General features: G+C 43.2%; 2 protein-coding genes, 1 long non-coding RNA gene and 1 pseudogene across 3 annotated transcripts; all 4 read left to right on the forward strand.

Moving 5' to 3' along the window:
- Positions 1–11,887: 11,887 nt before the first annotated feature.
- On the forward strand, positions 11,888–16,799 carry LOC116412126. The gene is made up of 11 exons (XM_031905722.1): positions 11,888–11,896; positions 12,179–12,266; positions 13,707–13,747; positions 14,030–14,135; positions 14,493–14,542; positions 14,936–15,059; positions 15,532–15,581; positions 15,801–15,924; positions 16,175–16,221; positions 16,402–16,740; positions 16,788–16,799. The coding sequence occupies exons 1-11, from the start codon at positions 11,888–11,890 to the stop codon at positions 16,797–16,799; spliced, it is 990 nt and encodes a 329-aa protein (XP_031761582.1).
- Positions 16,798–17,748, forward strand: LOC108644820. Its single transcript, XR_001923351.2, has 2 exons — positions 16,798–16,836; positions 17,399–17,748. It is a non-coding gene; the product is annotated as an uncharacterized LOC108644820 (long non-coding RNA).
- Positions 17,749–54,620: 36,872 nt separating this feature from the next.
- LOC101733297 lies at positions 54,621–60,174 on the forward strand. Its single transcript, XM_018089663.2, has 12 exons — positions 54,621–54,629; positions 54,912–54,999; positions 56,439–56,479; positions 56,762–56,867; positions 57,225–57,268; positions 57,671–57,794; positions 58,266–58,315; positions 58,536–58,659; positions 58,908–58,954; positions 59,135–59,435; positions 59,521–59,569; positions 60,132–60,174. Exons 1-12 carry the CDS (start codon positions 54,621–54,623, stop codon positions 60,136–60,138), a joined length of 990 nt encoding a protein of 329 aa, XP_017945152.2. The 3' UTR covers positions 60,139–60,174.
- A 2,401-nt stretch (positions 60,175–62,575) lies between these two features.
- Positions 62,576–72,089, forward strand: part of LOC116412127 — a 9,731-nt pseudogene continuing 217 nt past the window's right edge.

The following is a 72,089-nucleotide window of genomic DNA, read 5'->3' on the forward strand; positions in this document are numbered from 1 at the left end:
ACACAATGGTGGCATGGAAAATGCCATTCTATAGGTACTTGCGGCTAAAGCTGCAATCTCTACACTGGGCAGCGCCTACTTCCATCCCTGCCTCCTCTTGCACATCTTGTGATTCTGGGGGCCCATGGGTCCCACTGTGGGCTGTGTCAGCACTAGCACCTAATGAATGGATGGCATTCTGTCAAGCAGAACTGACAACATCTGAACTCCCAATTGCCCTCAAAGAGTGGCATGTAACTGGCCAGGGTCGGACTGGGAAAAACCCGGTGGGCCCTGCCGGCCCAGACCGATCCCCCGTGGGACTACCCCACCCCAAAGATCTCCCCCATCGTGCCTAAGGTAAAACTAAAGCAGGCATGTTTGGGGGAGGGAGTTAGGCAGGCCCCCAGAGGGGGTGTGGGGGCCAGGGTGGGGCCCCTTGGGGGGGGTGTGGGGCCCCTGGGAGGCCTGGGTCTTGCACCCCCCAGTCCGACCTTGGTAGCTGCACTTTTGCCCCAATAGCATTCTCTGGCAATTGGCACAGTTAAGGCAACTCTGGTTTTGAGGTTATGTGGCTTTAAATTGACTGTAAGGCTCTCGCCTATCACATTTGAATTGTGAGAGTGCTGTCAGGAATGAACAGTCTCAGGGAGGATATTTGATGTGAATGCTGTCATGGGAAAACGTTTGTTTTCAAAATGCATCTGTTAATGGCACATTGCAAGTTCATTTTTCAGAAGAGAAAACATATTTTTTAATGTTTATTTTGGAGGTGAGGCCCTGCTTTTCTTCTTGCTGCTAACTTGAAATGCTTTGGCTGGGGGAGAGGGATTGGAAGTGTATGGACTCAATGGGGGGAACTCACAAAGGTGGAGAGAGACCTTTTCTGAGGTAAAAGTTGTGGAAAAACTGCTGGAAAACACTTTCTCCATATTCACAAACAGAAATCCACCTAAATTCCGACTCAACTGCCACGGTTCAGTTTTTGGCAAAAGAAAGACAGTTTACAGACCACTTTTGTGAGTTTTGTCATTTAAACAACGTTTATACGACATTTTAACAACATTCTTTCCTGAATTTTGTCTCCGCCATTTTTAAAAATGGAGTAAAGCTCAGTTGTAACCCTGTCAGATAAATTCTAAGCTTTCTGTTTTGTGTCCATTTCCCACCTCTGGGGGAACAATAGGTGCAAAAAGCCTCATTAACATTAAAGTAAAACACTGATTAAACAAAAAGATTCATTTATATCTTATATATAAAAAAGTTTTTACCTCACATTTGCCTTGTTATGATAGCTTTAGCTTAATGAATGAGGCAATAATAATATTTTGAGTGAATATATTGTATACATTTTTATTTAAATGAAAAGTAAATTTTTAGTTTAGGCAGCCAGTGCCCCCTCCTTTAGCTGTGTCCCTTCTGTTCCCAGCAACCATCTTGGGGATCAGCAAACAGCCCAGAACACTGGCACCCAAACTGGGATATTGGGGTACAGGGTTGGAGTGGGCCAAATAGGGCATTGGATAAAAACCCGGTGGGCCCTAGTCCTGTTGGACCTTGTTTCACCGGGCAGGTTGGTGTGTGGGCCGGATTGCTGCTGGCCAGTAATCAGTAGGAGCTAGAGAAGTAGTGCGGGGCAGATTAGTGCGGGGGGTGGGCCCTTGATTCACTTTTTCCCATGAAGAAGGTATTTAGGCCCTTAAATCTTGGTAGAGAAGTGGAATTTCACAGAAATCTAGAAAACATTAGCATAGCGCAATTTGTTTCCCCTCCGGTATTCACATAATTGCCAGCGGGGGAGCATTTTCATGAGATTAGTCATCTGCGGTAGCTCAGACTTACCAGCAACAACTAACTCCTAGTGTGCCATTACACTAAATCTGAACAGGTAACAGGGGCAGTTGAGAGAATGCATTGGTCATGTGATAGGTTGCCTTCAGGGGGGTAGAGGGGGTACAACTGTACTGGGCCCTGTGAAATCTTCTTTCTTAGAGGGGCCCCGTCGCGGCGCAAAAGTTACGTAACTTCTGCAAAAACTGCTTAGAAAGCTACGTAACTTGCCTAGAAACTTACGTAACTTGTGTATGAAGTAAAAGCCAATGCAGAGAAGCTTTGCAGGGACAAACCCACTGACCCCCAATGAATGAAAAAACTTAAGATTAAATTCCACTGACCCCCAATGAACTGACTGACTTATTAGCACTTTATTATTCACTTTGACTGTTTATATGAACTGCTTATTATAGAGTAATATCAGCTGTTTATATTACACACATAAGGGACGTGGCCAATATTTTGGTACCGCACAATTGTGTTCATGGGGGGCCCCATATAAATAATTTGTTTCTGATGGCGGCCCTGGTTGCCATGGTGCCATCAGATCTCACAGGAAGGTGACCCAGTGGTAAGAACAAGCAGTGAAGGAGGAGCCGCTGCCAGTCTGTAGGTAGCAGAGCTGTTACACACACTGACTGGCATGGGAAAGTCTGATGTGGGACTCAGCTCACAATTATATCATCATTTTAAATACATGCAATAAACTCCAGCTCTTCCATAAGCTCCATGCATTTGCCTGCACATCACCACCTTGCTCCTACAGTGATGCTAAATTCTGGGGAAAATGCAACCTTACGGGGAGAACAAACATCATGATTGCATTTGAAATTGCACTTGTGGATGTACATTATATGACACTGCTGATAACTCTGGTACTAGTCGGGGAAGGCAGCTATTGAGCAGAAATAGAGGTTACATATATAATGGCGGATTATTGGCCTCAGTGAGTGCCGGGACTTGTTGCTCAGTAACACCGGGGGGCTGCTGTACCCCATCACTACCTAGGGGGGAATTTGCAGGAGATTTTTGCCCATGCCCAGTTATACCCAGCCAGTGTGAGTCTGATATATGGAGAACAGAGTTGGCAGCTTGGCATCACTGGTGGTAGAACTGGGGTAGTTCTTTCTGCAGTTGCAGGAAAGCAATCTTGTGTTACCCACTAATCCTGTATCTGCCCCTCCAGTTCCTCCTATCAGACACAGGCGAGTATAATTATGAGATTCGGTGCCCAGTTCAGCTTGAGGCCCATACGGTTCTGTAGCACAGGCTCTGTACCCACCAACCCCTTGGTTTGCTCCCAGTATAATCGTTATTATCATTATTATACTGACAGTCCCTGGGCTCCATCTCTCTGTCTCACTTCTCTCTCATGTTTTTCCCTTTTATAACACAAAGCCCCTATTTTTGCTCAGTTCCACTAATTGTTCTTTTCAGTATTGTTCATTTCTTAGATTTACTGCATGTGAATGACTTGATATACAGTGCCCTGGAAAAGTCTGGGGCAGCTCCTGGGGACCCAAGAAACTACCAACTGCCAACTCCACAAAATCATCTAAACATTTTAATGCCAAACAGCTTTACTGGGCCTTGTTGACACCAGGCCCCCTGAACAGCCTCCTGGTCAGTATCTCACTGGCCTGGCCAGTATTACACAAAGTATGGGAGTTATATTAAAGAAAACTGGAATTTCTCTGGGAAAAATATCTGAAAAATTGTGTACTGACAAAAACCCATTCACAAATCTCAAAAATATCTAGAAGTAAAACTAAAATCATCTATTTCTCAAAATTGCATTGTAAATATGTGCCAGGAAGCAGTCAGTAACCTTGGGCTCACAGGCTTTTCAGAAAGATACAGCAATGTCTGGTACAAGCATTCTATGGCAATTGGCACAGTTAAGGCAACTCTGGTTTTGAGGTTACATAGTTACATATAGTTACATAGTTACATAGGGTTGAAAAAAGACCTGTGTCCATCAAGTTCAACCCATCCAAGTAAACCCAGCACACCTAACCCACACCTACCAATCTATACTCACATACATAAACTATAAATACAACCACTAGTACTAACTGTAGATATTAGTATCACAATAGCCTTGGATATTCTGATTGATCAAGAACTCATCCAGGCCCCTCTTAAAGGCATTAACAGAATCTGCCATTACCACATCACTAGGAAGGGCATTCCATAACCTCACTGCCCTCACCGTGAAAAACCACCTACGCTGCTTCAAATGGAAGCTCCGTTCCTCTAATCTAAAGGGGTGACCTCTGGTGCGTTGATTGTTTTTATGGGAAAAAAGAACATCCCCCAACTGCCTATAATCCCCTCTAATGTACTTGTACAGAGTAATCATGTCCCCTCGCAAGCGCCTCTTTTCCAGAGAAAACAACCCAACCTCGACAGTCTAACCTCATAGTTTAAATCTTCCATCCCCTTAACCAGTTTAGTTGCACGTCTCTGCACTCTCTCCAGCTCATTAATATCCTTCTTAAGGACTGGAGCCCAAAACTGCACTGCATACTCAAGGTGAGGCCTTACCAGGGACCTATAAAGGGGCAAAATTATGTTCTCATCCCTTGAGTCAATGCCCTTTTTTATACAAGACAGCACTTTATTGCTTTAGTAGCCACAGAATGACACTGCCTGGAATTAGACAACTTGTTATCAACAAAAACCCCTAGATCCTTCTCCATTAAGGAAACCCCCAACACACTACCATTCAGTAGATAGTTTGCGTTATATTATTTCTACCAAAGTGCATAACTTTGCACTTATCAACATTGAACCTCATTTTCCAGTTTGCTGCCCAGTTATCTAATTTTGTCAAATCGCTCTGCAAAGCGGCAGCATCCTGCATGGAACTTATAGTTTTGCACAATTTAGTGTCATCAGCAAAAATAGAAACAATACTGTCTATGCCCACCTCCAGGTCATTAATAAACAAGTTAAACAGCAAAGGCCCAAGGACTGACCCCTGCGGTACTCCACTAACCACACTGGTCCAATTAGAAAATGTTCCATTTACAACCACTCTTTGTACTCTATCCTTCAGCCAGTTCTCTATCCAATTACAAATATTATGTTCTAGGCCAATATTCCTTAATTTGATCATTAACCTTCTGTGAGGTACTGTATCAAACGCTTTAGCAAAGTCCAAGTAGATGACATCAACTGCCATTCCAGCATCAAGGTTCCTACTCACTCCTCATAAAAGGCAACTAAATTAGTCTGGCAAGATCTGTTACGCATAAAACCATGCTGGCACAAACTAATAGTATTGTGAACTGCAATGTATTCAAGTACCCTATCCCTTATTACCCCTTCCAAAAGTTTTCCTACTACTGATGTCAGACTAACAGGCCTATAGTTTTCAGGCTGAGAACGGGATCCCTTTTTAAATAACGGCACCACATTAGCAATCCGCCAGTCTCTTGGCACCATGCCAGACCTCAATGAATCCTGAAAAATTAAGTGAAGAGGTTTGGCAATCACAGCGCTCAGCTCATTTAATACCCTGGGATGAATCCCATCCGGCCCTGGACCTTTGTTTACCTTTACATGTTCAAGTCTCTTTTGAATTTCCTCCCGAGTGACCCATGCGTCAGTAGCTAAATTACTAGAACTGGGCATATTACAAGGGAAGCCTTCATTATCTGGCTCCTCAGATGTATAGACAGATGAAAAATAAGAGTTCAAAATTTCAGCTTTTTCCCCGTTTTCATCAACCAACGTACCCCCCCGTGATAATAAAGCTTTAAATTGACTGTAAGGCTCTCGCCTATCACATTTGAATTGTGAGAGTGCTGTCTGAATGAGCAGTCTCAGGGAGGATATTTGATGTGAATGCTGTCATGGGAAAACGTTTGGTTTTTTTTCAAAATGCATCTGTTAATGGCACATTGAAAGTTCGTTTTTCCAAAGAGAAAACAAATATATTTTTTTATTTTGGAGCTTGACGTGAGGCCCTGCTTTTCTTCTTGCTGCTAACTTGAAATGCTTTGGCTGGGGGAGAGGGATTGGAAGTGTATGGACTCAATGGGGGGAAACTCACAAAGGTGGAGAGAGACCTTTTCTGAGGTAAAAGTAGTAGAAAAACTGGTGGAAAACACTTTCTCCATATTCACAAACAGAAATACACCTAAATTTCGACTCAACCGCCACGTTTCGGTTTGTGGTGAAAGAAAGACCGTTTACAGACACTTTTGTGAATTTGACTTTTAAACAACATTTCTCCGCCATTTTTAAAATGGAGTAAAGCTCAGTGTAGCCCTGTCAGATAAATTCTAAGCTCTTCTGTTTTGCTTTGTTTCACCCAGTCTCCATTTCACACCCCTGGTAGGAGCCCCATTGGGGGGTCATTAACGTATTAATGGAGATTAATAGGCAATTTTCCGTCTAACCCTAGAACAATAGGTGCAAAAAGCCTCATTAACATTAAAGTAAAACACTGATTAAACAAAAAGATTAATTTATATCTTATATATAAAAAAGTTTTTACCTCACATTTGCCTTGTTATGATAGCTTTAGCTTAATGAATGAGGCAATAATAACATTTTGAGTGAATATATTGTATACATTTTTATTTAAATGAAAAGTACATATTTAGTTTTAGCAGCAGCGCCTCCTCCTTTAGCTCTGTCCCTTCTGCTCCCAGCAGCCATCTTGGGGATCAGCAAACAGCCCAGTACACTGGCACCCAAACTGGGATATTGGGGTATGGGGTTGGAGTTGCCAATAGGGCATTGGATAAAAACCCGGTGGGCCCTAGTCCTGTTGGACCTTATTTCACCGGGCATGTGGGTGTGTGGGCCGGATTGCTGCTGGCGGGGGAGCATTTTCATGAGATTAGTCGTCTGCGGTAGCTCAGACTTACCAGCAGCAACTAATCTCCTAGTGTGCCATTACACTAAATCTGAGCAGGTAAAAGGGCAGTTAAGAGAATGCATGGGTCATGTGATAGGTTGCCTTCAGGGGCTAGAGGGGGTACAACTGTACCGGGCCCTGTGAAATCTTCTTTCTTAGAGGGGCCCTGTCGCGGCGCAAAAGTTACGTAACTTCTGCAGAAACTGCTTAGAAAGCTACGTAACTTGCCTAGAGACTCAGCTCACAATTATATCATCATATTAAGTACATGCAATAAACTCCAGCTCTTCCATAAGCTCCATGCATTTGCCTGCACATCACCACCTTGCTCCTACAGTGATGCTAAAATTCTGGGGGAAATGCAACGTTGCGGGGAGAACAAACATCATGATTGTATTTGAAATTGCACTTGTGGATGTACATTATATGACAGTGCTGATTTCTCTCAGGTTCAGCTGCTATCAATGCCATACTGTCTGCTGACTCCGCCTCCCGGAAACAGGAAATTCAGGCCTGGGACGGGGAAGTGAGGCAGGTTTCCATGCGTTCAACCTCCAGCAGCTTGAGTACCCCTTATCCCACCTCAGTAACAGTCAGCACCCCCTTTCACTATCATGTTACAGATCCCCCTCTGATACAGTTGCCTTGTTTGTGTAAACACAACCCACATTCTGGTCTCTGTCTCTCATACCCTTCCCCTACTCATTCTCATGTTCTGTCATTGTCTTTCTCACTCTCTTTCCTGGGACATTTTCTCACAGCGGATGGAAGAGCAGTGTCTGTGATTTGTGGGAGAATTTGGGGCTCAATATGACAGGTGGCAGCGCCATCCTCTATGGAAAACAATGTAGAGATGAAAAACAGCAGCACTCCGGTTATGTTGAAAAAATGTGACTTTTACTCAAGTGCACAAGGCAATGTTTCGGGCTTCAACCCAGCCCTTTATCAAGCCTAATAGTACAAATACAAACAAGTGTTATATACCCACAGGAAGAGGAGGGACTATCACTCCAGCCCTCCATTTAAACCAAAGTGTTCAGTGTACACATTTTTAACTTACACAAATCAATTTTTTTAATTAAAGCAACGTTTATATAGTGTGTAGCCCCGGGGGCAGCCATTCCCAGTGTCAGACTGGGAGCCCAGGGGCCCACCCCTTAGACAATGGGCCCACTTGCCATTATGCGGTGGGAGCAATGACCCCCTCTGCCAATGTCTTCTGCCCCACCCCATGCTAGCATCTTTTTCCTGCCTGAGTCTTCCCTCTCTAGCCACTCTGCTACTTGTGAGTGGGGAGAGAAGACTTTACAGCTATAGAGGAAGCAGTCCCTGTGATCCAGGCCCCCCCTGTTCCCTAGGCCCCTCTGCGACTATGGGGTTTGCACCACTGGACTTATAATAAGATCCAATTGATGTAGGAGAATATACATAATAGCAGTAAAAATGGACAATAAAGGAGGTTTAGAAATAGGTAACACAGGAAAATTCTTTGGGTACATTTTATACAATTTTTTTTGTTAAAAAAGATTATACAAAAATGTGTGCAAGTCGGGGCAGTAAGATGGAAGAGAACTGCGTCCCTGGGTGACGCCTGGAAAAATAAAGCGCTATTGGCAATTTTAGTGAATGAAGAAGGGCGTTAGTCTTAAGTCTTTGAGGGATATGGCAGGGTTCCCTTTAGAATCTCACAATTATAATTTGTACAAAAAACAAATAGTTTTGCTCGGGTTCATACTTTATTTCCCATATGTCCTGCAATCACTAGCATTGGCTGCATAACCGGATTTATTTTGTGCCACTAGCCCACCACTTTGCCTGCTTGGCTAATGATTAAATCCATGTTAGCCATTCCTTTCTCACAAGACATTATACGGTTCAGAGGTTTCTTTATTTAACACAATAATTATGCAAGTAAACAAATGGTTTGTACTGTTTCTGTCAATAAAATCATTCATTAGCATCATCTTTAGCCAATAGAATGATTGTTATTGGAGCCAGACTGTGCTGGCTTTGCGCCAGGAATGGCATTGTGATGTCATCACTATCTAAACTGCCAGGGATCCTGTGTAGAGGATTCAGGCTTTGTTGCCATGGCAATGAACATTGTGATGTCATAGCTAGTCGGGTTGTTTACATGGATTCACTACCCGGTCAGTGTCACTTGCTGATTTGTCACCGTTGAAGTCGCATTGCGTCTTTTTCGGTGCAAAAAAGTTTTTCGACTAATTCAACTTATTTCAAATTCTGTAAGTGCAAAGACTATTTTTGTTTTCATTAATTGCAAATGTCATTAATTGTTTATATTGGATTTATTTAACGAGGGAATATGTTGTCAGGTTGGACACTATAGGCCTGTAAATGTGAAGCCTTTGGCTGCTGTTTAACTGTAACTCCCAGTATCCCTGGTGCCTTTTGTACAGTTCCATCAGCCTTAAATCTGTTGCCTAGTTATAAATGTATATTTACAGTATAGGTCATTGGGATGTTGTTTATCTTGATAAAACTGTGAATAAAGGGAAAATATTGCCAAAATGACAATGATAGTAAAAGCTTCAGATCATGGAAATAATTAACAGTAAATGAATAACGTCTAAATACGATCAGTTGAACATTCGGTGCTGTTTCTGAAATAATCTCGTTGCCCCTCACTATCCCCCTCTCTGCAATCTGCCACTTTCCCTGCAGGAGTAGCTGCCACCTTTATGGGAAAAATACCGGCCTTCCTATACTTTTAGCTTTTTCCTATTAATAACATTGGCATGAAGCAGTCCGGTAACATACTGGCCAATTGGCAACCCCATGCAGGAGTCAGATTGGGACAGGCCTAGAGCTGGCCATACACATTAAGCCAAGTCACAAAATGATTGTCCAACTGCATTCTGGGCCAAACCAAACTGGTCCAGTTATTAACCCCCGGCCGGCCAATAATCAGACCATAATGGCAGCCTATGCAGGTCAAGGAGCCAATTTGGCAGCTTTTTGCTGCTTGGTACTAATACATGATTGTATCTACCATATAAATGATTTTACACTGGGAGTAAATTACAATCCTAATCAATTACACATAACACCAAAAGTACATAAACCATTTGTATTGTTTAATGATGTATAAAAATAGGGTTGGCATCTTTTTTCACATTTACACCAGCCTTCAGGTTGGGGGAGCAGCTGGGGCGTCACATGGGGTGGGGCAATAGGTGAAGTGGGTGGGGAAATGGGCGGAGTGAGCAGGGAAATGGGTGGAGTATAGGCAGGTCTGTACTTATAAGGGGTAATCCATCAGCGGAGAGGGTCAGGGAAGGGGGGATTCATAGGGTATTACATGTAACGTATATATTGCCAGTACATTTGTAATTCCGGCCCTAGCTGGGGATTTACTGGCTGGGGGGGTGACTGTAATTAAAAATACAAAATAGGGAATGAGTAGGGGGGCTTATTCACTAATAATATATTGTGCTCAGCATTAAGCCTGTTCCTTTGATCGTAGTAATAAAAGGTGAACACAAACCCTGATATCATTTAACTTTATTTCATTATTATTTCTTATTTAAGATTAACTCAGAAATGAGTGAAAGAATGCGAAAATTCTTTAAAAATATCTTTGGACAAAATAACCAGGTGAGGCTGAAACTTTCCTTTTCCTGTAATATATATTTTTAAATAATTGAGTTTTTTGACGATTTTTTTCTTTTACACATTTGATTTTGATAAATAAGGCTCTAAGTGAATAAACTGGAATATTGACTCTGTGCCCTGTCTGCAGTTTGGGAATCTCTTTTTCTTCTGTATTTTGCACTTACTTTCCTTTTTGATTATATAAACCAAAAATTCTTAATGTTATCTTGTAATTTATCTCTCCCCAAAGGATAACATCCATATCAACGATGTTACACCTGATCAGCCTAAAGGTGAGAAAAACGCACCAAGTGCAGAATCTTTCTCTCTATATTTCTCTATCATCTATCTATCTATCTATCTATCTATCTATCTCTATCCATCATTGTTCTATTTATCTATCTATCATCGTTCTATTTATCTATCTATCATCGTTCTATTTATCTATCTATCTATCTATCTATCTATCTATCTATCTATCTATCTAAACATATTAAATATATTATAGAATGGGCTTTCCGTTCTACTGTTTCTACTAATTCTTATAAATAAATAAATAAATAAATGCTGTGAGTTTGAAACGCCTCTATTTTGCACTATAGAAAAATCTGGAAGATTCAAAAAACTCCGAAAAAGAATATCAAGACTTTTTGGATGTCGGAGGGTAAGGCTGTGTCTCCTATCACAGTAACAAGGGAATAGAGAGGGCAGAACCTGATTGGCTGATTTGGAGGGGGGTGATTTATCAACACTCGATTTTTTTTCTCAAATTGAAGTTTTTTGCACTTGAAAAGACTCGAATGACTGGTATTTATTAGGTGCAAAAAGCCACAAAAACCTCAATGAAAAATTCACCAACCGCCTTCAACATTTTAATTTCAAATCTTTTTATTTCATACTGTTTTTTACATATTATTTTGCCCCAGTTTCTATTTCATTTTCTCCTAAAATGCTTCTGACTTTGGCTCGTTCCCCCTATAGCCCTGCTGTAGCGATATTGCAGAGGAACCTGAACTTCCCTATGAAGAGGCAAAAGAAGAAATGAAGCCGTACACTCCAAGTAAGGATTTTAGGGAGAATAAAGAACAAATAGGATCAATTTATCATTGTGTCCCCAGAGGCTCCATATCCAGCCCAATTATATCCAATCACTGACATGCTAATGAATTCTAAATACTGTACTTGCTACTGAGTAAGGGATTGGGCTGCTCTTTGCTAATATACAGGTATGGGATCTGTTATCTATGACTCCAAATTACGTAAATACCCTTATCTGGAGAACACAAGGTTCTGACCATTCGGGATAATGGGTCCCATACCTGTACAGATTTCTTATTCAGGGAAATAATCCCGTTACTAGAATCCAACAAGCATTGTGATCCATTGACAAAGGACCTTGGTCTCACGCTATTGGCTAACAGGAACAAACAGTACTGGGATGCACTGGGCACGCCCACAGCAGCTACACCCCAATATTCCCATAGTTTGTAAATAGATTCCATAATATCAAAATGGTGGATATTTTATATACTGTTTGTTTTGTTTTTTCCCCCAGTTTCTTTTAAGAAATGCTGTGAGAAGATCAAGATGCGTGTGGTGAGTTTTGGGTCTTGTTTGGGGGGGCCCCTATGGAATGGCAAGTAATTGAAAGTAATTGTCAGCCCCGCCTCTATGCCTAAGGCCTAAGGAATAGGGGCGGGGCAGGCAATATATGATTGACAGCTGGGATTTATAATCACCTTTATAATGGGTATGGGTATGGTGATAAAAAGGAGTTTGGGTTTCATGTTTCATTTGAATAGGACTTTTATCATACAGCTTGTTATGTCTGGGTGACAGGGCTCCTTTAAGATGATCTGTTTTTTGCCCTTGTTATAGGATTTGGATAGCTACTTTGCATCTTCGGCTGAGTATTCTACGGAATATCCTGAAGCCTTTGAGCTCGAAATGAAGCCGTACACTCCAAGTAAGGATTTTAGGGAGAATAAAGAACAAATAGGATCAATTAATCATTGTGTCCCCAGAGGCTCCATATCCAGCCCAATTATATCCAATCACTGACATGCTAATGAATTCTAAATACTGTACTTGCTACTGAGTAAGGGATTGGTCTGCTCTTTGCTAATATACAGGTATGGGATCTGTTATCTGGACACAGATATCCAGAGAGCTCCGAATTACGGAAAGGCCATCTCCTATAGACTCCATTTTAATCAAATAATTCAGATTTTTGAAAACGATTTCTTTTTTCTCTGTAATAATAAAACAGTACATGTACTTGATCCCAACTAAGATATAATTACCCCTTATTGGGGCAGAACAGCCCTATTGGGTTTATTTAATGGTTAAATGATTCCCTTTTCTCTGTAATAATAAAACAGTACCTGTACTTGATCTCAACTAAGATATAATTACCCCTTATTGGGGCAGAACAGCCCTATTGGGTTTATTTAATGGTTAAATGATTCCCTTTTCTCTGTAATAATAAAACAGTACCTGTACTTGATCCCAACTAAGATATAATTACCCCTTATTGGGGCAGAACAGCCCTATTGGGTTTATTTAATGGTTAAATGATTCCCTTTTCTCTGTAATAATAAAACAGTACCTGTACTTGATCTCAACTAAGATATAATTACCCCTTATTGGGGCAGAACAGCCCTATTGGGTTTATTTAATGGTTAAATGATTCCCTTTTCTCTGTAATAATAAAACAGTACCTGTACTTGATCCCAACTAAGATATAATTACCCCTTATTGGGGCAGAACAGCCCTATTGGGTTTATTTAATGGTTAAATGATTCCCTTTTCTCTGTAATAATAAAACAGTACCTGTACTTGATCCCAACTAAGATATAATTACCCCTTATTGGGGCAGAACAGCCCTATTGGGTTTATTTAATGGTTAAATGATTCCCTTTTCTCTGTAATAATAAAACAGTACCTGTACTTGATCTCAACTAAGATATAATTACCCCTTATTGGGGCAGAACAGCCCTATTGGGTTTATTTAATGGTTAAATGATTCCCTTTTCTCTGTAATAATAAAACAGAACCTTGTACAGTACTTGGTCTCAACTATGATAAAATGACTTAATGACTCCAAATTACGTAAAAACCCTTATCTGGAGAACACAAGGTTCTGAGCATTCTGGATAATGGGTCCCATACCTGTACAGATTTCTTATTCAGGGAAATAATCCCCTTAATAGAATCCAAAAAGCATTGTGGTCCATTGACAAAGGATCTTGGTCTCACACTATTGGCTAACAGGAACAAACAGTACTGGGATGCACTGGGCACGCCCACAGCAGCTACACCCCAATATTCCCATAGTTTGTAAATAGATTCCATAATATCAAAATGGTGGATATTTTATATACTGTTTGTTTTGTTTTTCCCCCAGTTTCTTTTAAGAAATGCTGTGAGAAGATCAAGATGCGTGTGGTGAGTTTTGGGTCTTGTTTGGGGGGGCCCCTATGGAATGGCAAGTAATTGAAAGTAATTGTCAGCCCCGCCTCCATGCCTAAGGCCTAAGGAATAGAGGCGGGGCAGGCAATATATGATTGACAGCTGGGATTTATAATCACCTTTATAATGGGTATGGGTATGGTGATAAAAAGGAGTTTGGGTTTCATGTTTCATTTGAATAGGACTTTTATCATACAGCTTGTTATGTCTGGGTGACAGGGCTCCTTTAAGATGATCTGTTTTTTGCCCTTGTTATAGGATTGGGACAGCTACTTTGCACCTTGGGCTGAGTATTCTACGGAATATCCTGAAGCCTTTGAGCGTGAAGAGGAGCAGCGAGAGCTATTTAAGCCGCTCACTCCAGGTAAGGATCGTTAGGAACTGGAGTCTCTGATCATAACGGCAAATATGACCCATAACCCCATTTAATTATGGAAGAGGGAGATTTATCAACGTTCAAGATTGATTTTTTTTCACGATTTGAGTTTTTAAGAGCTCAAAATTAACAATTTGAGTTATGGGTCAACACTCTAATGTCTGGTATTTATTAAGGGAAAATCTTCACCAACTAAAACCTTGTGAGTTTCTAAACTAACTAAACCAAGACTAAAACTAAAAAGTCTCCCAAAGGGTCTTTCCATTTGCCCAATCATTTAATCTGTACAGTCTCTAATGGTGTTTGGTACAAACTAGTAGCTAAACCATTATTTGTCCCCCCCAGATTACTGTTTGACACAAACCGAAGATGAAGATGATGAACGGGAGCCACTGGTGAGTTTGTTGTAAATAGGTTGCCATTAGCCATTTCTTGTAGTAAACTGTTCCAAACTAGTTGTTTACAGGGCAGGGAAATTGCCTTTTTCAAGGTCAGAGACCAGCAAGATACGGGATAGGGTACATTATCTGTCAGTCATTATACTAAGCCTTAGAGCTACGTATAGGGAGTCTCAGTGGCGCTACTTACTGCCAACTAATACACTCGTTATCACAGCCTTAGGGAACTTGAATTCTTAACTTGCTACTCATGAAATGAGCTTTGTGTTACAAATCCACTGTCAACTGAGATTTTACTACTCTCACGGTTATAAAATAGCGCACTTCTTGCATTGAGTTTTGTATTATTTTTACCCCAGGTTCTTAACGTTCTCTTTTGTACTACTATAGGGCTGTAGCAGCGACATCCCACCTATTGGCTCCCAGGACAGCGATGAAGTCGGACCCTATGACAGTCTGATTAAGTGGTTTAAAATAGAGGTGGAGGATGCGCTAAATAGAATATTTGATGCAGGTAAGGTTTGTAAAGGGTCAAACTTGGCAAAATCAATGCTACTGGCCAAACCGAATCCTTAAATCATGTGATGTTTTGTCACATAAACACAAAAGTTGAAATTTTTTAGTGCAGTTCTCTTTAACCCTCCCTTATTTGCAGTCAGTTCGGGATTTAGCCAAATCTTTTACAAAGGATTTGGGGGGGATCAGTCGAACTCTAAAATAGTGGATTCGGTGCATCCCTAATTAGAAGTGAGCAGGGGGTGTGGTTTTGTGGAAAAAGGGGCTTGGCTTGGTCAGGAATGGCTGCTTGAATATTACCACTAACAACGGGCCAGGCTCTACCTTTAGCGGCAATAGCCTCCTACATTTTTCTTCTATTTTCTTTAAACAATAAGACAGGTTTACATTTGCCCAATCTGTATGTCTGTACAGTAATGGTGTTTGATACAAACTAGTAGCTAAACCATTATTTGTTTCCCCCCCCCCAGATCCTCCTACGATGCAAATGGAAATTGAAGATATTGAATTGGAGCCACTGGTAAGTTCCTTGTTTGGGAGGGATAGTAAAATCAGTAACTTGGCTTTTCCTATGTGACAATGCTACATGACAGGGTACATTATCTGTCAGTCATTATACGAAGTTTCACTGTAAACTATGGTTTTATTATTCCCCTGGTTCTAAAATATTGCATTGATTTTTATTTTATTTTATTGTTACTACTTAACATTCTCTTTTGTACTTCCCCTACTACTATAGGGCTGTAGCAGCGACATCCCACCTATTGGCTCCCAGGACAGCGATGAAGTTGGACCCTATGACAGTCTGATAAAGTGGTTTAAAATAGAGGTGGAGGATGCTTTAAATAGAATATTTGCTCCAGGTAAGGTTTGTAAGGGGTAGGACCTTCTGCTCCAAAATAGCAAATATGACCCTTACCCCATTTATACAAATATAAATCGTACCGCAAATTCGAGTTTTTTAAAAGCCCAACTGAGAAAAGATCAAACTTGACCATTTGACTGTAAGGAACCCCCTACCCAATCATTTTATCAGTACGGTTCCTATTGGCTTCCTATTAGCTACAAACTGATTAAGTTCAGTAGTTTAACCATTACTTTTCTTTCCCCCAGCTGTCAGAACGCATTGCTGGATGGAAGATGAAGATTCTACCTCACAGGTGAGGCCACAGGGCCCAGGGACAGAATTTGAAAAAGACTTTTGTATCTGTGGATTTGTTCATTTCTAATCATTTTATATTATACAGCATTGTGTTAAATGAATGTAATTCCTGCACCCGTTCCCAGTTTGGCTTTAAAGGTTCCTAAGATTCCCCTTTTTCTGCTTCTCATTGCTACAGGATTCTGGTAGCAGCTTTGCTTCTACCGCTGATAGTTCCTTGGTACAGGAGGTACCTGTACCCTTTATATTGGATGACAGTGATAGAGAATCGATCGACCAAGAGGAGGTACCTGTACCCTTTATATTGGATGACAGTGATAGAGAATCGATCGACCAAGAGGAGGTACCTGTACCCTTTATATTGGATGACAGTGATAGAGAATCGATCGACCAAGAGGAGGTACCTGTACCCTTTATACTGGATGACAGTGATAAAGAATCGATCGACCAAGAGGAGGTACTTAGGCCGATCCCTCCAGGTAATGTTTGCCAATCAGTATGTCTGTACAGTAATGGTGTTTGGTACAAACTAGTAGCTAAACCATTATTTGTTTCCCCCCCCAGATCCTTCTATGATGCAACTGGAAATTGAAGATCTTGATCTGGAGAACCAGTAAGTTCCTTGTTTGGGAGGGATAATAAAATCCGTGACTTTTTTCCCATGATATTTCATAGGCCGTAGGGCTCATTCATAGATGCTAAATAGCTTCCCATTGGCCATTAATTGTAGTACACTGCCAAGACTTGTTGTTTACTGGTTGCTATTGACAACTGTACTTGAGTAAATTAACAGCTATGTAACAAAAAGATATGTGATTTTAAGGATTTGGATCAGCCAAAATTTGGCCGAATCCCGAACCGAATCCTGGATTTGGTGCATCCCTAGTTTTTCCACTAAATAAAATGTATGTGCAGTTACCATATCTGAGTATACAGCCTATAGAATAAACCCACTCATAAACAATTTACCCTTTGAGGCCCTTGCGGCAGTCAGAATTCCCCAGTACCGAAACCCTTAGTGTAAAGGATAATTAATACAAAATAAATATTGACGCAGGATATAAAGTCACTTGGGTTGGGAGGGTCTGTAACCGTATATTATTTGTAGCTAAATGGCCCCTATTGCTTTTTAAGGTTTCATTTGTGTGATTTTATTTGTTTTTTTTTTTTTGCAGATATTAGACTGGGAGGCATTCGAGAAGAAACCCGAGCTCTGGAACTGCAGCAGAATGGACTGAGCCAGGAGATCCAGAAACGCTCTGTGTTTTATAAAAAGCAGAACCCTCAACTGTGGGGGGGCCCAGGGGAGAGACTGACCAATGAGGAGCCAGAAAGTATATTTATATCCCCTGGGGCCCTGCCCGTGCCATATACAAGCATGGGGGGGTGGTGGAGGGACTTTCTGGTAGCGACTCAGGTCACATGTGGGGTATTTTGATCCCCATCTCTTATCTGTGGAAATGTCTCTGTGGAAATAAGAGATGCTTATTGTTAAACCAAATAAAAATGGACGCCTTATGATTAATATGAATTATTATTACTTGCCCTTTGCGCCATGTGCTCCCTATCCTTGTGCCACAAACACACGCTTGGTTTCTTACAGACAATGCAAAAACTATATTTCTCCCATTCAGCGGGGGAGGGATTATAAAGGGCACACTCTCACATGTGCTGCCCCACAGCTCGCTCTCCCAGGGGTGTATTTAGGTGCCACCCTAGGCCTAAACGCGCCCTCAGGTTGCGGGAGTGATGCCACTTCCTGCTGATACTCACTGAGACCCCTCTGCCCCCCCAGCATTGCCCCAGATTTAAATAGGATTGATCTGGCGGGGGCTGGGGCAGTGTCTTATTATATGGCAGGGTTCCCTTTAGAATCTCACAATTATAATTTGTACAAAAAACAAATAGTTTTGCTCGGGTTCATACTGTATTTCCCATATGTCCTGCAATCACTAGCATTGGCTCCATAACCGGATTTATTTTGTGCCACTAGCCCACCACCCGCCTGCTTGGCTAATGATTAAATCCATGTTAGCCATTCCTTTCTCACGAGACATTATACGGTACAGAGCTTTGTTTATCCTATTAAACTGACTGAAACAATTCCGATTACTGGAAGGGGTAATAATACTTTAGGGTTCATCTAGGCCCATATAGTGCAGCTGCAGTTGTGCAACTTTACACACAATGGTGGCAGGGAAAATGCCATTCTATAGGTACTTGGGGCTAAAGCTGCAATCTCTACACTGGGCAGCGCTACTTCCATCCTGCCTCCTCTTGCACATCTTGTGATTCTGGGGGGCCCATAGGTCCCACAGTGGGCTGTGTCAGCACTTGCACCTAATGAATGGATGGCATTCTGACAAGCAGAACTGACAACATCTGAACTCAATTGCCTCAAAGAGTGCATGTAACTGCCAGGGTCGGACTGGGTAAAAACCCGGTGGGCCCTGCCGGCCCAGACCCGATCTCCGTGGGACTACCCCACCCAAAGATCTCCCCCATCGTGCCTAAGGTAAAACTAAAGCAGGCATGTTTGGGGGAGGGAGTTAGGCAGGCCCCCAGAGGGGGTGTGGGGGCCAGGGTGGGGCCCCTTGGGGGGGGTGTGGGGCCCCTGGGAGGCCTGGGTCTTGCACCCCCCAGTCCGACCTTGGTAGCTGCACTTTTGCCCCAATAGCATTCTCTGGCAATTGGCACAGTTAAGGCAACTCTGGTTTTGAGGTTATGTGGCTTTAAATTGACTGTAAGGCTCTCGCCTATCACATTTGAATTGTGAGAGTGCTGTCAGGAATGAGCAGTCTCAGGGAGGATATTTGATGTGAATGCTGTCATGGGAAAACGTTGTTTTCAAAATGCATCTGTTAATGGCACATTGCAAGTTCATTTTTCAGAAGAGAAAACATATTTTGTAATGTTTATTTTGGAGGTGAGGCCCTGCTTTTCTTCTTGCTGCTAACTTGAAATGCTTTGGCTGGGGGAGAGGGATTGGAAGTGTATGGACTCAATGGGGGGAACTCACAAAGGTGGAGAGAGACCTTTTCTGAGGTAAAAGTTGAGGTAAAAGTTGTGGAAAAACTGCTGGAAAACACTTTCACCATATTCACAAACAGAAATACACCTAAATTCCGACTCAACCGCCACGTTTTAGTTTTTGGCAAAAGAAAGACAGTTTACAGACACTTTTGTGAGTTTGTCATTTAAACAACGTTTATACGACATTTTAACAACATTCTTTCCTGAATTTTGTCTCCGCCATTTTTAAAATGGAGTAAAGCTCAGTGTAACCCTGTCAGATAAATTCTAAGCTTTTCTGTTTTGTCTCCATTTCCCACCTCTGGGGGAACAATAGGTGCAAAAAGCCTCATTAACATTAAAGTAAAACACTGATTAAACAAAAAGATTCATTTATATCTTATATATAAAAAAGTTTTTACCTCACATTTGCCTAGTTATGATAGCTTTAGCTTAACCCTTTCACTGCCAGCCGTTTTGGACCAAAGTGGAACTTCTACTGCCAGACAGTTTTTGAACATTTTGCACTGTTTCACTTTAGGGGCTTTTCCTTGGGGGGACTTTTAGTTTACCCAGGAAAACGATATATTGTTTTTTTCAGGACAACCTAAGCTTTCAAAATATGGTGGAATTTTTGTGTAATTACAATTCTGTAACAAGATATAGGCTTCTAGATATCTAAAAAATGAAAAAAAATTATATTTTCCATAATATAAACACATACATCAGAAACAAAAAATATTTTATGCACAAAAATACAACTGATTTGGAAAGTCCCATGTCTCCTGAACATGCCAATACCAAATATATATAGTTTTATGGAGATTTCTCACTTGTATAGATCAAAAACTCCTAGCAGTACACTACCAAATTTCCAAAGCACTGCTCCATAAAGCTGCATACTTTAGATTTCAAGGTCACAAATTCCACTAACATAAGGTTTATCCAAGAAAATTATACATTTTTAGAAAGAACAGATTCTGTGGAATCCAGAATAGGCACAACTGTCTGTCTACTCCAAACTATCAAGTCACAATGCTTTCCTAAAGTTATTGGTTTTTATCAAAATTTGTGAAATGTATTAAAAATTGCTTCAAAGCTTCCTGTCTATAGTATCTTATCTCCTACAGGTCATAAAGTAACCAGATAAAACACCCTAAATATGAACGCCAGGGGTCCACTGAACAGTTTGATGCCCAATTTGTATAGGTTTACTTAAGTATGTGGCATGTAGGGGCCCCAATGGGAACATACCCCCATGTGATCTATCATTTCTGTCATTCCAGCTTCTGCAAAATCAACACATTTACATCATATTGTGTGGGATAAAGCTACAAAAAAGTACGCTTACCCCAGAAAGCCATATATTTTTGGAAAGTACACGTTCAGACAAATCCAACATGGGTAAAGAGTCCTTTCTACACCAAAGTACCAATCTGCAAAGTTTTCCTAAAGTTAGTGGTTTCTATGACATTTCAGAAAATCGCCTAAAAATGTTGCAATTTGCTGCATTTATCTCACACAATTTCTTGCATACAAAGGCAAATCACCCCAAATAGGAATATCAGAGGCCTACTGAACAGTTTGATGCCCTATATGCATAGATTTACCAAACTATGCGGAGTACAGCGGCACCCAAATAAAAATAGTGCATATGAATTTGCACATAAGACGCTCCGGCTCATGCAGTTTTTGCACCCGGTATGTGTATTATGTGCAATAAGACCCCCTAACAGTACAGAGACCCTATAAAATCATACATTTTCCGAAAGTACACATTCTGACAAAACAAATATGGGTAAATACGTCTTTCTACTGCAAACTACCAAACTACAAAGCTATGCTAAACAAAACGGTTTTTATGGCATTTCTGAAAATTGTCACAAAGCTTGCAGGTTACCTCATTATGTACCCCCCCATTTTGTAACGTATCAACATAAAACTTTCTAAATATTAACGCCAGGGGTCTACTGAACAGTTTGATGCCCTATATGCATATATTGGCCAAACTACGTGCCGTACAGGGGCACCCAAATAAAAATAGTGCATATGAATTTTCACATAAGATGCTTCGGCTCATGCAATTTTTGCACCCGGTATGTGTATTATGTGGCATAAGAACCCCTAACAGTACGAAGACCTTAGAAAGCCATATATTTTCTGAAAGTACACATTCTGACAAAACAAAAATGGGTAAATACATCTTTCTACTGCAAACTACCAAACTACAAAACTATGCTAAACAGAATGGTTTTTATAATATTTCTGAAAATTGTCACAAAGCTTGCATTTTGCCCCATTATGTACCCCCACAATTTGTAACATATCAACATAAAACACTCTAAATATGAACGCCAGGGGTCTACTGAACAGTTTGATGCCCTATATGCATTGATTTACCAAACTATGCGGAGTACAGCAGCACCCAAATAAAAATAGTGCATATGAATTTTCACATATGACGCTTCGGCTCATGCAGTTTTTGAACCCGGTATGTGTATTATGTGCAATAAGACCCCCTAACAGTACAGAGACCCTAGAAAATCATACATTTTCCGAAAGTACACATTCTGACAAAACAAAAATGAGTAAATACGTCTTTCTACTGCAAACTACCAAACTACAAAGCTATGCTAAACAGAACGGTTTTTATGGCATTTCTGAAAATTGTCACAAAGCTTGCATGTTACCTCATTATGTAACCCCCCATTTTGTAATGTATCAACATAAAACTTTCTAAATATGAACGCCAGGGGTCTACTGAACAGTTTGATGCCCTATATGCATATATTGGCCAAACTACGTGCCATACAGGGGCACCCAAATAAAAATAGTGCATATGAATTTTGACATAAGATGCTTCGGCTCATGCAATTTTTGCACCCGGTATGTGTATTATGTGGCATAAGAACCACTAACAGTATGAAGACCTTAGAAAACCATATATTTTCTGAAAGTACACATTCTGACAAAACAAAAATGGGTAAATACATCTTTCTACTGCAAACTACCAAACTACAAAGCTATGCTAAACAGAATGGTTTTTATAATATTTCTGAAAATCGTCACAAAGCTTGCATTTTGCCCCATTATGTACCCCCACAATTTGTAACATATCAACATAAAACACTCTAAATATGAACGCCAGGGGTCTACTGAACAGTTTGATGCCCTATATGCATTGATTTACCAAACTATGCGGAGTACAGCGCACCCAAATGAAAATAGTGCATATGAATTTTCACAAATGACACTCCGGCTCATGCAGTTTTTGAACCCGGTATGTGTATTATGTGCAATAAGACCCCCTAACAGTACAGAGACCCTAGAAAACCATACATTTTCCGAAAGTACACATTCTGAAAAAACAAAAATGGGTAAATACAACTTTCTACTGCAAACTACCTAACTACAAAGCTATGCTAAACAGAACGGTTTTTATGGCATTTCTGAAAATCGTCACAAAGCTTGCATTTTACCCCATTATGTACCCCCCACATTTTGTAACGTATCAACATAAAACTTTCTAAATATGAACGCCAGGGGTCTACTGAACAGTTTGATGCCCTATATGCATATATTGGTCAAACTACGTGCCGTACAGGGGCACCCAAATAAAAATAGTGCATATGAATTTTCACATAAGACGCTCCAGCTCATGCAATTTTTGCACCCGGTATGTGTATTATGTGGCATAAGACCCCCTAACAGTACGAAGACCCTAGAAAACCATATATTTTCCGAAAGTACACATTCTGACAAAACAAAAATGGGTAAATAAAACTTTCTACTGCAAACTACCAAACTACAAAGCTATGCTAAACTGAACGGTTTATGTGACATTTCTGAAAATCGGCACAAAGCTTGCATGTTGCCCCATTATGTACCCCACATTTTGTAACGTACCAACATAAAACACTTTAAGTATGAACGCCAGGGGTCTACTGAACAGTTTGATGCCCAATATGCATAGATTTACCAAACTATGTGGGGTACACAGGATGGCAAATTGAAATACAGCAGACAAAATATCCATATGGCAAGAATAAAAATGATGCAGTAAAAAAAAAAAAAAAATTACAAAATTACATACGTGTGTAAGTGTGTGTGTACGCATGGCAAAATGTATTTTATGTGCATGTGTGTGCAAGCAAGTGTGAGTGTTGTGAAGGTGTGAACCCCCCAAAAAATGTAAGTGTGTGTGTAAGTGTAAGTATAAGTGTGTATTAGTGCAATATGTGTGTATATGTGTGTATATTTGTGTGTGTGTGTGTTTGTGGCACCTACCCCCTGTCAAGATGCTGGAGATCGCTGGTGGGAGACATCAGACCCAAGGACTGCAGCTTCTGCGACCAAAAATCCTAAGTGGGTGGCACAGGAAGTGAGGGGAGCAAAGGGAGGGAGCGCAGGAAGAAGGAAGAGAGCTGGCGTTTCCTGTGGGGCCCCTGGACGATCGCGCCCCAGGGGCCACCACTTACCCCCCTCTGCTCGTTCTCTAGGGGGTTCTTTATCCTGCGATCGTTCTCTGCGCTCGGATTAAGCGCCGAGCGCAGAAAACGAGAGCAGGATAAAGAAAACGTTGCTCCTACGTGCGTGGCGCCTAACGCCTTTTAATGCCAGCACGTAGGAGCTACGTGCTTGGCGTTAAAAGGGTTAATGAATGAGGCAATAATAACATTTTGAGTGAATATATTGTTTAAATTTTTATTTAAATGAAAAGTAAATTTTTTGTTTTAGCAGCAGCGCCTCCTCCTTTAGCTGTGTCCCTTCTGTTCCCAGCAGCCATCTTGGGGATCAGCAAACAGCCCAGCACACTGGCACCCAAACTGGGATATTGGGGTACAGGGTTGGAGTGGGCCAATAGGGCATTGGATAAAAACCCGGTGGGCCCTAGTCCTGTTGGACCTTGTTTCACCGGGCAGGTTGGTGTGTGGGCCGGATTGCTGCTGGCCAGTAATCAGTAGGGGCTAGAGAGGTAGTGCGGGGGCAGATTAGTGCGGGGGGTGGGCCCTAGTCCTGTTGGACCTTGTTTCACCGGGCAGGTTGGTGTGTGGGCCGGATTGCTACTGGCCAGTAATCAGTAGGGGCTAGAGAAGTAGTGTGGGGGCAGATTAGTGCGGGGGGTGGGCCCTAGTCCTGTTGGACCTTGTTTCACCGGGCAGGTTGGTGTGGGGGCGGATTGCTGCTGGCCAGTAATCAGTAGGGGCTAGAGAGGTAGTGCGGGGGCAGATTAGTGAGGGGGGTGGGCCCTTGATTCACTTTTTCCCATGAAGAAGGTATTTAGGCCCTTAAATCTTGGTAGAGAAGTGGAATTTCACAGAAATCTAGAAAACATTAGCATAGCGCATTTGTTTCCCCTCCGGTATTCACATAATTGCCAGCGGGGGAGCATTTTCATGAGATTAGTCATCTGCGGTAGCTCAGATTTACCAGCAACAACTAATCTCCTAGTGTGCCATTACACTAAATCTGAGCAGGTAACAGGGCAGTGGAGAGAATGCATTGGTCATGTGATAGGTTGCCTTCAGGGGGGTAGAGGGGGTACAACTGTACCGGGCCCTGTGAAATCTTTCTTAGAGGGGCCCCATCGCGGCGCAAAAGTTACGTAACTTCTGCAAAAACTGCTTAGAAAGCTACGTAACTTGCCTAGAAACTTACGTAACTTGTGTATGAAGTAAAAGCCAATGCAGAGAAGCTTTGCAGGGACAAACCCCACTGACCCCCAATGAATGAAAAAACTTAAGATTAAATTCCACTGACCCCCAATGAACTGACTGACTTATTAGCACTTTATTATTCACTTTGACTGTTTATATGAACTGCTTATTATAGAGTAATATCAGCTGTTTATATTACACACATAAGGGACGTGTCCAATATTTTGGTACCGCACAATTGTGTTCATGGGGGGGGGCCCCATATAAATAATTTGTTTCTGATGGCGGCCCTGGTTGCCATGGTGCCATCAGATCTCACAGGAAGGTGACCCAGTGGTAGAACAAGCAGTGAAGGAGGAGCCGCTGCCAGTCTGTAGGTAGCAGAGCTGTTACACACACTGACTGTGGCATGGGAAAGTCTGATGTGGGACTCAGCTCACAATTATATCATCATTTTAAATACATGCAATAAACTCCAGCTCTTCCATAAGCTCCGTGCATTTGCCTGCACATCACCACCTTGCTCCTACAGTGATGCTAAAATTCTGGGGAAAATGCAACCTTACGGGGAGAACAAACATCATGATTGCATTTGAAATTGCACTTGTGGATGTACATTATATGACACTGTTGATAACTCTGGTACTAGTCGGGGAAGGCAGCTATTGAGCAGAAATAGAGGTTACATATATAATGGCGGATTATTGGCCTCAGTGAGTGCCGGGACTTGTTGCTCAGTAACACCGGGGGGCTGCTGTACCCCATCACTACCTAGGGGGGAATTTGCAGGAGATTTTTGCCCATGCCCAGTTATACCCAGCCAGTGTGAGTCTGATATATGGAGAAACAGAGTTGGCAGCTTGGCATCACTGGTGGGTAGAACTGGGGTAGTTCTTTCTGCAGTTGCAGGAAAGCAATCTTGTGTTACCCACTAATCCCTGTATCTGCCCCTCCAGTTCCTCCCTATCAGACACAGGCGAGTATAATTATGAGATTCGGTGCCAGTTCAGCTTGAGGCCCATACGGTTCTGTAGCACAGGCTCTGTACCCACCAACCCCTTGGTTTGCTCCCAGTATAATCGTTATTATCATTATTATACTGACAGTCCCTGGGCTCCATCTCTCTGTCTCACTTCTCTCTCATGTTTTTCCCTTTTATAACACAAAGCCCCTATTTTTGCTCAGTTCCACTAATTGTTCTTTTCAGTATTGTTCATTTCTTAGATTTACTGCATGTGAATGACTTGATATACAGTGCCCTGGAAAAGTCTGGGGCAGCTCCTGGGGACCCAAGAAACTACCAACTGCCAACTCCACAAAATCATCTAAACATTTTAATGCCAAACAGCTTTACTGGGCCTTGTTGACACCAGGCCCCCTGAACAGCCTCCTGGTCAGTATCTCACTGGCCTGGCCAGTATTACACAAAGTATGGGAGTTATATTAAAGAAAACTGGAATTTCTCTGGGAAAAATATCTGAAAAATTGTGTACTGACAAAAACCCATTCACAAATCTCAAAAATATCTAGAAGTAAAACTAAAATCATCTATTTCTCAAAATTGCATTGTAAATATGTGCCAGGAAGCAGTCAGTAACCTTGGGCTCACAGGCTTTTCAGAAAGATACAGCAATGTCTGGTACAAGCATTCTATGGCAATTGGCACAGTTAAGGCAACTCTGGTTTTGAGGTTATGTGGCTTTAAATTGACTGTAAGGCTCTCGCCTATCACATTTAAATTGTGAGAGTGCTGTCAGGAATGAGCAGTCTCAGGGAGGATATTTGATGTGAATGCTGTCATGGGAAAACGTTTGTTTTTTTTCCAAAATGCATCTGTTAATGGCACATTGAAAGTTCATTTTTCCAAAGAGAAAACAAATATATTTTTTATTTTGGAGCTTGACGTGAGGCCCTGCTTTTCTTCTTGCTGCTAACTTGAAATGCTTTGGCTGGGGGAGAGGGATTGGAAGTGTATGGACTCAATGGGGGGAAACTCACAAAGGTGGAGAGAGACCTTTTCTGAGGTAAAAGTAGTGGAAAAACTGGTGGAAAACACTTTCTCCATATTCACAAACAGAAATACACCTAAATTTCGACTCAACCACCACGTTTCGGTTTGTGGTGAAAGAAAGACAGTTTACAGACACTTTTGTGAATTTGACTTTTAAACAACATTTCTCCGCCATTTTTAAAATGGAGTAAAGCTCAGTGTAACCCTGTCAGATAAATTCTAAGCTCTTCTGTTTTGCTTTGTTTCACCCAGTCTCCCTTTCCCACCTCTGGTAGAGGCCCCATTGGGGGGACATAAACGTATTAATGGGGATTAACAGACAATTTTCTGTCTAACCCAAGAACAATAGGTGCAAAAAGCCTCATTAACATTAAAGTAAAACACTGATTAAACAAAAAGATTAATTTATATCTTATATATAAAAAAGTTTTTACCTCACATTTGCATTGTTATGATAGCTTTAGCTTAATGAATGAGGCAATAATAACATTTTGAGTGAATATATTGTATACATTTTTATTTAAATGAAAAGTAAATGTTTAGTTTTAGCAGCAGCGCCTCCTCCTTTAGCTCTGTCCCTTCTGTTCCCAGCAGCCATCTTGGGGATGATAACAGCCCAGCACACTGGCACCCAAACTGGGATATTGGGGTACGGGGTTGCATACCCCCCAACTGTCCCGCTTTTCGCGGGACAGTCCCGCTTTTTATGGCGCATCCCGCTGTCCCGGATAGTTCCATGAATGTCCCGCATTGTGGGACATTCATGGAACTATCCGGCACAGCGGGATGCGCTTGCTGTACCGGATGTTCACGCTTCGTCTGCGGCTTCGTTATGCCTCTCCTTGCGCTGCGCGACAGGCCCTTTTATAAGGTTGCGCCTGTGGGTGTGACGTCATTACGCACGGGTGCAACCTTATAAAAGGGCCTGTCGCGCTGCACAAGGAGAGGCATAACGAAGCCACAGACGAAGGCGGAGCGCCTATGGGAGGTACTGTGATAGGGGGCTACTGTGATAGGGGGACACTGTGTATTGGGGGGCACTGTGTATTGGGGGCTACTGTGTATAGGGGGACACTGTGTATTGGGGGCTACTGTGTTAGGGGCACTGTGTATTGGGGGCTACTGTGTTAGGGGCACTGTGTATAGGGGCACTGTATAGGGGGACACTGTGTATTGGGGGCTACTGTGTTAGGGGCACTGTGTATAGGGGCACTGTGTATTGGGGGCTACTGTGTTAGGGGCACTGTGTATAGGGGCACTGTGTATAGGGGCACTGTGTATAGGGGGACACTGTGTATTGGGGGCTACTGTGTTAGGGGCACTGTGTATAGGGGCACTGTGTATAGGGGGACACTGTGTATTGGGGGCTACTGTGTATAGGGGGCTACTGTGTATAGGGGGCACTGTGTATGGGGGCTACTGTGTATAGGGGGTACTGTGTATAGGGGGCACTGTGTATGGGGGGTACTGTGTATGGGAGACTACTGTGTATTGGGGGCTACTGTGTATTGGATGGTACTGTGTATTGGATGGTACTGTGTATGGGGGGGCTACTGTGTATGGGGGGGGCTACTGTGTATGGGGCGGGCTACTGTGTATGGGGGGGGCTACTGTGTATGGGGCGGGCTACTGTGTATGGGGGGCTACTGTGTATGGGGCGGGCTACTGTGTATGGGGCGGGCTACTGTGTATGGGGCGGGCTACTGTGTATGGGGGGCTACTGTGTATGGGGCGGGCTACTGTGTATGGGGGGCTACTGTGTATGGGGGGGCTACTGTGTATGGGGGGCTACTGTGTATTGGGGCACTGTGTATGGGGGGGCAAAACTGGTACATAGTTATAACTCACTTATAACTGACTGCCTTCTCTCTATATTTGTATTTATATGTAGGAGTTGCTGTATTGTTTTCCTTAGGTCGTTCAGTATGAGGGTATAGCACATTTTCATCTGCTCCCGCCATTTGATCTATATAAAAGTGGTATTTTTAAAAAAATGGGGTGTGGTAATTGGGGCGTGACCACAAAAGGGGGCGTGGTCAAAAATTTGCCCCTCTTTTCATTTTTCAAATGTTGGGAGGTATGGGGTTGGAATGGCTCCAATAGGGCATTGGATAAAAACCCGGTGGGCCCTAGTCCTGTTTGATCTTGTTTCACTGGGCAGGTTGGTGTGTGGGCCGGATTGCTGCTGGCCAGTAATCAGTAGGGGCTAGAGAAGTAGTGCAGGGGCAGATTAGTGCGTGGGGGTGGGCCCTTGATCCACTTTTTCCCATGAAGAAGGTATTTAGGCCCTTAAATCTTGGTAGAGAAGTGGAATTTCACAGAAATCTAGAAAACATTAGCATAGCGCATTTGTTTCCCCTCCGGTATTCACATAATTGCCAGCGGGGGAGCATTTTCATGAGATTAGTGATCTGCGGTAGCTCAGACTTAAGGTGGCCATACACGTGGCGATCCGACGATGTTTCGTGCGACCATCGGTCGCACGAAACATCGTAAGATCCGCCACACACCATTCAGGACTGAATCGGCAGGTAAGGAGGTAGAAACAATAGGATTTCTACCTCCTTCTGCCGATTCAGCTCTGAAGGGAGAATTTTGGTCAGGCGCCTTCTATGGCGCCCGATCAAAATTTTCAAACTTGTCCGATCGGCGAGTCGTCCGATATCGGCAGCTTCCTGCGATATCGGTCAACTCGCCGACATGCCATACACGCACCGATTATCGTACGAAACGAGGTTTCGTACGATAATATCGGTGCGTGTATGGCCACCTTTACCAGCAGCAACTAATCTCCTAGTGTGCCATTACACTAAATCTGAACAGGTAACAGGGCAGTTGAGAGAATGCATTGGTCATGTGATAGGTTGCCTTCAGGGGGGTAGAGGGGGTACAACTGTACTGGGCCCTGTGAAATCTTCTTTCTTAGAGGGGCCCCGTCGCGGCGCAAAAGTTACGTAACTTCTGCAAAAACTGCTTAGAAAGCTACGTAACTTGCCTAGAAACTTATGTAACTTGTGTATGAAGTGAAAGCCAATGCAGAGAAGCTTTGCAGGGACAAACCCCACTGACCCCCAATGAATGAAAAAACTTAAGATTAAATTCCACTGACCCCCAATGAACTGACTGACTTATTAGCACTTTATTATTCACTTTGACTGTTTATATGAACTGCTTATTATAGAGTAATATCAGCTGTTTATATTACACACATAAGGGACGTGGCCAATATTTTGGTACCGCACAATTGTGTTCATGGGGGGGGCCCCATATAAATAATTTGTTTCTGATGGCGGCCCTGGTTGCCATGGTGCCATCAGATCTCACAGGAAGGTGACCCAGTGGTAGAACAAGCAGTGAAGGAGGAGCCGCTGCCAGTCTGTAGGTAGCAGAGCTGTTACACACACTGACTGGCATGGGAAAGTCTGATGTGGGACTCAGCTCACAATTATATCATCATTTTAAATACATGCAATAAACTCCAGCTCTTCCATAAGCTCCATGCATTTGCCTGCACATCACCACCTTGCTCCTACAGTGATGCTAAAATTCTGGGGGAAATGCAACGTTGCGGGGAGAACAAACATCATGATTGTATTTGAAATTGCACTTGTGGATGTACATTATATGACACTGCTGATTTCTCTCAGGTTCAGCTGCTATCAATGCCATACTGTCTGCTGACTCCGCCTCCCGGAAACAGGAAATTCAGGCCTGGGATGGGGAAGTGAGGCAGGTTTCCATGCGTTCAACCTCCAGCAGCTTGAGTACCCCGTATCCCACCTCAGTAACAGTCAGCACCCCCTTCCATTATCATGTTACAGATCCCCCTCTGATACAGCTGCCTTGTTTGTGTAAACACAACCCACATTCTGGTCTCTGTCTCTCATACCCTTCCCCTACTCATTCTCATGTTCTGTCATTGTCTTTCTCACTCTCTTTCCTGGGACATTTTCTCACAGCGGATGGAAGAGCAGTGTCTGTGATTTGTGGGAGAATTTGGGGCTCAATATGACAGGTGGCAGCGCCATCCTCTATGGAAAACAATGTAGAGATGAAAAACAGCAGCACTCCAGTTATGTTGAAAAAATGTGACTTTTACTCAAGTGCACAAGGCAACGTTTCGGGCTTCAACCCAGCCTTTATCAAGCCTAATAGTCAAATACAAACAAGTGTTATATACCCACAGGAAGAGGAGGGACTATCAACTCCAGCCCTCCATTTAAACCAAAGTGTTCAGTGTACACATTTTTAACTTACACAAATCAATTTTTTTAATTAAAGCAACGTTTATATAGTGTGTAGCCCCGGGGGCAGCCATTCCCAGTGTCAGACTGGGAGCCCAGGGGCCCACCCCTTAGACAATGGGCCCACTTGCCATTATGCGGTGGGAGCAATGACCCCCTCTGCCAATGTCTTCTGCCCCACCCCATGCTAGCATCTTTTGCCTGCCTGAGTCTTCCCTCTCTAGCCACTTCTGCTACTTGTGAGTGGGGAGAGAAGACTTTACAGCTATAGAGGAAGCAGTCCTGTGATCCAGGCCCCCCCTGTTCCCTAGGCCCCTCTGCGACTATGGGGTTTGCACACTGGACTTATAATAAGATCCAATTGATGTAGGAGAATATACTTAATAGCAGTAAAAATGGACAATAAAGGAGGTTAGAAATAGGTAACACAGGAAATTCTTTGGGTACATTTTATACAATTTTTTTTGTTAAAAAAGATTATACAAAATGTGTGCAAGTCGGGGCAGTAAGATGGAAGAGAACTGCGTCCCTGGGTGACGCCTGGAAAAATAAAGCACTATTGGCAATTTAAGTGAATGAAGAAGGGCGTTAGTCTTAAGTCTTTGAGGGATATGGCAGGGTTCCCTTTAGAATCTCACAATTATAATTTGTACAAAAAACAAATAGTTTTGCTCGGGTTCATACTGTATTTCCCATATATCCTGCAATCACTAGCATTGGCTGCATAACCAGATTTATTTTGTGCCACTAGCCCACCACTGTGCCTGCTTGGGTAATGATTAAATCCATGTTAGCCATTCCTTTCTCACGAGACATTATACGGTACAGAGGTTTCTTTATCCTATTAAACTGACTGAAACAATTCCGATTACTGGAAGGGGTAATAATACTTTAGGGTTCATCTAGGCCCATATAGTGCAGCTGCAGTTGTGCAACTTTACACACAATGGTGGCATGGAAAATGCCATTCTATAGGTACTTGGGGCTAAAGCTGCAATCTCTACACTGGGCAGCGCTACTTCCATCCTGCCTCCTCTTGCACATCTTGTGATTCTGGGGGGCCCATGGGTCCCACTGTGGGCTGTGTCAGCACTTGCACCTAATGAATGGATGGCATTCTGACAAGCAGAACTGACAACATCTGAACTCAATTGCCTCAAAGAGTGCATGTAACTGCCAGGGTCTGACTGGGTAAAAACCCGGTGGGCCCTGCCGGCCCAGACCCGATCCCCGTGGGACTACCCCACCCAAAGATCTCCCCCATCGTGCCTAAGGTAAAACTAAAGCAGGCATGTTTGGGGGAGGGAGTTAGGCAGGCCCCCAGAGGGGGTGTGGGGGCCAGGGTGGGGCCCCTTGGGGGGGGTGTGTCCCTGGGAGGCCTGGGTCCTGCACCCCCCAGTCCGACCTTGGTAACTGCACTTTTGCCTCAATAGCATTCTCTGGCAATTGGCACAGTTAAGGCAATTCTGGTTTTGAGGTTATGTGGCTTTAAATTGACTGTAAGGCTCTCGCCTATCACATTTAAATTGTGAGAGTGCTGTTAGGAATGAGCAGTCTCAGGGAGGATATTTGATGTGAATGCTGTCATGGGAAAACGTTTGGTTTTTTTTCAAAATGCATCTGTTAATGGCACATTGAAAGTTCGTTTTTCCGAAGAGAAAACAAATAAATTTTTTATTTTGGAGCTTGACGTGAGGCCCTGCTTTTCTTCTTGCTGCTAACTTGAAATGCTTTGGCTGGGGGAGAGGGATTGGAAGTGTATGGACTCAATGGGGGGAAACTCACAAAGGTGGAGAGAGACCTTTTCTGAGGTAAAAGTGGTGGAAAAACTGGTGGAAAACACTTTCTCCATATTCACAAACAGAAATCCACCTAAATTTCGACTCAACTGCCACGTTTCAGTTTGTGGTGAAAGAAAGACAGTTTACAGACACTTTTGTGAATTTGACTTTTAAACAACATTTCTCCGCCATTTTTAAAATGGAGTAAAGCTCAGTGTAACCCTGTCAGATAAATTCTAAGCTCTTCTGTTTTGCTTTGTTTCACCCAGTCTCCCTTTCCCACCTCTGGTAGAGGCCCCCATTGGGGGGACATTAACGTATTAATGGGGATTAACAGACAATTTTCTGTCTAACCCAAGAACAATAGGTGCAAGCCTCATTAACATTAAAGTAAAACACTGATTAAACAAAAGATTAATTTATATCTTATATATAAAAAAGTTTTTACCTCACATTTTCCTTGTTATGATAGCTTTAGCTTAATGAATGAGGCAATAATAACATTTTGAGTGAATATATTGTATACATTTTTATTTAAATGAAAAGTAAATGTTTAGTTTTAGCAGCAGTGCCCCCTCCTTTAGCTCTGTCCCTTCTGTTCCCAGCAGCCATCTTGGGGATCAGCAAACAGCCCAGTACACTGGCACCCAAACTGGGATATTGGGGTATGGGGTTGGAGTGGCCCCAATAGGGCATTGGATAAAAACCCGGTGGGCCCTAGTCCTGTTGGACCTTATTTCACCGGGCATGTGGGTGTGTGGGCCGGATTTCTGCTGGCGGGGGAGCATTTTCATGAGATTAGTCGTCTGCGGTAGCTCAGACTTACCAGCAGCAACTAATCTCCTAGTGTGCCATTACACTAAATCTGAGCAGGTAAAAGGGCAGTTAAGAGAATGCATGGGTCATGTGATAGGTTGCCTTCAGGGGCTAGAGGGGGTACAACTGTACCGGGCCCTGTGAAATCTTCTTTCTTAGAGGGGCCCCGTCGTGGCGCAAAAGTTACGTAACTTCTGCAGAAACTGCTTAGAAAGCTACGTAACTTGCCTAGAGACTCAGCTCACAATTATATCATCATATTAAGTACATGCAATAAACTCCAGCTCTTCCATAAGCTCCATGCATTTGCCTGCACATCACCACCTTGCTCCTACAGTGATGCTAAAATTCTGGGGGAAATGCAACGTTGCGGGGAGAACAAACATCATGATTGTATTTGAAATTGCACTTGTGGATGTACATTATATGACACTGCTGATTTCTCTCAGGTTCAGCTGCTATCAATGCCATACTGTCTGCTGACTCCGCCTCCCGGAAACAGGAAATTCAGGCCTGGGACGGGGAAGTGAGGCAGGTTTCCATGCGTTCAACCTCCAGCAGCTTGAGTACCCCGTATCCCTCCTCAGTAACAGTCAGCACCCCCTTTCACTATCATGTTACAGATCCCCCTCTGATACAGCTGCCTTGTTTGTGTAAACACAACCCACATTCTGGTCTCTGTCTCTCATACCCTTCCCCTACTCATTCTCATGTTCTGTCATTGTCTTTCTCACTCTCTTTCCTGGGACATTTTCTCACAGCGGATGGAAGAGCAGTGTCTGTGATTTGTGGGAGAATTTGGGGCTCAATATGACAGGTGGCAGCGCCATCCTCTATGGAAAACAATGTAGAGATGAAAAAACAGCAGCACTCCGGTTATGTTGAAAAAATGTGACTTTTACTCAAGTGCACAAGGCAATGTTTCGGGCTTCAACCCAGCCCTTTATCAAGCCTAATAGTACAAATACAAACAAGTGTTATATACCCACAGGAAGAAGAGGGACTATCACTCCAGCCCTCCATTTAAACCAAAGTGTTCAGTGTACACATTTTTAACTTACACAAATCAATTTTTTTAATTAAAGCAAAGTTTATATAGTGTGTAGCCCCGGGGGCAGCCATTCCCAGTGTCAGACTGGGAGCCCAGGGGCCCCCCTTGGGGGGGTGTGTCCCTGGAGGCCTGGGTCCTGCACCCCCCAGTCCGACCTTGGAAACTGCACTTTTGCCTCAATAGCATTCTCTGGCAATTGGCACAGTTAAGGCAATTCTGGTTTTGAGGTTATGTGGCTTTAAATTGACTGTAAGGCTCTCGCCTATCACATTTAAATTGTGAGAGTGCTGTTAGGAATGAGCAGTCTCAGGGAGGATATTTGATGTGAATGCTGTCATGGGAAAACGTTTGGTTTTTTTCAAAATGCATCTGTTAATGGCACATTGAAAGTTCGTTTTTCCGAAGAGAAAACAAATAAATTTTTTATTTTGGAGCTTGACGTGAGGCCCTGCTTTTCTTCTTGCTGCTAACTTGAAATGCTTTGGCTGGGGGAGAGGGATTGGAAGTGTATGGACTCAATGGGGGGAAACTCACAAAGGTGGAGAGAGACCTTTTCTGAGATAAAAGTGGTGGAAAAACTGGTGGAAAACACTTTCTCCATATTCACAAACAGAAATCCAACTAAATTTCGACTCAACTGCCACGTTTCAGTTTGTGGTGAAAGAAAGACAGTTTACAGACACTTTTCTGAATTTGACTTTTAAACAACATTTCTCCGCCATTTTTAAAATGGAGTAAAGCTCAGTGTAACCCTGTCAGATTAATTCTAAGCTCTTCTGTTTTGCTTTGTTTCACCCAGTCTCCCTTTCCCACCTCTGGTAGAGGCCCCATTGGGGGGACATAAACGTATTAATGGGGATTAACAGACAATTTTCTGTCTAACCCAAGAACAATAGGTGCAAGCCTCATTAACATTAAAGTAAAACACTGATTAAACAAAAAGATTAATTTATATCTTATATATTAAAAAGTTTTTACCTCACATTTGCATTGTTATGATAGCTTTAGCTTAATGAATGAGGCAATAATAACATTTTGAGTGAATATATTGTATACATTTTTATTTAAATGAAAAGTAAATGTTTAGTTTTAGCAGCAGCGCCTCCTCCTTTAGCTCTGTCCCTTCTGTTCCCAGCAGCCATCTTGGGGATGATAACAGCCCAGCACACTGGCACCCAAACTGGGATATAGGGGTACGGGGTTGGAATGGCTCCAATAGGGCATTGGATAAAAACCCGGTGGGCCCTAGTCCTGTTTGACCTTGTTTCACTGGGCAGGTTGGTGTGTGGGCCGGATTGCTGCTGGCCAGTAATCAGTAGGAGCTAGAGAAGTAGTGCGGGGGGCAGATTAGTGCGGGGGGTGGGCCCTTGATCCACTTTTTCCCATGAAGAAGGTATTTAGGCCCTTAAATCTTGGTAGAGAAGTGGAATTTCACAGAAATCTAGAAAACATTAGCATAGCGCATTTGTTTCCCCTCCGGTATTCACATAATTGCCAGCGGGGGAGCATTTTCATGAGATTAGTGATCTGCGGTAGCTCAGACTTACCAGCAGCAACTAATCTCCTAGTGTGCCATTACACTAAATCTGAACAGGTAACAGGGCAGTTGAGAGAATGCATTGGTCATGTGATAGGTTGCCTTCAGGGGGGTAGAGGGGGTACAACTGTACCGGGCCCTGTGAAATCTTCTTTCTTAGAGGGGCCCCGTCGCGGCGCAAAAGTTACGTAACTTCTGCAAAAACTGCTTAGAAAGCTACGTAACTTGCCTAGAAACTTACGTAACTTGTGTATGAAGTAAAAGCCAATGCAGAGAAGCTTTGCAGGGACAAACCCCACTGACCCCCAATGAATGAAAAAACTTAAGATTAAATTCCACTGACCCCCAATGAACTGACTGACTTATTAGCACTTTATTATTCACTTTGACTGTTTATATGAACTGCTTATTATAGAGTAATATCAGCTGTTTATATTACACACATAAGGGACGTGGCCAATATTTTGGTACCGCACAATTGTGTTCATGGGGGGGGCCCCATATAAATAATTTGTTTCTGATGGCGGCCCTGGTTGCCATGGTGCCATCAGATCTCACAGGAAGGTGACCCAGTGGTAGAACAAGCAGTGAAGGAGGAGCCGCTGCCAGTCTGTAGGTAGCAGAGCTGTTACACACACTGACTGGCATGGGAAAGTCTGATGTGGGACTCAGCTCACAATTATATCATCATTTTAAATACATGCAATAAACTCCAGCTCTTCCATAAGCTCCATGCATTTGCCTGCACATCACCACCTTGCTCCTACAGTGATGCTAAAATTCTGGGGGAAATGCAACGTTGCGGGGAGAACAAACATCATGATTGTATTTGAAATTGCACTTGTGGATGTACATTATATGACACTGCTGATTTCTCTCAGGTTCAGCTGCTATCAATGCCATACTGTCTGCTGACTCCGCCTCCCGGAAACAGGAAATTCAGGCCTGGGATGGGGAAGTGAGGCAGGTTTCCATGCGTTCAACCTCCAGCAGCTTGAGTACCCCGTATCCCACCTCAGTAACAGTCAGCACCCCCTTCCATTATCATGTTACAGATCCCCCTCTGATACAGCTGCCTTGTTTGTGTAAACACAACCCACATTCTGGTCTCTGTCTCTCATACCCTTCCCCTACTCATTCTCATGTTCTGTCATTGTCTTTCTCACTCTCTTTCCTGGGACATTTTCTCACAGCGGATGGAAGAGCAGTGTCTGTGATTTGTGGGAGAATTTGGGGCTCAATATGACAGGTGGCAGCGCCATCCTCTATGGAAAACAATGTAGAGATGAAAAAACAGCAGCACTCCAGTTATGTTGAAAAAATGTGACTTTTACTCAAGTGCACAAGGCAACGTTTCGGGCTTCAACCCAGCCCTTTATCAAGCCTAATAGTACAAATACAAACAAGTGTTATATACCCACAGGAAGAGGAGGGACTATCACTCCAGCCCTCCATTTAAACCAAAGTGTTCAGTGTACACATTTTTAACTTACACAAATCAATTTTTTTAATTAAAGCAACGTTTATATAGTGTGTAGCCCCGGGGGCAGCCATTCCCAGTGTCAGACTGGGAGCCCAGGGGCCCACCCCTTAGACAATGGGCCCACTTGCCATTATGCGGTGGGAGCAATGACCCCCTCTGCCAATGTCTTCTGCCCCCACCCCATGCTAGCATCTTTTGCCTGCCTGAGTCTTCCCTCTCTAGCCACTCTGCTACTTGTGAGTGGGGAGAGAAGACTTTACAGCTATAGAGGAAGCAGTCCCTGTGATCCAGGCCCCCCCTGTTCCCTAGGCCCCTCTGCGACTATGGGGTTTGCACCACTGGACTTATAATAAGATCCAATTGATGTAGGAGAATATACTTAATAGCAGTAAAAATGGACAATAAAGGAGGTTTAGAAATAGGTAACACAGGAAAATTCTTTGGGTACATTTTATACAATTTTTTTTGTTAAAAAAGATTATACAAAAATGTGTGCAAGTCGGGGCAGTAAGATGGAAGAGAACTGCGTCCCTGGGTGACGCCTGGAAAAATAAAGCACTATTGGCAATTTAAGTGAATGAAGAAGGGCGTTAGTCTTAAGTCTTTGAGGGATATGGCAGGGTTCCCTTTAGAATCTCACAATTATAATTTGTACAAAAAACAAATAGTTTTGCTCGGGTTCATACTGTATTTCCCATATATCCTGCAATCACTAGCATTGGCTGCATAACCAGATTTATTTTGTGCCACTAGCCCACCACTGTGCCTGCTTGGGTAATGATTAAATCCATGTTAGCCATTCCTTTCTCACGAGACATTATACGGTACAGAGGTTTCTTTATCCTATTAAACTGACTGAAACAATTCCGATTACTGGAAGGGGTAATAATACTTTAGGGTTCATCTAGGCCCATATAGTGCAGCTGCAGTTGTGCAACTTTACACACAATGGTGGCATGGAAAATGCCATTCTATAGGTACTTGGGGCTAAAGCTGCAATCTCTACACTGGGCAGCGCTACTTCCATCCTGCCTCCTCTTGCACATCTTGTGATTCTGGGGGGCCCATGGGTCCCACTGTGGGCTGTGTCAGCACTTGCACCTAATGAATGGATGGCATTCTGACAAGCAGAACTGACAACATCTGAACTCAATTGCCTCAAAGAGTGCATGTAACTGCCAGGGTCTGACTGGGTAAAAACCCGGTGGGCCCTGCCGGCCCAGACCCGATCCCCGTGGGACTACCCCACCCAAAGATCTCCCCCATCGTGCCTAAGGTAAAACTAAAGCAGGCATGTTTGGGGGAGGGAGTTAGGCAGGCCCCCAGAGGGGGTGTGGGGGCCAGGGTGGGGCCCCTTGGGGGGGGTGTGTCCCTGGGAGGCCTGGGTCCTGCACCCCCCAGTCCGACCTTGGTAACTGCACTTTTGCCTCAATAGCATTCTCTGGCAATTGGCACAGTTAAGGCAATTCTGGTTTTGAGGTTATGTGGCTTTAAATTGACTGTAAGGCTCTCGCCTATCACATTTAAATTGTGAGAGTGCTGTTAGGAATGAGCAGTCTCAGGGAGGATATTTGATGTGAATGCTGTCATGGGAAAACGTTTGGTTTTTTTTCAAAATGCATCTGTTAATGGCACATTGAAAGTTCGTTTTTCCGAAGAGAAAACAAATAAATTTTTTATTTTGGAGCTTGACGTGAGGCCCTGCTTTTCTTCTTGCTGCTAACTTGAAATGCTTTGGCTGGGGGAGAGGGATTGGAAGTGTATGGACTCAATGGGGGGAAACTCACAAAGGTGGAGAGAGACCTTTTCTGAGGTAAAAGTGGTGGAAAAACTGGTGGAAAACACTTTCTCCATATTCACAAACAGAAATCCACCTAAATTTCGACTCAACTGCCACGTTTCAGTTTGTGGTGAAAGAAAGACAGTTTACAGACACTTTTGTGAATTTGACTTTTAAACAACATTTCTCCGCCATTTTTAAAATGGAGTAAAGCTCAGTGTAACCCTGTCAGATAAATTCTAAGCTCTTCTGTTTTGCTTTGTTTCACCCAGTCTCCCTTTCCCACCTCTGGTAGAGGCCCCATTGGGGGGACATTAACGTATTAATGGGGATTAACAGACAATTTTCTGTCTAACCCAAGAACAATAGGTGCAAGCCTCATTAACATTAAAGTAAAACACTGATTAAACAAAAAGATTAATTTATATCTTATATATAAAAAGTTTTTACCTCACATTTTCCTTGTTATGATAGCTTTAGCTTAATGAATGAGGCAATAATAACATTTTGAGTGAATATATTGTATACATTTTTATTTAAATGAAAAGTAAATGTTTAGTTTTAGCAGCAGTGCCCCCTCCTTTAGCTCTGTCCCTTCTGTTCCCAGCAGCCATCTTGGGGATCAGCAAACAGCCCAGTACACTGGCACCCAAACTGGGATATTGGGGTATGGGGTTGGAGTGGCCCCAATAGGGCATTGGATAAAAACCCGGTGGGCCCTAGTCCTGTTGGACCTTATTTCACCGGGCATGTGGGTGTGTGGGCCGGATTTCTGCTGGCGGGGGAGCATTTTCATGAGATTAGTCGTCTGCGGTAGCTCAGACTTACCAGCAGCAACTAATCTCCTAGTGTGCCATTACACTAAATCTGAGCAGGTAAAAGGGCAGTTAAGAGAATGCATGGGTCATGTGATAGGTTGCCTTCAGGGGCTAGAGGGGGTACAACTGTACCGGGCCCTGTGAAATCTTCTTTCTTAGAGGGGCCCCGTCGTGGCGCAAAAGTTACGTAACTTCTGCAGAAACTGCTTAGAAAGCTACGTAACTTGCCTAGAGACTCAGCTCACAATTATATCATCATATTAAGTACATGCAATAAACTCCAGCTCTTCCATAAGCTCCATGCATTTGCCTGCACATCACCACCTTGCTCCTACAGTGATGCTAAAATTCTGGGGGAAATGCAACGTTGCGGGGAGAACAAACATCATGATTGTATTTGAAATTGCACTTGTGGATGTACATTATATGACACTGCTGATTTCTCTCAGGTTCAGCTGCTATCAATGCCATACTGTCTGCTGACTCCGCCTCCCGGAAACAGGAAATTCAGGCCTGGGACGGGGAAGTGAGGCAGGTTTCCATGCGTTCAACCTCCAGCAGCTTGAGTACCCCGTATCCCTCCTCAGTAACAGTCAGCACCCCCTTTCACTATCATGTTACAGATCCCCCTCTGATACAGCTGCCTTGTTTGTGTAAACACAACCCACATTCTGGTCTCTGTCTCTCATACCCTTCCCCTACTCATTCTCATGTTCTGTCATTGTCTTTCTCACTCTCTTTCCTGGGACATTTTCTCACAGCGGATGGAAGAGCAGTGTCTGTGATTTGTGGGAGAATTTGGGGCTCAATATGACAGGTGGCAGCGCCATCCTCTATGGAAAACAATGTAGAGATGAAAAAACAGCAGCACTCCAGTTATGTTGAAAAAATGTGACTTTTACTCAAGTGCACAAGGCAACGTTTCGGGCTTCAACCCAGCCCTTTATCAAGCCTAATAGTACAAATACAAACAAGTGTTATATACCCACAGGAAGAGGAGGGACTATCACTCCAGCCCTCCATTTAAACCAAAGTGTTCAGTGTACACATTTTTAACTTACACAAATCAATTTTTTTAATTAAAGCAAAGTTTATATAGTGTGTAGCCCCGGGGGCAGCCATTCCCAGTGTCAGACTGGGAGCCCAGGGGCCCCCCTTGGGGGGGGTGTGTCCCTGGGAGGCCTGGGTCCTGCACCCCCCAGTCCGACCTTGGAAACTGCACTTTTGCCTCAATAGCATTCTCTGGCAATTGGCACAGTTAAGGCAATTCTGGTTTTGAGGTTATGTGGCTTTAAATTGACTGTAAGGCTCTCGCCTATCACATTTAAATTGTGAGAGTGCTGTTAGGAATGAGCAGTCTCAGGGAGGATATTTGATGTGAATGCTGTCATGGGAAAACGTTTGGTTTTTTTTCAAAATGCATCTGTTAATGGCACATTGAAAGTTCGTTTTTCCGAAGAGAAAACAAATAAATTTTTTATTTTGGAGCTTGACGTGAGGCCCTGCTTTTCTTCTTGCTGCTAACTTGAAATGCTTTGGCTGGGGGAGAGGGATTGGAAGTGTATGGACTCAATGGGGGGAAACTCACAAAGGTGGAGAGAGACCTTTTCTGAGATAAAAGTGGTGGAAAAACTGGTGGAAAACACTTTCTCCATATTCACAAACAGAAATCCAACTAAATTTCGACTCAACTGCCACGTTTCAGTTTGTGGTGAAAGAAAGACAGTTTACAGACACTTTTGTGAATTTGACTTTTAAACAACATTTCTCCGCCATTTTTAAAATGGAGTAAAGCTCAGTGTAACCCTGTCAGATAAATTCTAAGCTCTTCTGTTTTGCTTTGTTTCACCCAGTCTCCCTTTCCCACCTCTGGTAGAGGCCCCATTGGGGGGACATTAACGTATTAATGGGGATTAACAGACAATTTTCTGTCTAACCCAAGAACAATAGGTGCAAGCCTCATTAACATTAAAGTAAAACACTGATTAAACAAAAAGATTAATTTATATCTTATATATAAAAAAGTTTTTACCTCACATTTTCCTTGTTATGATAGCTTTAGCTTAATGAATGAGGCAATAATAACATTTTGAGTGAATATATTGTATACATTTTTATTTAAATGAAAAGTAAATGTTTAGTTTTAGCAGCAGTGCCCCCTCCTTTAGCTCTGTCCCTTCTGTTCCCAGCAGCCATCTTGGGGATCAGCAAACAGCCCAGTACACTGGCACCCAAACTGGGATATTGGGGTATGGGGTTGGAGTGGCCCCAATAGGGCATTGGATAAAAACCCGGTGGGCCCTAGTCCTGTTGGACCTTATTTCACCGGGCATGTGGGTGTGTGGGCCGGATTTCTGCTGGCGGGGGAGCATTTTCATGAGATTAGTCGTCTGCGGTAGCTCAGACTTACCAGCAGCAACTAATCTCCTAGTGTGCCATTACACTAAATCTGAGCAGGTAAAAGGGCAGTTAAGAGAATGCATGGGTCATGTGATAGGTTGCCTTCAGGGGCTAGAGGGGGTACAACTGTACCGGGCCCTGTGAAATCTTCTTTCTTAGAGGGGCCCCGTCGTGGCGCAAAAGTTACGTAACTTCTGCAGAAACTGCTTAGAAAGCTACGTAACTTGCCTAGAGACTCAGCTCACAATTATATCATCATATTAAGTACATGCAATAAACTCCAGCTCTTCCATAAGCTCCATGCATTTGCCTGCACATCACCACCTTGCTCCTACAGTGATGCTAAAATTCTGGGGGAAATGCAACGTTGCGGGGAGAACAAACATCATGATTGTATTTGAAATTGCACTTGTGGATGTACATTATATGACACTGCTGATTTCTCTCAGGTTCAGCTGCTATCAATGCCATACTGTCTGCTGACTCCGCCTCCCGGAAACAGGAAATTCAGGCCTGGGACGGGGAAGTGAGGCAGGTTTCCATGCGTTCAACCTCCAGCAGCTTGAGTACCCCGTATCCCTCCTCAGTAACAGTCAGCACCCCCTTTCACTATCATGTTACAGATCCCCCTCTGATACAGCTGCCTTGTTTGTGTAAACACAACCCACATTCTGGTCTCTGTCTCTCATACCCTTCCCCTACTCATTCTCATGTTCTGTCATTGTCTTTCTCACTCTCTTTCCTGGGACATTTTCTCACAGCGGATGGAAGAGCAGTGTCTGTGATTTGTGGGAGAATTTGGGGCTCAATATGACAGGTGGCAGCGCCATCCTCTATGGAAAACAATGTAGAGATGAAAAAACAGCAGCACTCCGGTTATGTTGAAAAAATGTGACTTTTACTCAAGTGCACAAGGCAATGTTTCGGGCTTCAACCCAGCCCTTTATCAAGCCTAATAGTACAAATACAAACAAGTGTTATATACCCACAGGAAGAAGAGGGACTATCACTCCAGCCCTCCATTTAAACCAAAGTGTTCAGTGTACACATTTTTAACTTACACAAATCAATTTTTTTAATTAAAGCAAAGTTTATATAGTGTGTAGCCCCGGGGGCAGCCATTCCCAGTGTCAGACTGGGAGCCCAGGGGCCCCCCTTGGGGGGGTGTGTCCCTGGGAGGCCTGGGTCCTGCACCCCCCAGTCCGACCTTGGAAACTGCACTTTTGCCTCAATAGCATTCTCTGGCAATTGGCACAGTTAAGGCAATTCTGGTTTTGAGGTTATGTGGCTTTAAATTGACTGTAAGGCTCTCGCCTATCACATTTAAATTGTGAGAGTGCTGTTAGGAATGAGCAGTCTCAGGGAGGATATTTGATGTGAATGCTGTCATGGGAAAACGTTTGGTTTTTTTTCAAAATGCATCTGTTAATGGCACATTGAAAGTTCGTTTTTCCGAAGAGAAAACAAATAAATTTTTTATTTTGGAGCTTGACGTGAGGCCCTGCTTTTCTTCTTGCTGCTAACTTGAAATGCTTTGGCTGGGGGAGAGGGATTGGAAGTGTATGGACTCAATGGGGGGAAACTCACAAAGGTGGAGAGAGACCTTTTCTGAGATAAAAGTGGTGGAAAAACTGGTGGAAAACACTTTCTCCATATTCACAAACAGAAATCCAACTAAATTTCGACTCAACTGCCACGTTTCAGTTTGTGGTGAAAGAAAGACAGTTTACAGACACTTTTCTGAATTTGACTTTTAAACAACATTTCTCCGCCATTTTTAAAATGGAGTAAAGCTCAGTGTAACCCTGTCAGATTAATTCTAAGCTCTTCTGTTTTGCTTTGTTTCACCCAGTCTCCCTTTCCCACCTCTGGTAGAGGCCCCATTGGGGGGACATAAACGTATTAATGGGGATTAACAGACAATTTTCTGTCTAACCCAAGAACAATAGGTGCAAGCCTCATTAACATTAAAGTAAAACACTGATTAAACAAAAAGATTAATTTATATCTTATATATTAAAAAGTTTTTACCTCACATTTGCATTGTTATGATAGCTTTAGCTTAATGAATGAGGCAATAATAACATTTTGAGTGAATATATTGTATACATTTTTATTTAAATGAAAAGTAAATGTTTAGTTTTAGCAGCAGCGCCTCCTCCTTTAGCTCTGTCCCTTCTGTTCCCAGCAGCCATCTTGGGGATGATAACAGCCCAGCACACTGGCACCCAAACTGGGATATAGGGGTACGGGGTTGGAATGGCTCCAATAGGGCATTGGATAAAAACCCGGTGGGCCCTAGTCCTGTTTGACCTTGTTTCACTGGGCAGGTTGGTGTGTGGGCCGGATTGCTGCTGGCCAGTAATCAGTAGGAGCTAGAGAAGTAGTGCGGGGGGCAGATTAGTGCGGGGGGTGGGCCCTTGATCCACTTTTTCCCATGAAGAAGGTATTTAGGCCCTTAAATCTTGGTAGAGAAGTGGAATTTCACAGAAATCTAGAAAACATTAGCATAGCGCATTTGTTTCCCCTCCGGTATTCACATAATTGCCAGCGGGGGAGCATTTTCATGAGATTAGTGATCTGCGGTAGCTCAGACTTACCAGCAGCAACTAATCTCCTAGTGTGCCATTACACTAAATCTGAACAGGTAACAGGGCAGTTGAGAGAATGCATTGGTCATGTGATAGGTTGCCTTCAGGGGGGTAGAGGGGGTACAACTGTACCGGGCCCTGTGAAATCTTCTTTCTTAGAGGGGCCCCGTCGCGGCGCAAAAGTTACGTAACTTCTGCAAAAACTGCTTAGAAAGCTACGTAACTTGCCTAGAAACTTACGTAACTTGTGTATGAAGTAAAAGCCAATGCAGAGAAGCTTTGCAGGGACAAACCCCACTGACCCCCAATGAATGAAAAAACTTAAGATTAAATTCCACTGACCCCCAATGAACTGACTGACTTATTAGCACTTTATTATTCACTTTGACTGTTTATATGAACTGCTTATTATAGAGTAATATCAGCTGTTTATATTACACACATAAGGGACGTGGCCAATATTTTGGTACCGCACAATTGTGTTCATGGGGGGGGCCCCATATAAATAATTTGTTTCTGATGGCGGCCCTGGTTGCCATGGTGCCATCAGATCTCACAGGAAGGTGACCCAGTGGTAGAACAAGCAGTGAAGGAGGAGCCGCTGCCAGTCTGTAGGTAGCAGAGCTGTTACACACACTGACTGGCATGGGAAAGTCTGATGTGGGACTCAGCTCACAATTATATCATCATTTTAAATACATGCAATAAACTCCAGCTCTTCCATAAGCTCCATGCATTTGCCTGCACATCACCACCTTGCTCCTACAGTGATGCTAAAATTCTGGGGAAAATGCAACCTTACGGGGAGAACAAACATCATGATTGTATTTGAAATTGCACTTGTGGATGTACATTATATGACACTGCTGATAACTCTGGTACTAGTCGGGGAAGGCAGCTATTGAGCAGAAATAGAGGTTACATATATAATGGCGGATTATTGGCCTCAGTGAGTGCCGGGACTTGTTGCTCAGTAACACCGGGGGGCTGCTGTACCCCATCACTACCTAGGGTGGAATTTGCAGGAGATTTTTCCCATGCCCAGTTATACCCAGCCAGTGTGAGTCTGATATATGGAGAAACAGAGTTGGCAGCTTGGCATCACTGGTGGGTAGAACTGGGGTAGTTCTTTCTGCAGTTCCAGGAAAGCAATCTTGTGTTACCCACTAATCTCTGTATCTGCCCCTCCAGTTCCTTCCTATAAGACACAGGCAAGTATAATTATGAGATTCAGTGCCAGTTCAGCTTGAGGCCCATACGGTTCTGTAGCACAGGCTCTGTACCCACCAACCCCTTGGTTTTCTCCCAGTATAATCATTATTATCATTATTATCATTATTATACTGGGAGCCCCTGGGCTCCATCTCTCTGTCTCAATTCTCTCTCATGTTTTTCACTTTAATAACACAAAGCCCCTATTTTTGCTCAGTTCCACTAATTGTTCTTTTCAGTATTGTTCATTTCTTAGATTTACTGCATGTGAATGACTTGACATTCAGTTCCCTGGAAAAGTCTGGGGCAGCTCCTGGGGACCCCAGAAATTACCAACTGCCAACTCCACAAAATCATCTAAACATTTTAATGCCAAACAGCTTTACTGGGCCTTGTTGACACCAGGCCCCCTGAACAGCCTCCTGGTCAGTATCTCACTGGCCTGGCCGGTATTACACAAAGTATGGGAGTTATATTAAAGAAAACTGGAATTTCTCTGGGAAAAATATCTGAAAAATTGTGTACTGACAAAAACCCATTCACAAATCTCAAAAATATCTAGAAGTAAAACTAAAATCATCTATTTCTCAAAATTGCATTGTAAATATGTGCCAGGAAGCAGTCAGTAACCTTGGGCTCACAGGATTTTCAGAAAGATACAGCAATGTCTGGTACAAGCATTCTCTGGCAATTGGCACAGTTAAGGCAACTCTGGTTTTGAGGTTATGTGGCTTTAAATTGACTGTAAGGCTCTCGCCTATAAATTGTGAGAGTGCTGTTAGGAATGAGCAGTCTCGGGGAGGATATTTGATGTGAATGCTGTCATGGGAAAACGTTGTTTTCAAAATGCATCTGTTAGTGGCACATTGCAAGTTCATTTTTCAGAAGAGAAAACAAATAAATTTTTTATTTTGGAGCTTGACGTGAGGTCCTGCTTTTCTTCTTGCTGCTAACTTGAAATGCTTTGGCTGGGGGAGAGGGATTGGAAGTGTATGGACTCAATGGGGGGAACTCACAAAGGTGAAGAGAGACCTTTTCTGAGGTAAAAGTGGTGGAAAAACTGGTGGAAAACACTTTCTCCATATTCACAAACAGAAATACACCTAAATTTCGACTCAACCGCCACGTTTCGGTTTGTGGTGAAAGAAAGACAGTTTACAGACACTTTTGTGAATTTGACTTTTAAACAACATTTCTCCGCCATTTTTAAAATGGAGTAAAGCTCAGTGTAGCCCTGTCAGATAAATTCTAAGCTCTTCTGTTTTGCTTTGTTTCACCCAGTCTCCATTTCACACCCCTGGTAGGAGCCCCATTGGGGGGTCATTAACGTATTAATGGAGATTAACAGGCAATTTTCTGTCTAACCCAAGAACAAAAGGTGCAAGCCTCATTAACATTAAAGTAAAACACTGATTAAACAAAAAGATTAATTTATATCTTATATATAAAAAAGTTTTTACCTCACATTTTCCTTGTTATGATAGCTTTAGCTTAATGAATGAGGCAATAATAACATTTTGAGTGAATATATTGTATACATTTTTATTTAAATGAAAAGTACATATTTAGTTTTAGCAGCAGTGCCCCCTCCTTTAGCTCTGTCCCTTCTGTTCCCAGCAGCCATCTTGGGGATCAGCAAACAGCCCAGTACACTGGCACCCAAACTGGGATATTGGGGTATGGGGTTGGAGTGGTCCCAATAGGGCATTGGATAAAAACCCGGTGGGCCCTAGTCCTGTTGGACCTTATTTCACCGGGCATGTGGGTGTGTGGGCCGGATTGCTGCTGGCGGGGGAGCATTTTCATGAGATTAGTCGTCTGCGGTAGCTCAGACTTACCAGCAGCAACTAATCTCCTAGTGTGCCATTACACTAAATCTGAGCAGGTAACAGGGCAGTTAAGAGAATGCATGGGTCATGTGATAGGTTGCCTTCAGGGGCTAGAGGGGGTACAACTGTACCGGGCCCTGTGAAATCTTCTTTCTTAGAGGGGCCCCGTTGTGGCGCAAAAGTTACGTAACTTCTGCAGAAACTGCTTAGAAAGCTACGTAACTTGCCTAGAGACTCAGCTCACAATTATATCATCATATTAAGTACATGCAATAAACTCCAGCTCTTCCATAAGCTCCATGCATTTGCCTGCACATCACCACCTTGCTCCTACAGTGATGCTAAAATTCTGGGGGAAATGCAACGTTGCGGGGAGAACAAACATCATGATTGTATTTGAAATTGCACTTGTGGATGTACATTATATGACACTGCTGATTTCTCTCAGGTTCAGCTGCTATCAATGCCATACTGTCTGCTGACTCCGCCTCCCGGAAACAGGAAATTCAGGCCTGGGACGGGGAAGTGAGGCAGGTTTCCATGCGTTCAACCTCCAGCAGCTTGAGTACCCCTTATCCCACCTCAGTAACAGTCAGCACCCCCTTTCACTATCATGTTACAGATCCCCCTCTGATACAGTTGCCTTGTTTGTGTAAACACAACCCACATTCTGGTCTCTGTCTCTCATACCCTTCCCCTACTCATTCTCATGTTCTGTCATTGTCTTTCTCACTCTCTTTCCTGGGACATTTTCTCACAGCGGATGGAAGAGCAGTGTCTGTGATTTGTGGGAGAATTTGGGGCTCAATATGACAGGTGGCAGCGCCATCCTCTATGGAAAACAATGTAGAGATGAAAAAACAGCAGCACTCCGGTTATGTTGAAAAAATGTGACTTTTACTCAAGTGCACAAGGCAATGTTTCGGGCTTCAACCCAGCCCTTTATCAAGCCTAATAGTACAAATACAAACAAGTGTTATATACCCACAGGAAGAGGAGGGACTATCACTCCAGCCCTCCATTTAAACCAAAGTGTTCAGTGTACACATTTTTAACTTACACAAATCAATTTTTTTAATTAAAGCAACGTTTATATAGTGTGTAGCCCCGGGGGCAGCCATTCCCAGTGTCAGACTGGGAGCCCAGGGGCCCACCCCTTAGACAATGGGCCCACTTGCCATTATGCGGTGGGAGCAATGACCCCCTCTGCCAATGTCTTCTGCCCCCACCCCATGCTAGCATCTTTTTCCTGCCTGAGTCTTCCCTCTCTAGCCACTCTGCTACTTGTGAGTGGGGAGAGAAGACTTTACAGCTATAGAGGAAGCAGTCCCTGTGATCCAGGCCCCCCCTGTTCCCTAGGCCCCTCTGCGACTATGGGGTTTGCACCACTGGACTTATAATAAGATCCAATTGATGTAGGAGAATATACATAATAGCAGTAAAAATGGACAATAAAGGAGGTTTAGAAATAGGTAACACAGGAAAATTCTTTGGGTACATTTTATACAATTTTTTTTGTTAAAAAAGATTATACAAAAATGTGTGCAAGTCGGGGCAGTAAGATGGAAGAGAACTGCGTCCCTGGGTGACGCCTGGAAAAATAAAGCGCTATTGGCAATTTTAGTGAATGAAGAAGGGCGTTAGTCTTAAGTCTTTGAGGGATATGGCAGGGTTCCCTTTAGAATCTCACAATTATAATTTGTACAAAAAACAAATAGTTTTGCTCGGGTTCATACTTTATTTCCCATATATCCTGCAATCAGTAGCATTGGCTGCATAACCGGATTTATTTTGTGCCACTAGCCCACCACTTTGCCTGCTTGGCTAATGATTAAATCCATGTTAGCCATTCCTTTCTCACAAGACATTATACGGTTCAGAGGTTTCTTTATTTAACACAATAATTATGCAAGTAAACAAATGGTTTGTACTGTTTCTGTCAATAAAATCATTCATTAGCATCATCTTTAGCCAATAGAATGATTGTTATTGGAGCCAGACTGTGCTGGCTTTGCGCCAGGAATGGCATTGTGATGTCATCACTATCTAAACTGCCAGGGATCCTGTGTAGAGGATTCAGGCTTTGTTGCCATGGCAATGAACATTGTGATGTCATAGCTAGTCGGGTTGTTTACATGGATTCACTACCCGGTCAGTGTCACTTGCTGATTTGTCACCGTTGAAGTCGCATTGCGTCTTTTTCGGTGCAAAAAAGTTTTTCGACTAATTCAACTTATTTCAAATTCTGTAAGTGCAAAGACTATTTTTGTTTTCATTAATTGCAAATGTCATTAATTGTTTATATTGGATTTATTTAACGAGGGAATATGTTGTCAGGTTGGACACTATAGGCCTGTAAATGTGAAGCCTTTGGCTGCTGTTTAACTGTAACTCCCAGTATCCCTGGTGCCTTTTGTACAGTTCCATCAGCCTTAAATCTGTTGCCTAGTTATAAATGTATATTTACAGTATAGGTCATTGGGATGTTGTTTATCTTGATACAACTGTGATTTGATTTGTCCTTTAGAAAGCCAGTGGCTGAACTTTAGCCTATAGGAGACACCCATTTAAATGAAAATTTCTTTGGGATTATATCCCAGAATTCCTTGTGTTTATTTGCATGTGTATGAGGCGTCTCCTCGACCCCTTTGCATTATTACATAAGGGAATGTGTCCCTGTGTAACCTTTAGGCCTGAAATCTAAATTCCATGTGGCTGTTGTTAAACTGTAACTCTCAGTACCCCCTTATATCCTTATCTCTTCCTGAATTACACATTTGCTTGTACCATTTATGTTTTCTACCCAAGTTGATCTGCCCGACTGCACTTTAACCCCCTGTTCTGAGAGGTTATTTAATACAATAATTATGCAAGTAAACAAATGCTTTGTACTGTTTCTGCCAATAAAATCATTCATTGGCATCATATTTAGCCAATAGAATGATTGTTATTGGAGTCAGACTGTGCTGGCTTTGCACCAGGAATGGCATTGTGATGTCATCACTATCTAAAATGCCAGGGATCCTGTGTAGAGGATTCAGACTTTGTTGCCATGGCAATGAGCATTGTGATGTCATAGCTAGTTGGGTTGTTTACATGAATTCACTACCCGGTCAGTGTCACTTGCTGATTTGTTACTGTTGAAGTCGCATTGCGTCTTTTTCAGTGCAAATAAGTGATTTTTTGACTAATTTAACTAATTTCAAATTCTGTAAGTGCAAAGACTATTTTTGTTTTCATTAATTATAAATGTCATTAACTGTTTATATTGGATTTATTTAACGAGGGAATATGTTGTCAGGTTGGACACTATAGGCCTGTAAATGTGAAGCCTTTGGCTGCTGTTTAACTGTAACTCCCAGTATCCCTGGCGTCTTTTGTACAGTTCCATCAGCCTTAAATCTGTTGCTGAGTTATAAATGTATATTTACAGTATAGGTCATTGGGATGTTGTTTATCTTGATAAAACTGTGAATAAAGGGAAAATATTGCCAAAATGACAATGATAGTAAAAGCTTCAGATCATGGAAATAATTAACAGTAAATGAATAACGTCTAAATACGATCAGTTGAACATTCGGTGCTGTTTCTGAAATAATCTCGTTGCCCCTCACTATCCCCCTCTCTGCAATCTGCCACTTTCCCTGCAGGAGTAGCTGCCACCTTTATGGGAAAAATACCGGCCTTCCTATACTTTTAGCTTTTTCCTATTAATAACATTGGCATGAAGCAGTCCGGTAACATACTGGCCAATTGGCAACCCCATGCAGGAGTCAGATTGGGACAGGCCTAGAGCTGGCCATACACATTAAGCCAAGTCACAAAATGATTGTCCAACTGCATTCTGGGCCAAACCAAACTGGTCCAGTTATTAACCCCCGGCCGGCCAATAATCAGACCATAATGGCAGCCTATGCAGGTCAAGGAGCCAATTTGGCAGCTTTTTGCTGCTTGGTACTAATACATGATTGTATCTACCATATAAATGATTTTACACTGGGAGTAAATTACAATCCTAATCAATTACACATAACACCAAAAGTACATAAACCATTTGTATTGTTTAATGATGTATAAAAATAGGGTTGGCATCTTTTTTCACATTTACACCAGCCTTCAGGTTGGGGGAGCAGCTGGGGCGTCACATGGGGTGGGGCAATAGGTGAAGTGGGTGGGGAAATGGGCGGAGTGAGCAGGGAAATGGGTGGAGTATAGGCAGGTCTGTACTTATAAGGGGTAATCCATCAGCGGAGAGGGTCAGGGAAGGGGGGATTCATAGGGTATTACATGTAACGTATATATTGCCAGTACATTTGTAATTCCGGCCCTAGCTGGGGATTTACTGGCTGGGGGGGTGACTGTAATTAAAAATACAAAATAGGGAATGAGTAGGGGGGCTTATTCACTAATAATATATTGTGTTCAGCATTAAGCCTGTTCCTTTGATCGTAGTAATAAAAGGTGAACACAAACCCTGATATCATTTAACTTTATTTCATTATTATTTCTTATTTAAGATTAACTCAGAAATGAGTGAAAGAATGCGAAAATTCTTTAAAAATATCTTTGGACAAAATAACCAGGTGAGGCTGAAACTTTCCTTTTCCTGTAATATATATTTTTAAATAATTGAGTTTTTTGACGATTTTTTTCTTTTACACATTTGATTTTGATAAATAAGGCTCTAAGTGAATAAACTGGAATATTGACTCTGTGCCCTGTCTGCAGTTTGGGAATCTCTTTTTCTTCTGTATTTTGCACTTACTTTCCTTTTTGATTATATAAACCAAAAATTCTTAATGTTATCTTGTAATTTATCTCTCCCCAAAGGATAACATCCATATCAACGATGTTACACCTGATCAGCCTAAAGGTGAGAAAAACGCACCAAGTGCAGAATCTTTCTCTCTATATTTCTCTATCATCTATCTATCTATCTATCTATCTATCTATCTCTATCCATCATTGTTCTATTTATCTATCTATCATCGTTCTATTTATCTATCTATCATCGTTCTATTTATCTATCTATCTATCTATCTATCTATCTATCTATCTATCTATCTATCTATCTAAACATATTAAATATATTATAGAATGGGCTTTCCGTTCTACTGTTTCTACTAATTCTTATAAATAAATAAATAAATAAATGCTGTGAGTTTGAAACGCCTCTATTTTGCACTATAGAAAAATCTGGAAGTTTCAAAAAACTCCGAAAAAGAATATCAAGACTTTTTGGATGTCGGAGGGTAAGGCTGTGTCTCCTATCACAGTAACAAGGGAATAGAGAGGGCAGAACCTGATTGGCTGATTTGGGGGGGGGTGATTTATCAACACTCGATTTTTTTTCTCAAATTGAAGTTTTTTGCACTTGAAAAGACTCGAATGACTGGTATTTATTAGGTGCAAAAAGCCACAAAAACCTCAATGAAAAATTCACCAACCGCCTTCAACATTTTAATTTCAAATCTTTTTATTTCATACTGTTTTTTACATATTATTTTGCCCCAGTTTCTATTTCATTTTCTCCTAAAATGCTTCTGACTTTGGCTCGTTCCCCCTATAGCCCTGCTGTAGCGATATTGCAGAGGAACCTGAACTTCCCTATGAAGAGGCAAAAGAAGAAATGAAGCCGTACACTCCAAGTAAGGATTTTAGGGAGAATAAAGAACAAATAGGATCAATTTATCATTGTGTCCCCAGAGGCTCCATATCCAGCCCAATTATATCCAATCACTGACATGCTAATGAATTCTAAATACTGTACTTGCTACTGAGTAAGGGATTGGGCTGCTCTTTGCTAATATACAGGTATGGGATCTGTTATCTATGACTCCAAATTACGTAAATACCCTTATCTGGAGAACACAAGGTTCTGACCATTCGGGATAATGGGTCCCATACCTGTACAGATTTCTTATTCAGGGAAATAATCCCGTTACTAGAATCCAACAAGCATTGTGATCCATTGACAAAGGACCTTGGTCTCACGCTATTGGCTAACAGGAACAAACAGTACTGGGATGCACTGGGCACGCCCACAGCAGCTACACCCCAATATTCCCATAGTTTGTAAATAGATTCCATAATATCAAAATGGTGGATATTTTATATACTGTTTGTTTTGTTTTTTCCCCCAGTTTCTTTTAAGAAATGCTGTGAGAAGATCAAGATGCGTGTGGTGAGTTTTGGGTCTTGTTTGGGGGGGCCCCTATGGAATGGCAAGTAATTGAAAGTAATTGTCAGCCCCGCCTCTATGCCTAAGGCCTAAGGAATAGGGGCGGGGCAGGCAATATATGATTGACAGCTGGGATTTATAATCACCTTTATAATGGGTATGGGTATGGTGATAAAAAGGAGTTTGGGTTTCATGTTTCATTTGAATAGGACTTTTATCATACAGCTTGTTATGTCTGGGTGACAGGGCTCCTTTAAGATGATCTGTTTTTTGCCCTTGTTATAGGATTTGGATAGCTACTTTGCATCTTCGGCTGAGTATTCTACGGAATATCCTGAAGCCTTTGAGCTCGAAATGAAGCCGTACACTCCAAGTAAGGATTTTAGGGAGAATAAAGAACAAATAGGATCAATTAATCATTGTGTCCCCAGAGGCTCCATATCCAGCCCAATTATATCCAATCACTAACATGCTAATGAATTCTAAATACTGTACTTGCTACTGAGTAAGGGATTGGTCTGCTCTTTGCTAATATACAGGTATGGGATCTGTTATCTGGACACAGATATCCAGAGAGCTCCGAATTACGGAAAGGCCATCTCCTATAGACTCCATTTTAATCAAATAATTCAGATTTTTGAAAACGATTTCTTTTTTCTCTGTAATAATAAAACAGTACATGTACTTGATCCCAACTAAGATATAATTACCCCTTATTGGGGCAGAACAGCCCTATTGGGTTTATTTAATGGTTAAATGATTCCCTTTTCTCTGTAATAATAAAACAGTACCTGTACTTGATCTCAACTAAGATATAATTACCCCTTATTGGGGCAGAACAGCCCTATTGGGTTTATTTAATGGTTAAATGATTCCCTTTTCTCTGTAATAATAAAACAGTACCTGTACTTGATCCCAACTAAGATATAATTACCCCTTATTGGGGCAGAACAGCCCTATTGGGTTTATTTAATGGTTAAATGATTCCCTTTTCTCTGTAATAATAAAACAGTACCTGTACTTGATCTCAACTAAGATATAATTACCCCTTATTGGGGCAGAACAGCCCTATTGGGTTTATTTAATGGTTAAATGATTCCCTTTTCTCTGTAATAATAAAACAGTACCTGTACTTGATCCCAACTAAGATATAATTACCCCTTATTGGGGCAGAACAGCCCTATTGGGTTTATTTAATGGTTAAATGATTCCCTTTTCTCTGTAATAATAAAACAGTACCTGTACTTGATCCCAACTAAGATATAATTACCCCTTATTGGGCAGAACAGCCCTATTGGGTTTATTTAATGGTTAAATGATTCCCTTTTCTCTGTAATAATAAAACAGTACCTGTACTTGATCTCAACTAAGATATAATTACCCCTTATTGGGGCAGAACAGCCCTATTGGGTTTATTTAATGGTTAAATGATTCCCTTTTCTCTGTAATAATAAAACAGAACCTTGTACAGTACTTGGTCTCAACTATGATAAAATGACTTAATGACTCCAAATTACGTAAAAACCCTTATCTGGAGAACACAAGGTTCTGAGCATTCTGGATAATGGGTCCCATACCTGTACAGATTTCTTATTCAGGGAAATAATCCCCTTAATAGAATCCAAAAAGCATTGTGGTCCATTGACAAAGGATCTTGGTCTCACACTATTGGCTAACAGGAACAAACAGTACTGGGATGCACTGGGCACGCCCACAGCAGCTACACCCCAATATTCCCATAGTTTGTAAATAGATTCCATAATATCAAAATGGTGGATATTTTATATACTGTTTGTTTTGTTTTTCCCCCAGTTTCTTTTAAGAAATGCTGTGAGAAGATCAAGATGCGTGTGGTGAGTTTTGGGTCTTGTTTGGGGGGGCCCCTATGGAATGGCAAGTAATTGAAAGTAATTGTCAGCCCCGCCTCCATGCCTAAGGCCTAAGGAATAGAGGCGGGGCAGGCAATATATGATTGACAGCTGGGATTTATAATCACCTTTATAATGGGTATGGGTATGGTGATAAAAAGGAGTTTGGGTTTCATGTTTCATTTGAATAGGACTTTTATCATACAGCTTGTTATGTCTGGGTGACAGGGCTCCTTTAAGATGATCTGTTTTTTGCCCTTGTTATAGGATTGGGACAGCTACTTTGCACCTTGGGCTGAGTATTCTACGGAATATCCTGAAGCCTTTGAGCGTGAAGAGGAGCAGCGAGAGCTATTTAAGCCGCTCACTCCAGGTAAGGATCATTAGGAACTGGAGTCTCTGATCATAACGGCAAATATGACCCATAACCCCATTTAATTATGGAAGAGGGAGATTTATCAACGTTCAAGATTGATTTTTTTTCACGATTTGAGTTTTTAAGAGCTCAAAATTAACAATTTGAGTTATGGGTCAACACTCTAATGTCTGGTATTTATTAAGGGAAAATCTTCACCATCTAAAACCTTGTGAGATTCTAAACTAACTAAACCAAGACTAAAACTAAAAAGTCTCCCAAAGGGTCTTTCCATTTGCCCAATCATTTAATCTGTACAGTCACTAATGGTGCTTGGTACAAACTAGTAGCTAAACCATTATTTGTCCCCCCCAGATTACTGTTTGACACAAACCGAAGATGATGAACGGGAGCCACTGGTGAGTTTGTTGTAAATAGGTTGCCATTAGCCATTTCTTGTAGTAAACTGTTCCAAACTAGTTGTTTACAGGGCAGGGTAATTGCCTTTTTTAAGGTCAGAGACCGGCAAGATACGGGATAGGGTACATTATCTGTTAGTCATTATACTAAGCCTTAGAGCTACGTATAGGGAGTCTCAGTGGTGCTACTTACTGCCAACTAATACACTCATTATCACAGCCTTAGGGAACTTGAATTCTTAACTTGCTACTCATGAAATGAGCTTTGTGTTACAAATCCACTGTCAACTGAGATTTTACTACTCTCACGGTTATAAAATAGCGCACTTCTTGCATTGAGTTTTGTATTATTTTTACCCCAGGTTCTTAACGTTCTCTTTTGTACTTCCCCTACTACTATAGGGCTGTAGCAGCGACATCCCACCTATTGGCTCCCAGGACAGCGATGAAGTCGGACCCTATGACAGTCTGATTAAGTGGTTTAAAATAGAGGTGGAGGATGCGCTAAATAGAATATTTGATGCAGGTAAGGTTTGTAAAGGGTCAAACTCGGCAAAATCAATGCTACTGGCCAAACCGAATCCTTAAATCATGTGATGTTTTGTCACATAAACACAAAAGTTGAAATTTTTTAGTGCAGTTCTCTTTAACCCTCCCTTATTTGCAGTCAGTTCGGGATTTAGCCAAATCTTTTACAAAGGATTTGGGGGGGATCAGTCGAACTCTAAAATAGTGGATTCGGTGCATCCCTAATTAGAAGTGAGCAGGGGGTGTGGTTTTGTGGAAAAAGGGGCTTGGCTTGGTCAGGAATGGCTGCTTGAATATTACCACTAATAACGGGCCAGGCTCTACCTTTAGCGGCAATAGCCTCCTACATTTTTCTTCTATTTTCTTTAAACAATAAGACAGGTTTCCATTTGCCCAATCAGTATGTCTGTACAGTAATGGTGTTTGGTACAAACTAGTAGCTAAACCATTATTTGTTTCCCCCCCCCAGATCCTCCTACGATGCAAATGGAAATTGAAGATATTGAATTGGAGCCACTGGTAAGTTCCTTGTTTGGGAGGGATAGTAAAATCAGTAACTTGGCTTTTCCTATGTGACAATGCTACATGACAGGGTACATTATCTGTCAGTCATTATACGAAGTTTCACTGTAAACTATGGTTTTATTATTCCCCTGGTTCTAAAATATTGCATTGATTTTTATTTTATTTTTACTCCAGGTTCTTAACATTCTCTTTTGTACTTCCCCTACTACTATAGAGCTGTAGCAGCGACATCCCACCTATTGGCTCCCAGGACAGCGATGAAGTTGGACCCTATGACAGTCTGATAAAGTGGTTTAAAATAGAGGTGGAGGATGCTCTAAATAGAATATTTGCTCCAGGTAAGGTTTGTAAGGGGTAGGACCTTCTGCTCCAAAATAGCAAATATGACCCTTACCCCATTTATACAAATATAAATCGTACCGCAAATTCGAGTTTTTTAAAAGCCCAACTGAGAAAAGATCAAACTTGACCATTGACTGTAAGGAACCCCCTACCCAATCATTTATCAGTACGGTTCCTATTGGCTTCCTATTAGCTACAAATTGATTAAGTTCAGTAGTTTAACCATTACTTTTCTTTCCCCCAGCTGTCAGAACACATTGCTGGATGGAAGATGAAGATTCTACCTCACAGGTGAGGCCACAGGGCCCAGGGCCAGAATTTGAAAAAGACTTTTGTATCTGTGGATTTGTTCATTTCTAATCATTTTATATTATACAGCATTGTGTTAAATGAATGTAATTCCTGCACCCGTTCCCAGTTTGGCTTTAAAGGTTCCTAAGATTCCCCTTTTTCTGCTTCTCATTGCTACAGGATTCTGGTAGCAGCTTTGCTTCTACCGCTGATAGTTCCTTGGTACAGGAGGTACCTGTACCCTTTATATTGGATGACAGTGATAGAGAATCGATCGACCAAGAGGAGGTACCTGTACCCTTTATATTGGATGACAGTGATAGAGAATCGATCGACCAAGAGGAGGTACCTGTACCCTTTATATTGGATGACAGTGACAGAGAATCGATCGACCAAGAGGAGGTACCTGTACCCTTTATATTGGATGACAGTGATAAAGAATCGATCGACCAAGAGGAGGTACTTAGGCCGATCCCTCCAGGTAATGTTTGCCAATCAGTATGTCTGTACAGTAATGGTGTTTGGTACAAACTAGTAGCTAAACCATTATTTGTTCCCCCCCCCAGATCCTTCTACGATGCAACTGGAAATTGAAGATCTTGATCTGGAGAACCAGTAAGTTCCTTGTTTGGGAGGGATAATAAAATCCGTGACTTTTTCCCATGATATTTCATAGGCCGTAGGGCTCATTCATAGATGCTAAATAGCTTCCCATTGGCCATTAATTGTAGTACAACTGCCAAGACTTGTTGTTTACTGGTTGCTATTGACAACTGTACTTGAGTAAATTAACAGCTATGTAACAAAAAGATATGTGATTTTAAGGATTTGGATCAGCCAAAATTTGGCCGAATCCCGAACCGAATCCTGGATTTGGTGCATCCCTAGTTTTTCCACTAAATAAAATGTATGTGCAGTTACCATATCTGAGTATACAGCCTATAGAATAAACCCACTCATAAACAATTTACCCTTTGAGGCCCTTGCGGCAGTCAGAATTCCCCCAGTACCGAAACCCTTAGTGTAAAGGATAATTAATACAAAATAAATATTGACGCAGGATATAAAGTCACTTGGGTTGGGAGGGTCTGTAACCGTATATTATTTGTAGCTAAATGGCCCCTATTGCTTTTTAAGGTTTCATTTGTGTGATTTTATTTGTTTTTTTTTTTTGCAGATATTAGACTGGGAGGCATTCGAGAAGAAACCCGAGCTCTGGACTGAGAATGGACTGAGCCAGGAGATCCAGAAATGCTCTGTTATGAATTTCTGTGAAATATAAAAAGCAGAACCCTCAACTGTGGGGGGGCCCAGGGGAGAGACTGACCAATGAGGAGCCAGAAAGTATATTTATATCCCCTGGGGCCCTGCCCGTGCCATATACAAGCATGGGGGGGGTGGTGGAGGGATTTTCTGGTAGCGACTCAGGTCACATGTGGGGTATTTTGATCCCCATCTCTTATCTGTGGAAATGTCTCTGTGGAAATAAGAGATGCTTATTGTTAAACCAAATAAAAATGGACGCCTTATGATTAATATGATTATTACTTGCCCTTTGCGCCATGTGCTCCCTATCCTTGTGTCACAAACACACGCTTGGTTTCTTACAGACAATGCAAAAACTATATTTCTCCCATTCAGCGGGGGAGGGATTATAAAGGGCACACTCTCACATGTGCTTTCCCACAGCTCGCTCTCCCAGGGGGGTATTTAGGTGCCACCCTAGGCCTAAACGCGCCCTCAGGTTGCGGGAGTGATGCCACTTCCTGCCGATACTCACTGAGACCCCTCTGCCCCCCCCAGCATTGCCCCAGATTTCAATAGGATTGATCTGGCGGGGGCTGGGGCAGTGTCTTATTATATGGCAGGGTTCCCTTTAGAATCTCACAATTATAATTTGTACAAAAAACAAATAGTTTTGCTTGGGTTCATACTGTATTTCCCATATGTCCTGCAATCACTAGCATTGGCTGCATAACTGGATTTATTTTGTGCCACTAGCCCACCACCCGCCTGCTTGGCTAATGATTAAATCCATGTTAGCTATTCCTTTCTCAGGAGACATTATACGGTACAGAGGTTTCTTTATCCTATTAAAATTACTGAAACAATTCCAATTACTGGAAGGGGTAATAATACTCTAGGCCCATACAGCGCAGCTGCAGTTGTGCAACTTTACACACAATGGTGGCATGGAAAATGCCATTCTATAGGTACTTGGGGCTAAAGCTGCAATCTCTACACTGGGCAGCGCTATTTCCATCCTGCCTCCTCTTGCACATCTTGTGATTCTGGGGGGCCCATAGGTCCCACAGTGGGCTGTGTCAGCACTTGCACCTAATGAATGGATGGCATTCTGACAAGCAGAACTGACAACATCTGAACTCAATTGCCTCAAAGAGTGCATGTAACTGCCAGGGTCGGACTGGGAAAAAACCCGGTGGGCCCTGCCGGTCCAGACCCGATCCCCGTGGCACTACCCCACCCAAAGATCTCCCTCATTGTGCATAAGGTAAAACTAAAGCAGGCATGTTTGGGGGAGGGAGTTAGGCAGGTCCCCAGAGGGAGTGTGGGGGCCAGGGTGGGGCCCCTGGGAGGCCTGGGTCCTGCACCCCCCAATCCAATCCAGGTAACTGCACTTTTGCCTCAATAGCACTTTAGCTGCATCATGTGCCCCCTCAAGGCCACAACACTGGAATTATGAAGAAAACACTGCATTGTGGGTAAGCAACATGGCAACTTGAAATTACTACATCTACTACAGTTAAGATAAAGAAAAAAAAGAAGAGAAACTAAACCCTGTGCACCCTGGATCAGACTCCAAACAATAACTCAGGAGTCCCAGCACATTGTTACCGAGAGAAAATGGCCCCTGATCCCATTAAATTAGCCCCCAACACAGGAGGCACCCTGGACTGAGTACAGGATCAGGTCACCAGTCACATATTTTCTCCCCTGCACTAGAGGGCGCTGTACGTGCCGTATCTGTACCTCTATGGGCTGCTAATGCCCTGGCACACAGATCCACACTGTCTCACAACTTCACCTCAATAATAGATCCCAAGTGATTAACACAGAAGTGGCATATAGATTTATGTTTTGCTGAAGGGGGCAATACCAGAATCTTCAATTAAATTCAACACTATGGGGATCACGGGTTACTCCTGAGGGGACTGGGGCTAAGACAGTGGGTCAGTGGCACCCTGATTGGTTCTGGGGCAAGAACAAGGGACCAGGGCTTACTCCTGAGGGGACTGGGTCAAGAACCAGATATCAGGGGGCAGTCTTGAGAGGCCTAGGGCAAGGACAATGGGAATTGAACCCTTATAAATCCAAATGGGCTGGGCCAACCCTTATGGGTCCTGAGGCAAGAACTAGGAGAAGGGGGTGATGGGTAACCCTATTTGGTTGTGGGGCAAGGCATCATGTGACAGTGCTGTGAGAGCTGATGTGAGTAGAGGGATAAGGGGATACTGCTGAAGGGCCAAGGTAAGGGGTGAGTGTGCCCTACTGGCGGTGCCCCACAGCGCCCCTTTCCTACAGGGGCCAGTAATACACGGTTCAGCCCCAGTTTGCCTGTAGCACCCAGTGCGCATGTGCGCACAAAGCGACGTCGGCTCTACGCGCACCGGAAGTGGCCGTGCGTCGGCTTTCCCTCCCCCTCACTCTCTTTCTCTGGCGTGGCGGACATGCTGCAGCTGCACTAACCGGGCCCGCCATTACCCGCCGCAATGCCGGCCTACTTCCAGCGCCCAGAGAACGCCCTCAAGCGGGCTAACGGTGAGTAGGCAGCCGGGGTCTCTCTGGGCTCCGGGTGTTTCTGGTCCGGGGCGCCGGGAGGCTCCCCTGGGTACGGCGTGGGGGCGCTATGGCTGTCACTGCGGGGCCGGGCATATGGGGAGGCCGCAGGGCCTTGTTCCGAACGTACCGCCGGCTATGCACTTATTCCCCCGGCCTGCCCCTGTGTGTGCGGCCTTCTCTTTCCCACAAGGCCTAGCGTAATGCCGGGGCCTCATTGGCCTGGTACAACCCTGTGACTCCGCAACCCCAGGCCCCGTGTGAGCAGCCCTGCAATTGGTCTCTCAGTCCCGGGGATGTGCGAGCAGCCTTTTATGTGACTACTTACCTCCTGGCTCAGTGGCCCTGACCCGGTGCTGCTCTGTTTGGGCTTCCTAAACCCACAATGTGTGTCTGTATGTGCCCCCCCACCCCAGGGCCTGTGCCAGCTGGTCTGTATGTGCCCCCCAACCCCAGGGCCTGTGCCAGCTGGTCTGTATGTGCCCCCAACCCCAGGGCCTGTGCCAGCTGGTCTGTATGTGCCCCCCAACCCCAGGGCCTGTGCCAGCTGGTCTGTATGTGCCCCCCACCCCAGGGCCTGTGCCAGCTGGTCTGTATGTGCCCCCAACCCCAGGGCCTGTGCCAGCTGGTCTGTATGTGCCCCCACCCCAGGGCCTGTGCCAGCTGGTCTGTATGTGCCCCAACCCATGGCCTGTGCCAGCTGGTCTGTATGTGCCCCCCAACCCCAGGGCCTGTGCCAGCTGCTCTGTATGTGCCCCCCAACCCCATGGCCTGTGCCAGCTGGTCTGTATGTTGCCCCCCAACCCATGGCCTGTGCCAGCTGGTCTGTATGTGCCCCCAACCCAGGGCCTGTGCCAGCTGGTCTGTATGTGCCCCCCAACCCCAGGGCCTGTGCCAGCTGCTCTGTATGTGCCCCCAACCCCAGGGCCTGTGCCAGCTGGTCTGTATGTGCCCCCCAACCCCATGGCCTGTGCCAGCTTATCTGTATGTGCCCCCCAACCCATGGCCTGTGGCCAGCTGTTTTGTATGTGCCCCCACCCCATGGCCTGTGCCAGCTGGTCTGTATGTGCCCCCAACCCCATGGCCTGTGCCAGCTGGATCTGTATGTGCCCCCAACCCCATGGCCTGTGCCAGCTGCTCTGTATGTGCCCAACCCCATGGCCTGTGCCAGCTGGTATGTATGTGCCACCAACCCACGGCCTGTGCCAGCTGGTTCTGTATGTGTCCCCCAACCCCACGGCCTGTGCCAGCTTCTCTGTATGTGCCCCCAACCCCAGGGCCTGTGCCAGCTGGTCTGTATGTGCCCCCCAACCCCATGGCCTGTGCCAGCTGGTCTGTATGTGCCCCCAACCCCAGGGCCTGTGCCAGCTGGTCTGTATGTGCCCCCCAACCCCAGGGCCTGTGCCAGCTGCTCTGTATGTGCCCCCCAACCCCAGGGCCTGTGCCAGCTGGTCTGTATGTGCCCCCCAACCCCAGGGCCTGTGCCAGCTGCTCTGTATGTGCCCCCCACCCAGGGCTGTGCAGCTGCTCTGTATGTGCCCCCCAACCCCAGGGCCTGTGCCAGCTGCTCTGTATGTGCCCCCCAACCCCCAGGGCCTGTGCCAGCTGCTCTGTATGTGCCCCCAACCCCATGGCCTGTGCCAGCTGGTCTGTATGTGCCCCCCAACCCCATGGCCTGTGCCAGCTGGTCTGTATGTGCCCAACCCCATGGCCTGTGCCAGCTGGTCTGTATGTGCCCCCCAACCCCATGGCCTGTGCCAGCTGCTCTGTATGTGCCCCCAACCCCAGGGCCTGTGCCAGCTGGTCTGTATGTGCCCCCAACCCCATGGCCTGTGCCAGCTGGTCTGTATGTGCCCCCCAACCCCATGGCCTGTGCCAGCTGGTCTGTATGTGCCCCCAACCCCATGGCCTGTGCCAGCTGGTCTGTGTCTCTTACCAACCGCTGAACTGACCTGTGCTGCTTTCTGTGTCGTTCCCAACAATAAGGCCAGTGCCAGCAGATCTCTCCGTGCCCACGGGCCAATGTAGCGCCTTTTCCTGTGTCACCGGGGAATCATCATTATTATTAAACTCCTATTTATAAAGTGATTTCTTGATTACCCATACCTGTACCATATTGACTGGTATCATAAGGCCTTAGAAAACTTAGCTCAGTAATACTCAGTACTGGCACAGTGGGACATTGGGAGATGCCTGGACCTTGGAACTTCTCTCTGCCAGACGTGGAGACTGAGCAAACACATTGGCAGCTAGTTGTGCCCATAGGAAGGGGGAGTATATTTTTACAAAGGGGATTTATCTCCTCTAGTTTAGTTTTAAACTATTTATAAATGATTAAAGGACAAGTCAACCCAAAAATATTTTGTGCCTAATAACCGAAAACCTCATTCCAGCACTTTCAATAAACATACATTACAAAGTTATTTGTATATATATATAATTGCTATTAGAAGCAGTGTTTGCCTGTCCTTTTCTATTCCCTGCTATTGGAAGTTGCTTGGCATTGTTTTCTTTTATTAGGTAAAATATTTCTGGTGTTGACATGGCCTTTAACCCCTGGTGGATTTGGTCTTCCTCCCCAGTGCCCTAAGTTATAATTAGAAGCTCTTATTAGGGTAGATAGCATGCTGTACTGTATGGGGCCAGTAATGCTTTTCTGGAACAATCTGAGCAGCAACTTGTAAACAGATCTGCCTTGGGTTATGTTTGCTGCTAGTTGTGACTGCGTACAGACTCCCAGGTATGGAGTCATGAGTCGGGCAGTAACTGAGCCAGGCTGGGACTCCATGGTTTGGGCCGATTGGCCTTCCGGCTTAGTATGGATACAGTGTGGTTGGGGCGCATTCTGATGGGGCATTAGTTGGGTTTGAACGTGCAGAGTTACCCCTGACTTAAGGTATGGAGATCCGACTTACAGAAAGACCCCATATCTGTAAAACGACAGGTCTCCAGCATTCTGCATAACAGGTCCCACACCTGTACTGATTTGTTGGTTGCTGTTGGAAGTTGCAGTCAGTCTGTGGGTGACTTTCCACCCAATCAAACACATCTGCCTGGCCGCCGGGGGGGGGCTTAGTATTAAGAGAGGTCCCAGGCAAATTTTCTAATTGTTCTTATAAATAATGTTATTTGTATTGGTACTTCATTCAGTACTGCAACATTACCCCCCCCCCCCCCCCCCCCCCCCGTGCTTCTGCTTTGTCCGTCACCCCCCATTCACTGGCCCCTATACATATATATTGCTGACTGTGTAGCAGTCACCAGGCCGCTGGTTGGGTTTTTCCTGAGCTCAGCTTCATATTGTACTTCCCCCATCATAGGCCATTGGCCCCAGCTGTGCTCTCTAGCAATGCAGCTGCAATCTTTAAAGGACAAGTCAACACAAAATATACATTTTTGCTTAATAAAAGAAAACATAATTCTAAGCAACTTTGCAATATACATTTATTAAAATTTGCCAATGTTTTTTTTTTTTTTTTTTTTAACTTTAACACAAGGCAGCAGCCTGACAGACCTATGTTGCTGGAGGAGAACAACCTTTGCAACATTGTTTAAAAAGTAACCGCCAGAAGGTCAGCAAATGCTTTCAATAGCAATTGCTATCGAACCCCCATTATCCAGAAAGTTTCGAATTACAGAAAGGCCATCTCCCATAGATTCCATTGTAATCAAATAATTCACATTTTTAAAAATGGTTTGCTTTTCTCTGTAATAATAAAACAGTACCTGTACTGATCCCAACTAAGGTATAATTACCCCTTATTGGGGGCAGAACAGCCCTATTGGATTTATTTCATGGTTAAATGATTCCCTTTTCTCTGTAATAATAAAAACAGTACCTGTACTTGATCCCAACTAAGATATAATTACCCCTTATTGGGGCAGAACAGCCCTATTGGGTTTATTTAATGGTTAAATGATTCCCTTTTCTCTGTAATAATAAAACAGTACCTGTACTTGATCCCAACTAAGATATAATTACCCCTTATTGGGGACAGAACAGTCCTATTGGGTTTATTTAATGGTTAAATGATTCCCTTTTCTCTGTAATAATAAAACAGTACCTGTACTTGATCCCAACTAAGATATAATTACCCCTTATTGGGGCAGACCAGCCCTATTGGGTTTATTTAATGGTTAAATGATTCCCTTTTCTCTGTAATAATAAAACAGTACCTGTACTTGATCCCAACTAAGATATAATTACCCCTTATTGGGGGCAGAACAGCCCTATTGGGTTTATTTAATGGTTAAATGATTCCCTTTTCTCTGTAATAATAAAACAGTACCTGTACTTGATCCCAACTAAGATATAATTACCCCCTTATTGGGGGCAGACAGCCCTATTGGGTTTATTTCATGGTTAAATGATTCCCTTTTCTCTGTAATAATAAAACAGTACCTGTACTTGATCCCAACTAAGATATAATTACCCCTTATTTGGGGCAGAACAGCCCTATTGGGTTTATTTCATGGTTAAATGATTCCCTTTTCTCTGTAATAATAAAACAGTACCTGTACTTGATCCCAACTAATAAGAAATTTTCAACATTTTGAATAAATTCACATTGGAAAGTTGCCTGGAATTATGTTTTCTTTTATTAGGCAAAAAATTGTTTTAGGGTTGATATGTCCATTAACAACATGAATGACATTTTAAAGGGGAAACAGGTTTTTGTTTCCACGTTAGCAGCTTTGGCAAAGTATATTTGGTTGCATTATGCAGCCCGGCTACACCCCAGAGGGGAAATTACGGTATCTGCAGTAATGTATGTACCCTTTGGCTTTCAGCAGAATATTTGTTTGCCCTCTATAGTTTTCCATTCCCTCCCCATAGATACAGAGGGTACCTTACAAGTGTTTGGACCTAAAGGTCCCCATAACACGGGCCGATAGTAGCTGCCGATATGGGTCCTTAAGGTGGCCATACACGAGGCGATTTCGCTCGTTGTGCGATGAACGATTATATCGACAAACGATCGTATGGCGATCGAGTTCCCATACGATATGCCATCCACAGGGCAACGATAATTCGGGAAAGATTTTGTCGCATCATTATCGTAAAAATACCTACGATCGTACATCTACGTACGATCGATGTCGTTGACTTCCGCTGCTGGCAATCGTGGACATGCGCAGAGAACAATCGTTGAAAGACAAAATGTCTGAACACTCACACCAACTGGCAGATTTTATCGTTTAACGACCAAAAATTTTTAAAACCTGGCCGATCGATTTTGGGGACGATAATGTCGGCTCGTTTAGTGGGCCGACGATCGTTCGTACACCACCAACTATACGATAACTTAACGATAGCATCGGATCGTTCGGGAATCGGTCGTTTTAAGTAAAAAATCGGTCCGTGTATGGCCACCTTTAGACTGATTTCGACTGCTTTACACTGGCCCAAAGGAAACAATGTGTGTAAACTTTTAAATGTGTTTTTATTTATTTTTTTGTAATTTGTCTTGTGTCCCCCTACCCCACAGAGTTCCTTGAGGTTGGTAAGAAGCAACCAGCCCTTGACGTTTTATAACGACGTGATAAAGAGCAAAAAGCACCGACATGGCAAGAAATTCACGAGCCGATTATGCTCAAGTACCTGGAGCTCTTGCGTGGATCTGCCGAAAGAGTCACCTGGCCAAGGAGGGCCTGTACCAGTACAAAGAACATCTGCCAGCAGGTATGGGGTACCAACCGTACAGAGGGGCCCCGGGGCATTTGGAACCGCACACTGTCAGCCTCTCAGTGGAGCAACACTCCTTTCTGCCCTGTAGGTTAACATCAAGTCATTAGAAGATGTCGTTCGCGCTTACCTTAAGCTGGCCGAGGAGAGGACGGAAGCGGCGAAAGAGTCTTCTCAGCAGATGGTGTTGGACATTGAAGATCTTGATAATATTCAGACTCCTGAAAGGTAAATGAGAGTTTTCATATCAGTTTGGGGAGCACAGGAAAACTGCTGTAAAGAGCTCCTCCCACTTGGAGGCAGGACACACCCACCTATGTAAGGTCAGCTTTCCAGATGGGTAAAAACAAAGAGGTGTTATTATTGGGGATCCCCATACCCATTATAAAAGCATTTAAAAGGGGTTCTGTGCAGTCTCAGTGTAAGCAATAGGTAGTCATTTGGATCTTTGTTCCTTGTGTTCTGCTGAGCGCTGTTAGCGGTGAGGACACTCAGGACCGTACGGATCGGCTGCTTCTGACTCCTTGGGTGAAGTTCCTTTGGGAGTCATACAGACAGTGCTTGGACCTGCTCAGGAACAACTCCAAAGTAGAGCGTCTTTACCATGACATTGCTCAGCAAGGTAATTGGTTTGTCAGTTATATTTTGATTAAAACCAAAAATACTGCCTCACATTGTTCTGTACCTGCCTCATTGTGAGTCCCTCCCACCCTTCAGAACGTGCTGCCATATAGATATAATGCTTTTCTCCGCAGCCTTCAAGTTCTGTCTGCTCTACACCCGAAAAGCCGAGTTCCGCAAGCTGTGCGACAATCTCCGGATGCATCTGAGCCAGATCCAGCGCCACCATAACCAGGAGCACTGCCATTAACCTGAACAACCCCGAGAGCCAGTCCATGCACTTGGAAACCAGGCTGGTTCAGGCTGGACAGTGCCATCAGTATGGAGCTCTGGCAGGTACGTACAGCTGGGATTAACTATAAGAATGCTGAGCTCTCATTGGTGCAGTTAATTCTCATTTAAATTCCCCCAGAGAAATCCATAATCAAACTTTTAAGGCCCTCATTTGTTGTGTATCTGCCCAGGTTAAATACAGGGCCAGCTCTTCTCCAGGCTCTTCCTTTTTATATTAATTATAGTTACCCGACATAGGTTCTTACCAGTCTACTTAATTCTCCTTAAAAGAGTCACTGATGGCATTCTTCTATACTTTGTTGCTAGTATCTGTGACCCTAGCAACCTGATCAGTTTAATGCCATTTGAGAACCTAGCAATCAAAATGGAATCGGGTGAAAATATGATGCAACGAATCCACTATCCAGGCTGGCCGAACCCCAATCCTTTGTGAAAGATTTGGTTGAATACTGAACTGAATGGGAATCCTTCAGAAGGAAGGGTTAAAGACAACTGTGATATTTTCAATTTCCGAGTTTGTGACAGAAGCTAGAAGCATGAATTTGGCCGAACCGTATCCTGAATTCGGTGCAACCCTAATGATTATTTGTAGCTGCCTTCAACGTGTTACATATTTTTACTTTGAATTGGATTCAATTTTATAGGATGTGGAAGACAGTCATTTTTTTAAACCACTTTTTAATTTATTTCCTTTGCCCTTTGCTCTTCTTTCTAAATAAACATTCATCTACTGAACCAACAACTTGTCTCATTGACCCTTTACAGGAAGCCTTCAAAGCTGTTGAGGATATACACGGGCTTTTCGCCTTATCTAAGAAGCCTCCAAAACCCCAGCTGATGGCAAATTATTACAATAAAGTCTCCACGGTGTTCTGGAAGTCCGGAAACACACTGTTCCACGCCTCCACCCTGCACCGACTGTATCACCTCTCCCGGGAAATGAGAAAGAATCTGACCCAAGAGGAAATGCAGAGGTGGGTAACTGTGCTCCAAGCGCAGTTCAGTTAAATCACTGAATTAACAAATTAAATGAGCAACTTTTGGCACTCAGTCAATTATTTCTTTTTTCTTTCTGGCTTTTCTTTAAACTGTCCTGCCTTACTCTGTGCCGCCCTTTTTGGCGGCAGATGGTGCTCTGTGATTAGCCCTCTGCATGAATTTGCAACTTTTCCCTCCATTCATGCTTTGTGCTGCCCATTGATATACACAGACTCTTGCTATCATACTTCATGAAATATTTCCCAAGACATTAAAAACTATAGCCATAATGTCAATTGAGGGGTTTATAGTTAAAGGGTAACTGCACCCAACCACTTTTCAATAATAAGATATAATTCTCATGTTTCTATTATACTAATATACACTGTTGAAAGTTATTTGTAATAATGGAATTGCCGGTAAAATGTATTGAAATGTTTATATTCTCGGCACTGCCGGGCTGGTTGTGACCAAGAAGTGAAGTGACATTGGTTTAAGCCCCTAGCTTGTCCCTCTCGCAGGGAAGTGGCTGTAAGGTTGGGTCTGTGTAACACCAGGAGCATTTTGGGCCCCAGGCTACTCTGAGGCAGCCCTCCTGATACATATATATAGATATATAGATAGAGAGAGATATAGATAGAGAGAGATATAGATAGAGAGAGATATAGATAGAGAGAGATATAGATAGAGAGAGATATAGATAGAGAGAGATATAGATAGAGAGAGATATAGATAGAGAGAGATATAGATAGAGAGAGATATAGATAGAGAGAGATTGATACAGAGACAGTTTGCAATTGGTCATCATTTTTTTTTATTTTTTATGGTGTATCCGTTATTTAGCTTTTTGTTCAGCAGATCTCCATTTGGTATTTTAGCAGCTGTCTGGTTGCTAGGGTCTTTTTTTATCCTAGCAGCCAGGCGGGGGTTTAAACAAGGGATGGCAATATGAATAGTAGAGGACCTGCACTGAAAGAGAAGTAATAAAAAGTAACAATAACAATAAAAATGTAGCCATAAAGAGCAATACTTTTTGGCTGCCGGGGTCACTGACAGCTGGAAAGAGGCAGAAGAGAAAGGCAAATCATTCGAAAACTATAAAAAATAATGAAAACAAAGTTGCTGGGAATAGGGCATTCTATAACATACTGAAAGATAACGTAAAGGTGAACCACCCCTTTAAGTGAATGGGTAGGCAGGGAAGAGCCATTTCCCTTTGTGCCCGGCAGGGCAGCTTTCCATACGGCACTTTTCAATGTCTCTCTGCCATTTGCGGTGGAAGTAGAGATACTTGTTATGTGCAACATGAAAAGAGAAGGAAAATTAGCAGCTTGACTTATTAGTGGTCATCGCTGTCAGTCACCTTCAGACACCATTATGAGTTGCCCATATAGTCGGGTATTCATTTGGCAAGGTGCCCAGTTTCATACATTGTGAGCAAAAGTCCCTACGATAATGGTTTGAGGCCAAAGGACACAGGTTGTTTCTCAGGGTGCTGCAGAGTTATATTTATTATAATAATAATAATAATAATAAAAATATATATATTTTTTAACCCTATAGGATGTCTACGAGGGTCCTGCTGGCTACTCTTTCCATCCCCATAACCCCGAGCGCACCGATATCGCTCGTCTCCTGGATATGGACGGTATCATTCTAGAGAAACAGCGGCGCTTGGCTACTTTGCTAGGACTGCAAGCTCCTCCCACTCGCGTCGGACTGATTAACGATATGGTAAGTTCTACTCCCATTGCCACA

This window comes from Xenopus tropicalis, chromosome 7, assembly GCF_000004195.4.
Source record: "Xenopus tropicalis strain Nigerian chromosome 7, UCB_Xtro_10.0, whole genome shotgun sequence".
Taxonomy (NCBI): domain Eukaryota; kingdom Metazoa; phylum Chordata; class Amphibia; order Anura; family Pipidae; genus Xenopus; species Xenopus tropicalis.

Bases quoted from the DNA above. Each gene is read 5' to 3' on its own strand.
- LOC116412126 (XM_031905722.1), top strand. The intron at 12,267-13,706 runs GTAAGGATTTTA...TTTTTCCCCCAG, and splicing joins AATGAAGCCGTACACTCCAA to TTTCTTTTAAGAAATGCTGT. The intron at 15,060-15,531 runs GTAAGGTTTGTA...CCCCCCCCCCAG, and splicing joins AAATAGAATATTTGATGCAG to ATCCTCCTACGATGCAAATG.
- LOC101733297 (XM_018089663.2), top strand. The intron at 55,000-56,438 runs GTAAGGATTTTA...TTTTTCCCCCAG, and splicing joins AATGAAGCCGTACACTCCAA to TTTCTTTTAAGAAATGCTGT. The intron at 56,868-57,224 runs GTAAGGATCATT...TGTCCCCCCCAG, and splicing joins ATTTAAGCCGCTCACTCCAG to ATTACTGTTTGACACAAACC.